Consider the following 72089-nt stretch of genomic DNA (forward strand, 5'->3'; position numbering starts at 1 on the left):
TATAAATACACACTGAAGTTCCAACATAAACTAGTTGTGGCTAGCGATTATCGGATATTTCACATGAAGAGAATGGGCTATTACATGTCTTAAATTAATTAAAATGTGATAATTTAAGCCAATGTTGGGGACAAAAGCCGCAAAAGTATATTTTTCAAGCTTTATACATGTTGCTGATGATTTTTAAAAATTCACGACCGCGACACTCGATTCCCGCGACCTATCACCGATATGTCCCGATACCGATATACCGCGACCGATACCGCGACGGTGACCGATACCGCGATTTAAAACTATGGAAGCTATGCTTTTACAACGAAGCAAAAAATTAATGCAAGAGATTGAACAAAGGGCTGCTGGAACGCGGAAGATCATTTTTGTGGGTGGGAAGAGCAACAGAAGATGGGAAGTTAAGTTGCGAAGAAAAAACTGAATCAATAAGGGATGATAGCTAGTGTCGTGGTGTTCTCAAGTGGAGGTCTTGTCACACCCATCGGTTGGCCGGGTGTTTCGGGACTCATTGCGGGTGGAATTTGTCTTTGGAGAGCTTGATTTTTGGGGCTCCGGTGGTGTCTTTTCCGCTGTGGTCTGACCAAGTGACTACCAGAAAACTTATTGAGGATGAGGATGTTTGGAAGACAGGGATAATAGTGACGACAAAAGGGGTAGGGATTGTCAAGAGTGGTGAGATTAAAAAGTGCATTGAACATTTTGAAGTTATCTGTCCTTTAGAATCTAATCCCTACTATTCTCAGCAGTCATGTCTCAATTCAAACTGTCTCAACAGTCATTTTTGTGTCATCGTTTGATTAAAACCTAGCCACCGAATGTAACACCATCTCCGGCAATAATTTCTTTGTCCTGACCAGCTAAACCCCAAGTTTTTCAAGGTATTGTTGAAGATACAAGGGGGAAAGCTTTGTCATGGAGGAATGTGAACCATCGCATCGGGAGTAGGAACGTCCCAAACACCGGCTTCATCGCAAAGACAAGACGCACCCGTGGTGGGCCTGGTGGCTGAAGATCCTATCAATCTCTTGCAATTGTTCAACTTTGCTGTCATTGGCGTACGTATATTTTCCTTTCCAAACTTTTAGTAGTGACAGATCTAGAGGTGGTAGAGTTTGAGGTTCGGCTGGTTGTTTTGGTTTGAGTAGTTTTTTCTACAATACATGTTATGATATGGTCGTACTAATTTCCGGTTGACCAAAAAAAAAAAATACATGGTCATATCGGTGATCTCTCGATAATAATATTTTTATTTGTAAACACATGTTCTATAAAAGTTAGAAGAACCAATGTTAACTTTCAATATTTCGTGAAGACAATTTCTTTTCTTATCAACCCCGCTCGAGTGCAAACCATAGTTCCGCGACGGAAAGTCCTTTGTTATTTGGAAAAATAACGTGAATTTTTTAAAATGAACTAAATAAACCATAGGACGGAAGATGTAAAACATATACCCAATCCTTCTCACTCAAGTATACGTATATATGAATATGCATGACAATTCGGTTCCTATCGGGGCATCTTGACCGGAGCTTACGTCCTGACCATCACTCAACCGTTAGATCATGTTTTCAATGGTTCAAATTTTAATGAAATTTTTTCAGGGAAAAATTAATTGTAACCGGTCATAAACCTTCCACAAATCCGAACCAATGAAAACACAATCCAACGGCTGAGATCAAAAGTCCGAACCTAACATTAAATCAGGGCGTCCTGACTTGATCGTCAGTGTATACATAGATACACTTATATATATTCGTAATTGTAGAATCATTGATTTATTTGTTTTTCAGCCAAGACGGTAAAATGTTAGTGGAGGTTAGAAACTTATACTCCCTCCGTCTCATAATATTTGTCCGGTCCGCAAAATGGAGAACTAAAAATAATACAATTTTTGTAAGAAAAGTTGGAAAAAAATTCAACAATTTACTAGATCTTGACGAGTTCTTTTAACTTATGAAAAAAAATTGAATTTTTTCTTGAAAGAAATACATTATTTTATATTCTTCATTTTGCGGACCGAACAAATATTATGGGACGGAGGGAGTAGTACAACAGGGTCTGAGTTTCGTGAAAAAGACTCAGGCTAACGATCTCTCTGTCTTTTAAAAAAGGAGAGCAGTAAATCAAGCATACTAAGCGTGGCATTGTATAATGTGTCTAACAGGCGCTCTATAGTGTCCCTTAAACTATTACAATATAAAGCCACGTGTTCCTAATTTCACCTTTTTACTTTATCTATGTGACAAGATGTGTTTTCAGAAGGCAAATGATTTTTACGATGACACTTTAAAATTTGTCTTTTATTGTATCTTGATATAATTTTTATACTAAAAGACAAATTTTAAAATGTCATCATAAAAAATTGATGTGTCAAAATCGTTTTCCTTTCTAGAATCTTATCTTTGACAAGCCGTAATGGTGGGAGGTCAAAATACAATTTTAGCCTTTTGTCTTTCCTTTCCCTTTTTACCATAACAAATCCCTTTCTCTCTCTCGTATCCAACAAATGCAGCAAAGCAAAGCTCCCACCTTATGCCAATCCCACTTCGTTTTCTTTCACACTAATGCTATTGGTACATTGAGCAGAACAGATCCAATATACAGATGGTTTTGGCCTTTTGGGACCTGTCTCAAGTCCCACAAACATGATCGGAATCGGTCATTTTAATTTTATTCAAAAGATTATGTTTAAGGTCTCTGTGAAAAATTAGCTCAATCCGAATTGAGCTTCTACGAAACATCAAACTATGGCCCAAACCTGAACTCTAGGACAAAGTTGGATTTTTTGTAAAATCCCTTACCGATATCAGATTGAGCTAATCCTTTGCAGAGACCTTAAAAATAATTTTTTGAACGAAATGATCAGCTTTGATCAGGACGGCCCCCAAAACCATCCGTACATTAGATCTATTCAGCTCAATCCAGCTAGCCTAAATTCTGAATGGAAAATCAAAATACTGGGTAAAAAAATCGAAATGCTGGGTAAAAAATTATTTTAAAATTAAAAACGATTCAGATTATTTGTGTGGTGCCTAAACAGCTTAGATTATTTAAAATTAAAAGTCATCTTTATTTCAAGTAATGTTTTGTAAATATTCAAGATAAAGTCCAAAAAGTCTAAATTTTTTTGAAATTTATCTTGGATATTTTAAAAAATATTATGGTGAAAGTCGTAATTTTTTATTTTTTCGATTCATCAAGAAATGAATCAATAATTTACAAAAGTTAGACGCAAAATTAACAAATACAAAAAATAATAATAATAGTAATAATAACAAAGGAAAATTTTCAAAATGGCACCTGAACTTTCATTGCAATGTCACAGAAACACTTAAATTTCACTTTATTTCAATTAAACACCTAGACTTACAAAATCTCCAAAATGAGGCACCTGTCGTTAGCCTCCATCCTTTCTATCAAAAAAAATTGCTGATGTGGCACACTTCACCCGTTAAGTGGGTCCATTTCACATGTTAGGAAGCAAATGAAATGCACATAATCACAACCCAACACTACCCTACTTCACTTTTCTTCACCTTTTAATTGTGCGCACAATCAAAACTCCACGGATCAAAAAAAAAAAAATCAAAACCCCACAAACCTTCAATCTAGTCCCCTTCACTAGACCAGTCGAAGAAGTTCCCACCACCATTGATGAGGTTTCTTAGGAGCAATTTCGGTGGTCAAAACAAAGGCAAATCGCGTTCCAGCCCAATGTTCAGAATCAAGGATAAGTGAAAAATCAAACCGAATTTGGGAGAAATTATGAATTTGGTTGATAGGAAAGCAGAGGAAATTAGGAGGGTTCAAGAAATGGAAGCGATGATGGATCTAACACAGTGAAAGGGTGGGGTTTTGATTTTGTGCATGGCTTTTACTTCCTAACATGTAAAATGGGACCAGTTAACGGGTGATGTGTGCCACATCTGCAATTTTGTTAATGGAATGGATGGAGGCTAACGGCAAGTGCTTTATTTTGGGAATTTGGTAAGTTCAGGTGTTTAATTGAAATAAAATGAAGTCTAGGTGTTTCGGTGACATTGGAGTGAAAGTTCAGGTGTCGTTTTAAAATTTTTTCAATAACAAAACAATAAGAAGCCAAAAAAACTTAGCAAAACTTAGCCAAAGTTTTTCTAGAAATGGGAAAGGAGGGGAGGACACCGTCGGAAAAAGAAAAAGAAAAAGATACAGAAAGCTTTGAGAATGGCATTTGTTACTCCCTCCGTTCCATTTTTATTGTTCATTTTCGTTTTTGTGTCATTCTTTCAAAGCTTATATCTCCCAATCTACAATGTTTTTCAAAATTTTGAAAACTTTTATTATAGATCTAATCGAGAACTATCAAACAAGATCCATATTGCATATTTTTTGAGATTCATATTGAAAGATATAAGCGTTGAAAAAACGGTACGAAAAACAAAAATGGACTACAAAAATGGGACGGAGGGAGTACTTGAGATTGTCATATTTTCGGCTATGCAGTAAACAATTTATTTACAGCACCAATCAATCACAGCTGTTCAAAAGTATTCTGAATGGTTTAGATTTTAATGAAATTTTTTCGGAAAAAAGTTGAACTCTTCCCCGAAAAAATTTCATTAACATCCGGACCGTCTAAAACACTTTTGGACGGTTACAATTGAGTGTTGTAAACAATTGTTTACAGCACAGCCGGAAAACAAGTTTTTCTCTTGTTACTTAGAGCTCGTTCCAGAACACCTTCTTAAAAAATAAGTACTTATTTCACATTTTCAAACTAAAAATTAATGTAAATGAAAAATTATTTTTTGATTTTTTTTACAACGTATTAAAGATCTCAATGAGATTTTTCAAATAAGATCAATATTGTATATTTTTAAATTTCAATGGGCCCATTATTTTTAAGCTTGAAATTGCCTTTCTAAAAAATAAGTATTTATTTCACATTCCGGAACGGAGCCTTATTACTACTATTACTTCAGAAAACTAAGGTCTAAAGTGTAAAATACTACATTCGTTCCAAAATATTTGTCTGGTCCGTAAAACAAGAACTAAAACATAATGTATTTTTTTTTAAGAAAAAATTTTAACTTTTTCCATAAATTAAAAGAACTCATTGATATCTAGTGAATTATGAAAAAAATTTAAAATTTCCTTGAAAAGATTGTATTATTTTTATATTTTCGTTTTGCAGACCGGATAAACATTATGAAACAGAGGGACTAATCCAAAAATACTACTGTACTATTAGATACGTCTCATTGTCAGTGATTTGCCTGACTTTTCACCGGCACTAGTCTTAAAGTACTACTATTAAATAAGCTGCTAATTTTAGAACTCCATTTTTTTTTAAAGTCGCCCTCTTCTTTTATAAAGGAGTTACGTTAAAAATAAAAGAGTGGCGAAATCATTTTTCATTAAATATGTAAATTGCTTTTCCCCTGACACCACACACCCCCCACCCCACAGCCCATTCCCGAATTACCCCCAACCCCACAATTCGTTTTATACTTTATTTAATTGCTTTTATTTTATTTATTTTATTTATTTCTTTATTTTCATATGTCGACTTTTTTAGGGTTAATCAACGAGTGCCCTAGAATTAAAATTTAATTATAACCATTTAGGATAAAATAATCAAAAAACTAAATCTTTTCACCAGTTCAAATGGATTAAAATTTGAAACACATAATTTTTTACCATTTTTAGACGGTTTATATATTAAAAAATATGGTTAAAAATTAAGTATTCCCAATTTCAATTCGTTTGAACCGGTGGAAAGATTTTAGTTTTCTAATCATTTAATCCTAAATAATCATAATTAAATTTTGACTCTATGGCTCTCGTTTATTAGTTCGAAGAGATATTTGATTCTACGACTTTTTTAGGGCTAATCAATAAGAGCCGTAGAGTCGAAATTTAATTATAACCATTTAGGATAAAATGATCAGAAAACTAAAATCTTTCCACTGGTTCAAACGGATTAAAATTTGGAACACTTAATTTTTTAACTATATTTTCTAATATATATAAAGGAAAAAAAGAAAAAAAAAACAGTCGGAAAGAAGTGAAATGTTGATTTGTGTGCCTTCTGCAATACCGAACATCATCCTCTTTCCAATACCTATATTTTACCTCTGCCTTCTGCAGAAAAATCACTCACTATATATATTTGCATATATACACGCACTCACCCTCGCCCATCCGAAAACTCACACACACTAAAATATTCTGCCCTCCTTCATTCTAAATTCTTGCTTTTATTCATTCCCTCAATTTTTCAGTATCTACAATCCACCCTCACAACAGTTCGGGGCGAAACAATGAATGGCTACAATTTTTCAATTTCAGATAGTTGATCATTTGATAATGATGGGCATAGTAGGGAAAGCATCTCCCACAAGAGTCGCGATTATAGACCCGAATTTACCACTAACCAGGTTAGTTATTACTGTTATTGTTTTCCATATCATTATTTATTTTAAAAGTAGACTGGTTATTGTTGTACTTATACATATTCATTTTTTTTAACATAGATAAAGTAGAGAAGATATGTTAGCTTGGGCGAGGAGCGTTGGTCTAAAATATGATATTATGGTGGTTATTTTAAATTTTGCTAAGTTAAAGGGCGGCAAGCTACTGAAGTGCATTCTTGGTTGTGAAAGAAGAGGAAAGTACGAACCACCACGGTATCTGGTTGAAGGGCAATCCTTGCAAAGAAACAATAGGACTAAAAAATGCGATTGTTCATTTCAACTGCGAGGTATACCAGAACATCCATACGGTATCAGGTGGAGTTTTTAAAGGTTATTTGTGGTGTCCATAACCATGAAATAGCAAAACATATTGAGGGCCATGAGTACTCGTCAAGGCTAAAACCAATAGAGAAACAATTTGTGGTCGACATGGCCAACAGTACCGCGCCTCATGAGATTCTTAATATTTTGAAGCAAAAAGACCCGTCAAACACTACGGGAATCAAGAACGTTTACAACGTCATTTTTTCAAACAAAGCAGCCAAACTTGATGGTCTAACTCATATTTAGTATGTCATAAGTCAACTACTTAAGAAAGATTACTTCCATCAATTTCTTACAAATCTAGATACCAACGAAATCACAGATATTATTTGGATTCATCCTATGAGCCTAGAGCTATCTGTCAACTTTCCATTTGTACTGATCATTGACGCCACGTACAAGACCAATGAGTATCGAAAATCACTATTGGAGGTTGTGGGTATCACATCCACATAGCAAACTTACTCGTTTATGTTCACATATCTTAGTAATGAGAGAGAAGAGACATTAACATGGGCATTGGATAACTTAAAAAAATTGAATGCTTCAAAAGGGGGCATCGTTGCCATTAGCACTTATGAATGCCATTGAAGTATGTTTCCCCACGGCACGTCACATCTTGTGTATTTGGAACATAAATTAGTGCGTCATGAATAACTGCAGCCGTTTCCTTGGTTCGGAATGGAAGCGCTTTGTCGTGTCATGGCACTCGCTTATCAATTCATCTACACCTTCATCTTTCGAACAGAAGTGGCAAGCCACGTGCGACGATTTTCGCCAATTCCCGACTGTCATAACTTACATGTGGTAAACATGGTTAAGGTTGTACAAAAAACGATTTGTTTCAGCATGGATATATACATATATACACCTCGAAAGCAATTCAAGTTAAAGGTATAATCGCTTTTTAACTTTACTATTAAAATTTTGTGCATTTCTCGACTATACTAAGGAATACTTTTTGATACTTTCCTATTTAAACACAGTGCATTATTCTATTACAGGGCAGAGTTTGCACATGCGAGGCTAAAGCTATATTTGGGGGATACCATGCCATCGCTACAAACATCTTCTGATAAAATAGAAAATATGTTAAAAAATTAGTTCGGAAAAATTAAGAAGTCGTTCGAGAAATCATTGAACATTCCACACCACAAACAATTACGTGACGACATTTTTGATCAGGTAAGGTGTCGCATTTCATTAGAGGCAATGGAGTTCATACATGATTAGCTAGAAAGCGCTTTAGAAGTATCCCCCCACATTGTCGGCTATTGCAGCTGTAAGACCAAAATCACACATGGATTACCATGCATACACGATCTTGCATATTATCGTGTTCCATTTCCACTTCAATTCCGCTATGGAGTATCCACGCTCATTGGACTAGGTTGTCTATGCACGCAATCGAGTTTAATGAGGAAGGAACACGACCTGACAGGACATCTCAAGTCGTTAAGATATTAGACGAGATGGATCCATGTATGCGATAGCATATCATAGACAAGTTTATCGATATGACAGATCCATCTTGTAGCATAGTTTGACCTCCATCGTATAACACAAAACATAGAGGTCGACCTGCAGGTAGAGATGAGCAAAGTACACGTCGCATAAGTTCTTTCTCAGAAGCATCCACTTTAGGATTAAGGACTGCAACATCGCGAGTGAGAGGGAGACGGAGACGTGGGAGGGGGTCGGGGGTTCGCAACACTCAATTTACAGTTCCACCCATCTCTGATCGCTACATTCAGCGATTACCTCAGGCTTATCAGCGTTGTACTTCCCACATTGTTGACGTACTTGGTGATGGTCATTGTGGATTCAAGGCGATAGCTGTACAAATCGGGTATAGTGAAAATGATTGGAATTGAGTACGAAAGGAGTTTATTGAAGAGATTCGACAAAATTATGATTTATACAGTGTGATTTATCCAGTAAATGATTGGGCAAAGCATCTACTAATCTTACTGAATTAGTTCGAGCCTACGGCACTAGAGGAACATTGGATGGAAGCTATGACTTTGAGAGTTGTCATCGCAACAAGGTACAACCTTATACTGCATACATTTGATGAAAATGTTTGCGGTTGTTTTACTCATTTGCCATTGAGGTCCCCACCCGTTCCAGTCGAAGACCGCCGGAAAATTGCTATTGCCCGTGTTGGCAATCACTTCGAGCAAGTTTTCTTAAAAACTCATTACCTTGTACCACCCATCCTAATATGGTGGGAGGAGCATGCATCGGAGGAAAATTGCTATTGCCCGTGTTGGCAATCACTTTGTGCAAGTTTTCTTAAAACCTCATTACCCTGTACCACCCATCCCAATATAGTGGGAGGAGCATGCATCGGACGAAACTACAAGATGGACTGCTAGTTACGGAACTCATTTTCAATTGTGGTACGAAGTAATGTTTTTATGTATTTTCATGTTTTGGAAATATGTACTCAATTATAATAAAATGAAATTTCGTTTAAATTTATTATTGTTTATTAGAAGTTATTTTTACTATTCATTGTTAAGACAAATTAATTAACTAATTAAAATAATATAAGTTTATTAAGTATAAAGTCAATTAAATAGAATTTGAGTTAACCAAAAAAAAAAAAAACAAGAAGGTAGGTAAATGAGAAAAGAAGCAAGTAAAGAAAATAATTGAAAATTAAAAAAGGGAAAAAAATTTAAACCGGAAAGAAAGAAAATGAAAAAAAGAGAAAAAAAGAGTTCTAACTGGAAATAAAGAAAAGAAAATAAAGTGAAAAAGAAAAAAAAAAGAAAAAAAAATGCAAACTGGTAAGAAACATAAGGGGTAATAGACTAATAGTGAAAATGGGGTGTGGGGTGTCGGGGTGGGGTTGGGAAAGCACAGCTCTTAAATATCCCATTAAAGTTTAGCATTTTTTTTTTTTTTTGACACGTTAAAGTTAGCATTTGGGACCCACAATAAACAGTATCTTGCTTTGCATAGCGCCTGTTACATCAGTACAAAATTTCAACACACTACTTCATCTTGTCATTTCTTTTTCTTTTTTTTGGATGGAAAATTAACAGGGTTACACAATTTGCCAAAATTCTTACATTAATTCATTTGCAAAATTCTACTATCCTGTTACTGCCGGATTTGTGAAATAGGGACAAGGTGATACTGTAGTGCACACTACAGCGGTATATTGTACCAAAACTACGTCATTTTAGTTGTTTTTTAGCTCTAAGTCCCAAACTTTGACACTAAATCATGAACAGACTTTATTAAAACTTTTAAATTAATCCAAAAAAAAAAAAAAAACTTCAAATTTTCTCCTACCCTTGCAAATAATTGAAGAACCAAGCATCAAAATTACATCACTACTTATGTCATGGCCCCTGGCCCTATCCTTAGTCACATGCATATAAATTTCTGAAACACTCGCGGCGCTTTCCTGCTCTCTCAGGCCACAACTATCTAAATTTCTAAACCAGTTCTTTTGCTTTTGGATCTAGCCACCACCCTCCCTCCCTCAGCCCCACAAACCAATGGATCCCTGTGTTCGACTCCTGCTGGTAACGTTTCCAGGACAACTGCATATCAATCCCGGCCTCCAATTTGCCAAGCGCCTCCTCAAAATGGGTGTCGACGTCACTTACGCAACAGCATTTTTCGCCCTCAATCGCATGACCAGAAGCACGACTACTCCACCAGGCTTGACCTTTTTCGGCTTCTCTGATGGCCACGACGGCGGGTGGGGAATGGACAATATCGACCAGTACATGGAAGAGCAAAAGAGACACGGATCAGAGGCTGTAGCAAAACTCATCAAATCACAGGCTGAAACAGGCCAGCCTTTCTTCCATGTGGTTTATACCACATTTGTCCCTTGGGCAGGCAAGGTTGCACATGATCTTCATGTGCCGTCCACTTTCCTCTGGATTCAATCAGCCACCATCTTGGATATTTACTTTTATTACTTGAATGGCTATGGGGATTCCATTGGGGACAACATGAATGACCCCTCATGGTCAGTTGAATTACCCGGATTAACACCGGTAACCGGCAGTGACCTTCCCTCTTATTTGCTTGCTTCAAACACCTATAATTTTGCACTTAAGTTACTAAAAGAGCATTTTGATGTGCTTGATGCCCAAAACAATCCGAAAGTACTAGTAAACTCCTTCGATGCTTTGGAGTCTGGAGCCCTCAGAGCATAGTTTTAAATCGTGGTATCGGTCGCCGTCGCGGTATCGGTCGCGGTATATCGGTATCGGGACATATCGGTGATACGTCGCGGGAATCGGGTGTCGCGGTCGTGAATTTTTAAAAATCATCAGCATCATGTATAAAACTTGAAAAATATACTTTTACCGGCCCCAAACATTGGCTTAAATTATCACATTTCAATTAATTTAAGACATGTAATAGCCCATTCTCTTCATGTGAAATATCCGATAATTTATCAAAACCCGCAAATCAATAAGATTTTACAAATATGAGAAAAATGCAACATTATAAGCTTCGATATAATTGACATAAATAGCAAAAATAAGATGAAGACATTAAAATAAACATACCATAGAGGTTTTACATTACATAATCGCTCTGTGGAAGGAGCTCTGTTTTTTGGTTTTTTCTGTTTTTTTTTTTATTTTTCCGAACCGATACGTACCGGCCGTACCGGTCCAAAAATCGGTTACATACCGATACGTATCGGGAATCGGCCGGTTCGCTTGTGAATTTCAATCTCACCGTTATACCGGCCTATATCCGAACCGGGAGTCCAAAATACCGGTACGAACCGGCCGATACGAACCGTATCGGTCGATATTTAAAACTATGCCTCAGAGCAATCGAGAAGCTAAACTTGGTTGCTATTGGACCGTTAATCCCGTCGGCTTTCTTGGATGAAAAGGATCCGTCAGACAATTCTTTTGGAGGAGATCTCTTCGAAGATTCGAAAACCTATATCAAATGGTTGGATTCAAAGCCTAGTGAATCTGTTATTTATGCAGCCTTTGGAAGCTATTCTCCAATAGCGAAGCAGCAGATAGACGAGATAGCACACGGGCTGCTTGCTTGTGGAAGGCCGTTTTTGTGGGTGGTGAGAGCCACTGAAGACGAGAAGCTGAGTTCTAAAGAGAAATTGGAACAAGAAGGAATGATAGTTCCGTGGTGTTCTCAAGTCGAGGTTTTGTCACACCCATCGATTGGGTGTTTCCTGTCTCATTGCGGTGGAATTCTTCTTTGGAGAGTTTGGTTTCCGGGGTTCCGGTTGTGGCTTTTCCGCAGTGGTCGGAACAAGTTACGAACGCAAAGCTTATTGAAGATGTTTGGAAGACTGGAACAAGAGTGAAATCGAATCTAGATCACTTAGTAGAGAGTGATGAGATTAAAAGGTGCATAGAAATGGTGATGGGCGGGGATGAAATGAGGACGAATGCTAAGAAGTGGAAGGAATTGGCAAGGGAAACCGGTAAAGAAGGTGGATCATCGGATAAGAATCTCAAGATTTTTGTTGATGAGGCCAAGGCTAATAAAGTAGAATGAACTGGTCTATTTGATTGATAGGGGTTTATGGTAGAATGATGCTTCCTTTTCGATTGGTTGGTTTGGATTTTCTCCCTCGTCACCACTGTCCTTGGGCAAGTGACATCTTGTCGTAATCCATCTTTGTTGTTTTCTTGAGAGGTTTTATGATATTAATTTGTACGAGAAATAAGTGAAATATTCTTTGACACTAATTCTTATTTTAACCGTTCATCTTAGCAAACGTATATGTGCAAAAATTGTACATTTCGAATAAAATTTTAGCATGCTGATATGGTATTCAACCAATAAAGAATCAGTAATTTAGTAGGAGTACCATGACACACGACTTATCCATACACCACGTTCGGGTCATGTTAATCAAATTCACAAGCGGAGGAATTGCCTCGCTAGATATTGCAACTTCGAAAAAGCTATCTATTTACACTTATTTTTGGCATCCAGTCCTGGGCAAGCGTTGAGAGGCCGTTTAATTATCTTTTAATTAAATTGGGCCGCGAAATGAAGAGTTATTGGCGGCCCAAGCTAATTTTCGTCCAATTTGGCCATGGGTTCATAATTATTTAATTATGGGCTATGGGTATTCATGGTCCAAATAAAGCCCATAATTCACTACAAGAAAAAGTATGTTTAGTGATGAAAAAGTGGCGACAAAATTTAATTTCGTCGCTAAATGAGTATATTTGACGACAAAAAAATAAATTCGTCACTGTTTTGATAACTTCCTTGACGAAATTATTTTGTCACCAATTATAACTATTTAGCGACGAAAAAGATATTTTTGTCACCAAAGGCTCCTATTTGGCGACAAAATAAAATTTTCATCGCCAAAAGAGTAAAAAAGGAGACGAAATTATTTTTTGTCACCAAAGATAACTATTCGGTGACGGAAAAAATATTTTGTCGCCAAATGAACCAATTTGGCGACGAAAAATATTTTCATCTTTTTACGTTTTCAGTGATGAAAAATTTATCATTTGGTGACGAAATTTATGAATTACGCTTTGTCACCAAATATATTTCGGGCATAACTCTTTGCTCAGAACTCCGATTGAGATAATTTAAATTGGGTTTGAACAATAACATAAAGAGCTACGACTTTCATGTTTATTAAAATTGCTAATTTTAATGTTTAATAGTTCAAAATATATTTTAATGTTCAATGTATGTGTTATATATTAGATATTTCAAACATATGGTGAAAAGTTTGTGTGGTGTAGTTGGTTAGAGCTTGCGTGCAAAACTTAGGAGACTCGGGTTCGAAACCCCGCAGGAGCAAGAAAGTGAGATTTTTTTCACATGAGAATGTCTTTCGCGACGAAAAATTTCGTCACCGATGGGTCCTTTGACGAGCCAAAGGGAATAATTTGTGGCGAAATTTTTTGTCATCAAAAAAGCACAATAGGTGACGAAGAAAATTTCGTCACCAAGTCATTTTTCCGTGACGAAATTTTTCGTCACCAAAAGGCACTATAGGTGACGAAATATAGATTTCGTCACCAGGTAGGAATTCTCGACAACCTTTAGTCGACAAATTTTTTTTCGTCGCCTATATTATTTGTGACAAAAAACATACAATTTGCGACGATTTTCATTCGTCACCCAATGCAATTTTTCTTGTAGTGATTGAAGAAATAATATTTGGCATTATAAAAAGGCCTTTTTTGTTTGAAAGACCCAATTTTACACCGAGTACAAGCTGGTGGAATTTCACGAAGAAAGGGGGAGTTAGTTAGTAAGGATAATTGCCACATGGCCATTTGACAAGTCAAATGGCCCATTATTCTCTGACGCCCATGGAAATAGGAAATGAAAATGGCCCACTAAATGCTCAACTGCCCATGATCTGGAATTAACCCATAGGTAATTATTATTTACCTCCAATAACTACCCATGATCCCACTAAATATGTTAATGGGTAGTTACCTGGGACACGTGGCAACATCTGAGGCCTATTCGGGACACATGTCAGCTCGTGGCGAAAGCGGAAAACTCGGCCCAGATCTGAACCAGTGCACTATTTGCCCATGATCTTTTGTAACTTCCAATAACTACCCATTACCCCATGATCCTATGAAGGGGAAGTTGCAAAAGACACATGGCACCATGAGAATAAGACAACAAGCCCTTTACATGCAGAAAATCGAAGACCCTTGGCCTATAAATACTAGAAGACAAGAAGAAAAAAGGGTCCCCACACCAATCAAGCTCAACGCTTAAAACCAAAGCCTTCCCAGCGATGCAACTATCTCTATTTTCTCACCCTCACTCAATTACTGCACCAAGTAATTCGGGTTTCTATCTCTCTTGTATCCCAACTTTATTATTACGAAACATAATAAAGTTATTCATATTTCTCTTCATCCCTTACTTTATTACTACGATATAGTAAAGTAATTCTACGTTGTTACTTTCTTTCCTGCACGGTTAGGAAATTATTAAGTCCTCGCACGAAGAGGCAAAACCACGGACCTTCACTGCAATCCAGCCCTTAGGTTGCAGCACTATCGCCCTCTCAGATCTGGAAGTCAGAACAGGGACGCTCAGCCCTTTACGTTAGACGCGACAAGTCTTGGCACGCCCGCTCAGTCCTTGAGCCATTTCGGAGCCGAACATCTTTTTGGCACGCCCAGTGGGACCCTAATCATCTAAGGGTTTTTATCATGGTCAGGAAGCCGCAGCAACAACCGGATCCACCCATCCCGGATCCACCACAGAGTCCTGAAGGAGTGGCAATCGACGTGCCATTACTCGAGGAAGCTGGTCCTCAGATCAGCACCCAAGATCTTGGCGACGCTACTGACAGCGTCAAAAATTATATGTTCATGGCAGGACGTGAGATCTCCCACAACGTTACGCAGTCAATCTCGCAATCGTTCACTCAGTCCTTGGAACCTCTGACCATAGCAGTCAACAAAATGGTTGCTACGCTTACAGAGAGGCTACCGCTCGCTCCTCAGCAGCAGAGCTTTCCACAGTTTGGTGTCTTTGGCACTCAATCATAAAGAGAAACTTTTAGATTAATCATCTTGTGCAAACCGATGCTCTAAACTATCAATGAAGAAAACATAATAATGTGCACAGAAATTGAATTGGGTCTCTAAGCTTGTCTTTTTTTATGCCATTTGGCTTTGATGCGGGGACATGGTTCTGTAACAAAATAGGTATAGGGGGCTACTGTTTCAATAATATTCTGAAAGCAGCTACTTTGTATATTTTGCCAAATGTTAAGTCTTTCTCCAATCCTCCTCCACCCATATATACCCCCAATGATTGAGACTACATGAGTTATGTTGTTGCTGTTGTTTTAGATTAATCATAAAAAAAACTTCAACTTATCTCCTATACTTGCAAATAATTGAAGAACCAAAAATCCCAAATACGTCACCACTTATGTCATGACCCGTTGCCCTATCCAAACGCACAATCATATAAGTTTCTAAAACCCTCGTGGCACTTTCATGCATAGAAATAGTGATGGGAGGGGATGAAATGAGGACGAATGTTAAGAAGTGGAAGGATTTGGCAAGGGAAGCCGGTAAAGAAGGTGGATCATCGGATAAGAATCTCAAGACTTTTGTTGATAAGGTCAAAGGCTAGTAAAGTAGAATCAAGTGGTCTATTTGATTGATAGGGGTTTGTGATAGAATGATGCTTCCTTTTCGATTGGTTGGTTTGGATTTTCTCCCTCGTCACCACTGTCCTTGGGCAAGTGACATATTGTCATAACCCATTTTTGTTGTGTTCTTGAAAGGTTTTATGATGTCAATTTGTGCGTGAAATAAGTGAAATATTCTTTTGCACTAGCTCCTATTTTAACCGTTCATCTTAGCAAACATACACGTGAAAAGATGGTACATTTGGAATATGATTTCAGCAAGCTCATGTGGCGGTATTCAACCAATAAAGAATCCATATAGCTAGGAGTACCTTGATATAGAGGTGGCAATTCCAATCCATATTTTTTAATCCGCCTAACTCCACTCACTTATAACCCAACCCAATCCGTTCATATTGTATAATGGGTTGGTATGTATTTAATCCATGTAAACCCATATATGGGTTTAGATGGATTGAAAATGGGTTCAATATGGATTATATTGAACTTAAAAGACCCACACTCTCATACTTTTCTATTTTCTTTCTCGTCGCCCCCGCATTTTCTCTTTTGGCTCTTGTTTAAACAGTCAATGTGTGAAAAATGATGCCGAGAACCCCACACTCAAAATGGATTACATATTTTGCCGATCAAAATATCAGAATTCCTAATATTTTTATTAGAAAGTCTGTTTGATTGGTAGGGCACACCTTAGTAAAGATGATTTGAACCGCTCATACAAAATTAGCTTAATAGAATATCGGTTAGGACTTTTTCTTAAATATGCATACCTTTTTTTTTAGAGTTCGTAGGACGAAACAATGTGGTTCTCCCATCGAATTCTAAAAAAACCTTTACCGGTATCCGATTGAGCTGATTTTTTTCATAGAAATTCATAAAATACTCTGTATAATTTAAAAATGAATGGTTCGGATCATCTTTTCCATAGCACTAAGTTTTGAGAAATCATATGTGCAAGATCTGTGTGAATAGTACGAACCTTGTTTCATATAGCTTTTTTATTTTTGTCCTTATTCATACTAACAAATGCAATTTTTTTTTAACTTGAGCAAAAAACCAAAAAGCCCTAAAAAAAAGGGCTATGTGAAACGACACCTAATTTCTACACTTCCATTGCACTACAAGCCTGTAGTGCATAAAAGCACTAGAAGATCCCTAGTTGTTTTCATATTGAAACAACTTTAAAATAAACGGCTTTAATCGGATTCCTAACTTCGTGGTCTTGAATAGAGGGGAGAAAATTATTTTACAAAAAATCAAATTGATCGGACATTGATAGCTAATATTTTGAATTGAAAGATCAAATTTGTTGAAGATCGTACCCAGAAAATTTGAGACCCCAAAATGAATAAGGCCAAAACTACTATATATTGGAAAGAGACGGGAAGGGAAACCAAAAAAAAAAAAAAGAAGGGAGGGGATCAGGGGAAGGGGGGGACGGGTCGGGTTAGGTGGGTTTGGGTTTGTCTTGACCCATATTCGACCCGACTCATTTCAACCCGTTTATTTTTTGAACCATATTTGACCAGTTCATATTTGGCACATGACCCGTTTCAACCCGCTCAGACCCGCCCGTTTGCCACTTCTACCTTGACACAAGACTTATCCATACACCACGTTCGGGTCATGTTAATCAAATTCACAAGCGAAAGAATCGCAACTTAGAAAAAGCTATCAAACACAACTAGCTAACCTGCTCCTGGGGGAAGTAAGATGAAACACTAGAATGCATAAACAAGGATAAGCTTTCAGGGAACTTTTTCCCGAGGCAGAGGTATTAGGTTGAAATCCAACACAACCAGGGCTGGACAGAGAGGGTGAGGGCAGGGGATACGGCACCCCCAACCTTTGGTGTAATCTCGTATATTTCTTATGTATATCTTGACCAGAAAAGGAAAAAAAAAAAGCTTTTGGGCCCTTCAGAAATTATTAATCAGTTTACTTTAACCCCTTCGAGACTGAACCTTTTTATCCAAAAAAAAAAAATTAAAAAGACTGAAGTTTTCTGCGATAATTTACTCAACCTCAAATAATTACATTCGGCCTACCCCTTCAACAAATTCATGTTTCCGCCACCGAACGCAACACCATCTCCGGCAATAATTTCTTTGTCTTGACCAGCTAAAGCCAAAAAACCTTTTATAGGCTGCGTGAGCGAGCCTAAGAAAATATGGCACAACAACATGACATGGATGATATGCAAGATGCGATGCAGAAAACAGTAACATGTAAGCAGGATATATCACATAATCCTACCTTACAGGCTCCTATCCTAATTTCGAAGGTTCTATTGCTTTCTACACACGTATGAAGGCTGGTTTTGATTTAAACGGGTTCTCCATATTAGAGTCAAGGTATGCCTCCCGATTATCGAGCGTACACCCGATAACGGTACAAACAGCAGGGATGACTCATCACGGTCGAGGGTTGCCGAGTATTTTGGGATTCCCTATCACCGGCAAGCCGGACAGGATTGCCAAAACACAACAGCGAGGTTGAACATAATAAGCGATAGACAATGAAATAAAATATTTTTGAAAATCCCACAAACATTTTTCAAGCTTGGCTCGCCAGTTTAATTAATACTTGAAGAAAAAGACACACAAGCGAATAGTCGGAAAGCCTCAGGTCGGAACGGCCGGATAGAAATCCAGTTAGAATCGTCATTTCCTTCCTTCGACGAGCATAAAGCAACGTCATTTTTTATAGACTTTTCAATGACCGTTCACCGATGTATCAAGTCCTTTAAGCGTTAATTAAACAGTCCCCAGCAGAGTCGCCACTGTAGGCTACCCGCCCGGATTTGAAAAAATTGAAAAGTCGCCACCCGGATTTGAGGTTCGCCACCCGAGAAACTGTTTTGATTGAAAATGATTCTTTGAATTGAAAACCAGAGATTGTTTTGGGTTCGCAAGCTATGTTAAGAGAGGGGAAAGATTTTAGGGCACCCATCTCGCCCGACACGATGTCAGTCTCTACTCAATGTTTGTGGGATTTTGTCGAAAATATTTTGTTTCAAGAAAACACTTAGCACATATCTGCATATATATCAAATAAGAGTGTATGCCGGTGCAAGTGTATAGCATATGATAATGAAAAAATATGAAATGAAAAATGACATGAAATGAACTGCAGTCACTGGAACCACTCCCGAGCGCTCGGGAGAGTCCTGAGCGCTTAGGAGCTGTGCTGAGTCACCTTGCAAACCTTGGTTAGAACAGAAGCAGTATAATACTTAGAACAGCAACACACAACTACTAATATGAACCAGTGCTTAGCAAAAGGCTTAAATAGCTAAGAACTGGTCCTAACCATCCGAGCATCGCTTCCTTGCAGCTAAAAATAAGACTAATTGGGCTCTGGAAAGACCAGTGCACACCCAGTATTTACTGAAATATAGAAAAAGCAATATTTGGTGACAAAATAGAATTTTAGTGACAACAGCACTCCTGAGCGCTCAGGAATGTTTCCGAGCGCTAGCTCGGGAGTGAATATAGTGCCCAAAAAAATGTTTTGTTTCTTTGTGCTCCTAGGCCTGTTGCTCTTGTTGCTAAACCAAGATCAAATGAGCTCACAACCAGTATAAAGAACTGGTATGGGCCCTTGATTCCCCTCAAAAGTAGAAAAACAATGGTTTATGAAGGTGTTTATACCCTTGCTTAACTTGAACTTGACTTCTTGGACTGACTTTGGTGTTTGAAAATGGTTAGAAAACAGTTTGACAATAGCAAATTTAGGCCTCCATTTCTTTTGGAGATTTTCCATGAAAATTAATGATTTCTCTTAGAAAATGGAGATTGTTTTGAAAGAGTTTGGGAGAGAGTTTTGAGGACTGATTTTTGGAAGCAAAATGGGGAGTTTTTCAGGGGAAAATTTCGTGTCTCATGATGTGTTGAATGAGGGGGTATTTATAGGAGAGTGAAAATTAGGATTTTCATTTGAAAATCAAATAAAAATGAAAAGAAAATGTTTTGGAGGGAGAAATGAGATGATGAGATTCCTGCCAGGCCTGGATTTCAAGGTTTGAACCTCAGGTTTGAAAAGACTGAAAAGTTTGAAAAAAATGTGGTCAAAGGTCAAGCTCAACATCCAATGGCTTGTTAGAGCTCCCGAGCGCTCAAGAATAAAGTCCCGAGCGCTCAAGAGTTCCACTCCCGAGCGCTTAAGAGTGCTTACCCAACTTCAGAGAGGCACCACGAACACTCCCGAACTCGGATTTGGGTGTTTTTTGAAGCATTGGAAAGCTAGTTAAGTCCACTTTCTAACCTAGTTGGTTTCAGTCAAATAAATTTTATACACTAAAATGCGTGACAATTTTACCCCCAAGGTGTCGGGAAAAAGGATGGTTTTGGTTTTGAAAAAGACCAAGAAGCATCGTTCAAGCTTTAGCCAAGTCCCATTTTGATTCCATTTCATCATCGGGGAGCCTCGAGGGTGCAAGGTAAAGCTCTCCCTGCTCCTTTCTTAGGATCTCTGATTATTAATGAAGTTCGAGCATGCCTATGCTTTTGGAGAGGCCTCAAGTACTGATGGGAATCATTTGCTGGCTAATGTTTGGTGCTTAAACTCTATGATTTTCAATACCTAGCTAGCTGTTTTGTCTAGCTTCATTATTTTCTGTTAGTAGGTGCTTCATATCTCGTTGATTTTCTTTTTAAGGCAACTTGGTAGCCATTTCAGAGTCTGTATTGGAAAACTCTGTAGATTCTTTTTGTTTGATCTATAAAGTGGTTAATTTTCCCCAAAAAATATGTAAACTTTCCAGTATGTCGTGAAATAGATAGTTTATTGTTGATCTGAATTATTCATCTTGTAGATTCCACATAGTACAGTAGTGTATTCATTCAAAAAACATACTTGATTAGACATCGATAGGAGTATCAAAAATTGAATTTTGCTTTGTAAAATAGATAGTTTATCTTTATTATTATTGACAGAAATCAAATCATCCATTTTATAAACTAAAATTTAAATTTTGACATATCTATCGTCTTCCGATCAAGTTGGTTTTTTGGATGACAATACTATATTACGGATCTTAACATATGAACTATTTAGATTATAATAATAAACACTCGGTGGGACCCATAATAAACAGTGGTGGAAAAGTGAGATTTCACACCGGCGGTTAATAGAATTTATTCTCATACTTAAAAGTAACAAGTCATTTTCTAGTAACAACTCATAATATGCATCAGGACCATAAATAAATACACCTCATCTCGTGGGCTTTCATACTCGATCCGTCCGGCCACAGGTCAACTATCTAATACCCAAACTAGTTCTTCGGCTTTTCGATCTAGCCACCGCCCTCCCTACCTCAGCCCCCAAACCGATGGATTCCTGTGTTCGAATACTGCTGGTAACGCTTCCAGCGCAACCACATATATATCAATCCCCGCCTCCAACTCGCCAAGCATCTCCTCAAAATGGGCATCGATGTCACCTACGCAACAGCATTTCACGCCGTCAATTGCATGACCAAAAGCACGACTACTCCACCAGGCTTGACCTTTTTTGGCTTCTCTAACGGCAGCTGGGGATTGGACAAAGCCGACCAGTACATGGAAGAGCTAAAGGGACACGGATCTGAGGCTGTAGCAAAACTCATCACATCACAAGCTGAAAGAGGCCAGCCTTTCATGCATGTGGTTTACACCCCATTTGTCTCTTGGGCAGGCCAGGTTGCACATGATCTTCACGTGCCGTCCACTTTTCTTTGGATTCAACCAGCCACCATCTTGGATATTTATTACTATTACTTGAATGGTTATGGTGATTCAATTAGGAATAACATTAATGACCCGTCATGGTCAGTTGAATTACCAGGACTACCACCGGTAGCCGCAAGTGACCTTCCCTCTTATTTGTTTGCTTCAAACACCTATAATTTTGCACTTCAATCACTAAAAGAGCATTTTGATGTGCTTGATGCCCAAAACAATCCAAAAGTACTCGTAAACTCCTTGAAAACTTTTGATGGGAAGAGAAGCTTGCAAGGAAGGTGGATCATCACACAAGAATCTGAAAACTTTTGTTGAAGAGGTCAGGGCGAGTTTAGTAAAATAAACAATGTTCAACAACATTTTACTTGATTGCAGGTTTTTTCTTGGGAAGCTCGATCGGGAGTTAAGTGAAGCATATATATTCCGAGAAGCCAATGTTTGTGCCGCTACGTTAACTAATTTACATTTTCAGCAAGGCGCGCCGTTTTGCTGTTTTTTCTACTATTCCAAACTGCCTTGATCAGAGGTTGTATGATGATGCCGCGGGAAGAAATTCTCCAGAACCTTGTCCTCTCTTTTCAATCAAAAAAAGAAAAGAACGAAAAGTGACCGAAAACACAACGGGCCGGGCTCCTAGCGCTTGCATCAAGTCAGATGAACACTGAAACATAGATCAAACCAACGAATACAAATGCAGAACTCGTGATATTTGGCAAAGATCACAAAATGTGAGACAATTGTTCGCAATATATGTTTCTAGAAAGCATTTTCTCACAAATTAGGTGTGCTGTGTACGTTACAACCAACTGCCTCTAGACTGCAATGAAGTGCAACCTATGTTGTGTGTTAACTTTTGTGAGTAAGTATATATATAACTCAACAAAACTAAGTAAACTAAGCCTTAGACTCCGTTTGTTTGGGCGTAAAATATTTTTCGGTAAAATGTTTTACCTATTTTTCAGTGTTTAGTTGTGTAAAAAATGAGAAAAACATTTTACATGTAAAGCATTTTCTATTAATTGGATGAAAATGACTTACTCTTAAATCTTCCATAAGTTATTTTCCGAAATGAATCCTCTGCCTTCTACTGTAATTCTCATTGCCAATTTCTTTGATCGTTAGCCGTGACCCACATTCAATTTCAATATTTTCATATCTCTCCACCGTTGAAGCCCCCTCTCTATCTCTCTGCACTATTTTGTCAATTTTTTAAAATATTTTCAATTACCAACCAAACACTAAAAAATAAAATTTGAAGTTTATTTTCTGAAAAAACATTTTACATGAAAAATATTTTATACTGTAAAACATTTTACATCGAAACAAACGTAACCTTAATTTTTTCTAACCAAAATAAATACTCTATCTTTTACTTCATGCCGATCGGGTAGTCTTTCACTATATATAGCGTGTTGTGTACAAATATTTTCAGAACATTTCTGTCACCGTTGATCTGAAATCCAGAAACTGCGCAGATCGGGTAGTTTCACACACCTCTCTTTTTTTGTTTTACTCGGCAAACGAACTAGAATTTTATAAATCTCTCTTAGGATCTGTAATTGCATATCTGTCTATAGCTGGGGCATTCGTATCTAGCATTACTGTATGAACTACTATCACTTTAGACCTCTTTCTTTAATGCTTAATCACTTCACTTACAATTTAAAAAAAAAAAAAAAACCAATTGTTAAATAACCACGTGATGTGCAATAACTGTTGTGCCCCAGGGGTCACTCACGCACACAACACATACTGATTTCAGAGAAAATTTCACTCTATATAACTCACATATACAAAGTTATAAAAAACTCTCCGAGAAGCCACATTCCGTTTCACTGCCGGAAGCCACACCGGCTACTCACTCTACCTCACCCTCTCAGCACTCTACATTGCTACTCACCCCCTCAGCTACTGATGAGTACAAACAAGCAATATAAAGGCAAGGGAGGGAGTAAAATTGCAACGGGCAATTTGAGATATGGCACACAAACCAACCATGCACACATCATGCATGGCCTCACCCCACATGGGTGACTAACCAAGGGATGCTGGGAGCGTGCTGCACAGCTGCGTGCTGTACAGCGTGCTGCGCAGCCGCCGGTGCCGCTTTGCCGGCATCGGCCTGACGATCGGAGACGTCCACTGCGTAGAGCTTGTCGAGTACTACAAGTGTTTCAAAAATCAACCCGATCAAATATCGTTAAATACTTCATCGGAATACATATAACTTGGAAAAAAATGAATCCTAATGGATACAAAACACTAGATCAAAACCACTGAATCCATTCTTTTCGAATTATATGTGTTACAATGAGGCACTTAACGATATTTGATTGGGTTGATTTTTGGAACACTTGTAGTACTCGATGAGCTCTACGCAGTGGACGTCTTCGATCGTCGGGCTGATGCCGGCAAAGTGGCACCGGTTGCCATGCAGCATGCTGCACAACACGTAGCTGTGCAGCACGCTCCCAGCATCCCTAACCAAGGCTCTGTCTCTTCTTTTCGGCAGAGGAAACCTCACTCCCATAACTCCACACATCGGAGAGATTTCCAACAATAACTTCTTTTATTATGTATTTTCAAATCAAATTACTTTAACATTTTCCAGCCCTGGCGAAGTTGTCACCTAGTGTTTTTTTTTTTTTGCTGCACCACTTGGTAAATAATTATCAGCGTATTCCGTGGAGATTGGCCGAAAAATTGGAGTTGAGTTTTGTTCACCCTCCACTTAAGAGGGTAAACATTATCCTCCTTCTCATTTGTTGAAATGATGCGGACCCCACCAAAAGTGATGTCATGCTTACCAAAAAGTGTATTGTATGGTAAGCATAACATCACTTTGTGGTGGGATCCACACCATTTCAACCAATAAGAAATAGGGTAATGTTCACCCTCTTTTAAGGAGGGTGAACAAAATTGCACTCGAAAAATTGGGATTGTTCACTAGCAAGAATTAAGAGAAAGAAATTATGACTTAAAGAAACTTCTGAAAAATTTTGGGAATTTATATTCAAGTTGTTAAAATTAAAACAAGTGAAAGAAAAAGAGATGAGATGGAATTTGAAGAATGAGTTCAAAATTATTTGATGCTTGAAAGATTTGTTTGGGATTGAGTTAGTCTCAAGGAGCCTATTTCACAGAATTTTTCTCTCCAAAAAGCTCAAAAAGACTTTTACCAAGATGCTCTAAGGCCATCCACAGTGGTATAATCAAAATGCAATTGTTGTTAAAGTTAACAATATTGGTGCAAAAAACGCCTCACAATGGTATAATCAAACTTAGCAACATCTTTAGAAATAATCAAATTTTGGGCTTTGGATAACCAAAACTAGCAACCTTTTTCAATAATCAAAATTTATGAACTTCACACCACATAAGTTAACTGGTTTCAAAATTTGTATACACGCGTATTTCAACTAGTATATTTTCTTCTTCTCTTCTTCACCTGCTCTATATCTTCTTCACTTTAACCATTCTCTTTCTTTTCCTCCAAAAGTGAAGCTCATGTTTCTCGATCATTTACAATTTAATCCATCGTTGTCAGATTAAGGTATTTAACTCTTCTTTCTATTTTAGGCTGCATTTTTATAAATTTAACTTAAACTTAACTTAAATCTAAAAATTGTCTTTATTTGAATTTTTTTCGCATTTGTTAGTTTTGCGACAAATTTTTATGGGTTATTGATTCGTCTCGACGAGAGGAATCGGAAAAGTAATTTTTTTTTTTTACTTTTATCCAAGTATTTTGAGAAATAATCATTTTTTTTGCAAAAAAAAAAAAAAAATTTCGACTAAAAAGTGGTTATTCCTTTTTTGTTCCTCGCCCTTTGGTTGAGTAAATGAAAAACCTTGCAAAAAAAAAAAGGAAGAACCTTGCATTATTTTCCAAATTTAAGAACACATCTGATTTTTTTTGAAAGATTAAGAGAGTGGTGGATTTGTGATATAGGCTACAGGAATAGGAAGGAAAAAAAAGTCTCGGTGTTGTTTTGATAGATAACACTAGGAAGAACACCATATGTTTGATATATTTTTGCCAAAATAAAAAAAACGTAATGGAGGAAAGTTTTTCAAGTGAATGGTGGGAAACAAATGGGAAGAGAGAGATTATGTGAAATTGTAGTAGACCCCTTATTTTAGTGGATCATTGTGAACCTCAATATTGTTAAGCTTAGCAACCACTTAATTGAATAATCAAAAGCTGATGTGTCAACTTTTGGTTATTCATTTTTGATTATACCACTGTGGATGGCCTAAGAGCATCCGTAGTGGAATAACCAAAATTAAAGGGTTGCTGAAATTAGTAATGTTTGCTCAAAAATGCTTATATTAGAATAACCAAACTTAGCAACCAACCAAATTTTGGCCCTTAAAAAATCAAAACTAGCAACCTTTTAATAATAACTAAATTTATTGGAACACACATCTTCTCAATCAAGTACAACTATCATCGGTAAGTGAAACTCGCCTTCCATAAAACAAATACTTTATTGGTAGGTGAAATTCACTCTCCACTTTGGTAAGTGATTGAGCATTTAACAATGTTAATCCCATTATGGATCACATTTTTTAAAATGCAGACTTCCATTTCCTAAAAAATTTCAATGATCCTAATCATTCAATATGTTTAGAATATGATTTTAAAAGTCCCCGCGAGAAATTAACAAAAAATACGAATGGGAAGTGCTTGATTTGAACAGTTTTTAATTGAACCGTTCTATAAAAACTGCCAGATCAAGCACTCTAATAATTGGTCAAGCTTGTAATTTTTGAAGATTATACTTAGGGCAAGATATAAACGGAATAGATAGGATCATGGGACAAAATTACCAAAATGTCAAAAAATCTATATACATCTCTGTGGGGAAATTTTATCCAGTGAAGTCAACTGAGCCACCTTGCCACACAATGTGCGTCTGCCTTTGTTGCTTATTAAATTATGCTAGCTTGTAACAGTTCAACAATGGCCAAGTTTCCGTCAAATGTACATTTATTTATTTATATATGGATTGGAATCTATCATTTTTTAAAAACCCTATCAAAAACGACATCGTGATTCATTGAGACTCAACAAATGTAAAAAAAAAGGTCCCTATTAACAAATGCAAATGCAAACGCTAGAGTACTAAAGTTTTTAAGATCTTGAATCTTTATATTATATTGAATTCAATGAGTTATATAGAAAAGCTAGGAGCAAAATGAGTAAGAGTATTTCGAGGTTTTATTTTGTATATGAATTTCTTGCATGACTTCTCCAAAAAAAAAAAAAAAATTAAATAACGAAAGGGACCCTATTAATCTTTTTACCTTTTTCTAAAGATTAATAAATTAAATTTCTATTGCTGTTAAAAAAAAAAAAATGGACCCTATTAATTGTGTGTGTAAATTTTGGAAGCCCTACAAGGCCACCTTGTCATCTTTCCCTCGGAAAAGACCGTAGTATTAACAGTCCGAATACTTTTATTCTTGTACAATTAGATCTTATCTAGAGATTAATATAATCTTGTACGTTTTGGAAGCCATACAAGGCAGCCTTGTCATCTTCCCCTAAGAAAAGGCCCTATAACCAGCCTGAAGAAGACTTTTATTAATTTTGTTCTTGTACCAGTTCAATAATAGCCAAGTTTCCAGCGTATTTTTATAAGGCCTTGCCCACGCTTAAACTTAATATATATATATATATATATATATATATATATATATATATATATATATACACACGCGCGCGCGCGCGCGCGCAGAGTCCCCTTCCAATAAAGGATCTCTTATTGAGTTAAGTTAAGAACCTCCTTTTTTCCGATCGAATTTTAATGATCTGAACCACTCAATGTGATCAAAACGTGATTTTAAGGTTCCTCGCTGTTGAACACAAATTTCGAGTCTGCGAAAAAGATGGAAAAATGTTGAACAAGAGTCAATTTTATTGATGTATGAAATTAGGGTTTACAATCTCTTATCTATTTTCTAATCAAAGAAAATAAAGTCTTCTGATTCTTCTCTTCGATTGTTGAAACGAGGGCTTTGTGCTTGATCTCGAATCAAATGGCGGAATCTTCTCCGTGATTTGCGAAGAAGTTGATAACTTGGATTGAATGTTCTTCGAGGCTTTGAGGCTTCGATTCGAAGAACCTTCTTGTTGGATGCACACTTGAAGAATTCTGAAGGATTTGAAGGCTTCGATTTTCAGAGCTCTGGAGCTTTTTGCTTCAATGTGCAGATGGAAAAATATGAGAGAAAACACCTCTATTTATAAGGGTTTGGGTGAAGACTCCAACCCTAACCTTCCATATTGATCTCTTTAATTATTTCCTTTATTGAAAAAGGAATAATAATAATTTGATAATTATCTTTCCTTTCTTTTCATTTTAGAAAAGGTAATTATATATAAAGAGATATATTATTATTTACCAATTAGCCTAATTTGATTGGCCGGACTTGATAAAATAATAACTGTGTCATTTTGACACGTGGCACCATTTGATTGGTCCATTTACATGTCTCTGACTTTTGACCACGGACATTTGGCATCACTTGATTGGCCAGTCCATGAAACTTTGACTTTGACTTATAGACACTTGGCGACATTTGATTGGCCAATTTGTATGCCCTAGCAACACGTGGCGATTTGTGATAGGCTAGAAATTTCACATGCCTACAGATGCCCCCTCGAGACTTGCTCATCTATGAAAGTGAGTAGGTCTCGAAATGTTGACTTTGATTTGATTTGATGCTGAAAAGTTGTGTATGAGGCGATAAAATTTTTTCCTTGCTTGACATTCGGTGTCAGTTTTGATTTTCAAAATTTCAACTCATTGACCGAGCTAAAATTTATCAATTCACACACTGAATTTTTTTTTTTGCATATCCAGAGGCAATAAACCCAACTTATGTGCAAGTTAAGGTTTGATCCATCATGGAATATTTTTAGCCTATCAAATTGAAGTTTGATAGCCCGATTAACTCAAGCCCAAACTTGTCTCGCAACTGTATGCTAGATGCTTGATTGCGCAAAACGTATAACGGATTTAATTAGGGCCCGTTCATGTTTCTGCCTGCTGCCCTAATTCTTTTGTTTGGAGAACAATTAATGTAGATTAAGGAAACTCATGAATTAGGAGAGCAATATTGCAGATTCTTTTTCCATAGAAGTTGTTTCCTTGCTCTATATATTGATAGGAGAAGCATCACCGAATCCTCACAATTGAATCTCGAAAAGCAATCCTTGAATGCTACTGTAAGTTTTTTTTTTCTCGGCGTCTTGTCTTTTATATTTGCTGAAGCTTTCTTTACCATACACACATGCCATGAACTCCCAAGTATAGCCATCTATCAAAGCAACGTGGCTCTCCTTTTTTGACTTTCTTGCATGTTCCATGCCGCACTTTTATCATTAAAGAACAAGTGGACTATTTTACTTTAAACATCCAAGCAATTCTTCTTGTCTCTCTAAACTGTTCTATTTTGTACTTGTACAAATCAGCGTAGCACACCGTCTTTCTGTAGCACACAATTCGTATTCATGCAAAATAATTTTGTTTTCCTGACTTCAGACTATGTGGGTCAAAATATGCGAACTGCAATTTTTAGAATCAGAAGTTTTTTTTTTTTTCCAAAACCGAGTAAACCCTTAATTTGTTTACACAAAATTTGACCGCACATAATAGGAGCTAAGGAAACAAACCCATTAAAATTTTTTATTTCTTTTGCGGCACGATCAGAGACATTTGCGGAAATCAATCCAAACTAGCTTCTTTTCCAAAATTCCTTTTTGCTTGAGTATATTTGCTTTAACTGCCTCATAAACTCCCTTTGTTTCTGGACTGAGGGATGAACCGCATCATTGCTCATGTGAGGCCACGCTCATGTAATAGCACAACAATTTTCTTCTTTGAGTTTGTGATCATATGAAGTCAAAAACACACCGACATAAGCTTGTGTAGACAATAACTTTGTATTAGCAGTGAGGTAGCTTGCAACTATTTCGGCATTTAGCCTTGCCAAGACAATATATGTATAAAACACCCTTTTTTTTCCTCCCTTTTTTATGGGCAGAAAGCTTTGTCTTTAATATTCGTAAAACCCCTCTGATTGTTTGAATTCATGCATATTGCCATCAGCGGGTATTTATGCTTTTACAGTGATCACGCCGCACTTGCAAAGTCTATATCTGAACAATGCCCTTTCCGTTTCGATTGGCACAGCTCGTTGATTGAATTTTCTTTTCTCTGTTTTTGCAGAAACAATGAATTTGTAGCTTGATCAGAGAACTTTTGGGTCTCAATTTTTTGAATAGTGACTTTTCTTTTACGTATCAATGCTCTGGCTTTTTTTTACTAATGCCTTATCATTATTCTCTTTTGCAGACTTAACGGCTGACGTTTTCCAATTGCTTCTTCGAGTTTTAAGCTCCGTAGCCATTGCCACTTCGAGCTTTAAGGCTCCACTGCTGTGATTTCTTCGAGCTCTGCTCCGCAGTTTCATCGAGCTTTAAGGCTCCATTGCTGTTATTTCTTTGAGCTCTGCTCCGCAGCATCTTCGAGCTCTGCTCCACGGTTTCTTCGAGCACTGCTCCGCGGTTTCTTCGAGCTTTAAGGTTCCGTTGCTGTTATTTCTTCGAGCTCTGCTCCGCAGCATCTTCGAGCTCTGCTCCGTGAAGAAATGGCCTTGTTCAACGATCATTCGATAGATGATCATCAATTTATGTCCATCAGTTACTAAGGCGCTGCCCCAGCAACTCAAGTTGACCTCTGGGTTCATGATCCAGCCATTGGAGCTCTTGCACTAGATTGGGATCTTTCTCCCGATTCACACCATCTCTCACGATGGTATACTGAATCATCTCGAGAACTATTTAATCATGGGAAGTCTACTTTTATCTCCAACGATGCACTATTATTGCGATCATCTCTACACAAGAAGAACAATGATTCTGAGCACTTTCTTTTGTTAGGCGATCGAATCATCAATGGAGATGCTAAATGGGGTAACACGACTCCTCAGTTTGGGGAAATTTCTTTCATTGACGGATATTGGGAGTGGTTAGAAGATGTGCTTGCATGGAATAAAGACATGCTAACTAGTGCGAAGATATATGACGCTGTCTTTGCATCCTTATTTACTTATGTTCGCAACACAAACCTTATTCGCTCATTTTGTGAACTTTGGTGTCCCTCAACAAATAGTCTACACCTACCAATCGGAGAGGTGTCTATTTCCCTATGGGACCTACGCCTAACTGGGGGACTTTCAATTGATGGAATCTTCTATGACGAGGTTGTGCCTTCTGCTAGAGAACTCACTGGTGTTGACAAAAAGGATGTGCCACTTCTTCCTCCAAGTTGCAAGTACTTATTTTTGGCGTATCGCAAAATTTATTGTGCAAGCGAGGCTTCAAATGTTACTGTGCATGATTGGGTAAAGTTCTGGTTTAAAGAGGATCCCCATTACAAACAGCCGCCTGCTAGAGTTCAGAAGAAAAGGTTGGGCGAGCCCAGGACATCCAACAATCCAACCGGCTTTGTTGGAGAGAAAAAGCCGCGCTCCAAAGATACAGAAAAGGTTTTTGACGACTTGGGTGTTGAGAAGGACGTGAAAGAAGAAACCAATTTGGCTGCTCTTCTATCTTGTTGGCTATGTGTTTTTGCACTACCTAACAAGGAAGTTGATCAAATTCGTCCAGGCATCTTCAAAGTAGCAAGTATGATGGCTCAAGGAAAGAGGTTGTCTTTGGCAGTACCTGTCCTTGCGAGCATATACCATGGTTTGAGAGAAATTACATCTTCACCTAATCCAAGCAAATGTGGCGCAGCGTTTCCCATCCATTATGTTTATGGGTGGCTTGGTCGTTATTATGACAGTTACTTCTTGTCTGCTTCCACAAAATTTGATTATGGTGCCCGGATGGTGAAACTTGCCGGGGAAAAGAAGGCTAAACACTTTAGTTTTCAAGAAGCTTGTGATCTTTTGAAGAGCATCATGCCATCGACTCTATCGCTTTTAGCCTTGGGTAAACCACAACAAGGAATTGTTACCGACCATGGAAAGCAATCGGACTCTTGGAATGATTACGTCATCAGTCTCAGATCAAGCTACTTAACTCTTCGTCGTAGTAATGAGCATATTGTTGAGCCATATAGCCCTCACCGATTTGCTAGACAATTTCGATTTTGTCAAGACACTCCTGGAAAGTTAAGAGAAGAGCTCTCAGCCGGTACTTTGGAGGCAATATACCAACTTTGGGAGTCTTGCACGAGATTAAACACGAGGGCTGATTTTATGGTTCCGTCGCATTCATCTGAAGTCCTAGCCACCAAAGAGTATGTTGAGTGGTGGGAAAAATCTTCGAGCAATTTCTGTAGAGATAAACTTGCATGTGAGAAGCCAAAGTCACCTCTTGTTGCTTCAAAAGGGAAAAACGTCATCACACTTCGCACAATGAAGTCAAAGTTGGCTACAGAAGTTACTCCACCTTCTTCAAAATCTAAAGAAAAGGAAGGGACCAAAGCAGTAACCAAAGAAAATAAGAAGGCCGTAGAAGTCAATCCAAAGACTCCTTTGATTATTCCAGCGTCTAAACCAAAGCCTATTGTTGGCCAGACTTCAGAACCAACGGGTGAAAACAAGAAGAGGACCACCCTAGTTCTTTCAGAAGGGAGTAGTTCCGACAAAGGTGAGCGCCATTGGAAGCGTTCGAAAAAGAAAGCAGCAGACTCTGATTCGCGATTGAAAGAGAAAGTGATGGTTTCTGATTTGGCGAAATTGGACTATAATTTGGATGGCATCCTTGATGATTTGCCAGACACTTCAAACCATGTTGAGGTATTGGGTATACGAGTAAGCTTTAATCACTGCCTTCTTTTGTTCTTTACTTTGTTTATTCTTTAAAGAAGTTTGGAATTTTCTCATCAAATTCTTAATGAGTTATTCCCTCTGCAGTTGGAAAACAATTTTGCATCAGATGAGCGTGAAGGTTCTGTTGATGGTCCAGACCCTTTTGATCTTGCTTTGCGACCAAAACATAATTTTGTATCTGGGGCAATCCATCTTCCTTCTACTTCCAAGCCTTCTACTTCCAAGCCTCCTATGTTAGGTCGTGCAGCGCCGTCGACTGTTACTGTATTTGATACGGGGAGTATGATCAGTTGCGGTCGTCTTTTAGCCGCGAAGATTTATGATAGCAATATTAAGAGTATCTTGGGAAGAACTCCTTTTGAGAAGCTAACATCTTTAAGACCAAAACTGCAAGTGATTTATGCTGAATTTTCGAAGCTTGAATTGGATTATTCCCCACTCCAAACTCAAGTGGAGAAATATATACAGAATACCACCAACTATGTTTCCATGAGATCAAATTTTGCTAGCAGGATGACTTCAGAGGTGAAGGAGCGACGATTGGCAGATGTTGATACCAAGAGAGATCAACTAATGAAGGAGCTAGATCAGTTGGACTCTGAGGCGAAAAAGCTTAAAGAATCCCTCGAAGGGATTGATGCACAAAGAGCTCAGAAGCAGCACGGTGTCTCAACTTTACAAGAAGAGCAGGCCATTATAGAATCGACTGAGGTGATGGAGCCGGCGGACATGGAAGTGGCTAACAATTTGGAGCAACTTCTAAAGTCTGAGCTGGAAGAGATCCAGAATTTGGCTTGGCTGGACTAGTTTTCCTTTGTCATATTTCTTTTATTTAGGCTTGTTTGGTTTACTAAATGGATGTTCCATTTTTAGCAAACCATGCCTTTGCATTTATGATGTTTTAGCATAAGACAATCACTTTATTATTTAAATAAAGTTTTTCTCATACTTTTAGCCATTCACAGTTTATTCTCTTGCGAGCCATGAATAGCATAGTTGTGGTTGAATATATATATATTGATGGATTGACTGAACTTAAGAAAAATTCTCAAGTTGCCTACGTACCCTTGGAAGGGATCAAGTCAAAACGTAGTTCATATTTTGAATTTTTGTTTTTTTGGGCCGTGCACAGTTTTAGCTCATGCGGGCCAGGAGCAACATGCAGTTTAGGCTCATGCGTCATGGAGTAATACTTGCTCTTCAAGGGTAGTAGCGCTTCAAGAATTTGCCATTTATGGGGCCAACTCTTAAGCCATCTTCAGCAACCAGTTTGTAGGCGCCACTTGAGTAAACTTCTTGCACCTTAAATGGTCCATCCCACTTGGAGATGAATTTGCCACCGATTTTATGGGTGGTATTGATGGGCCTTCTTACAGCAAGAACCAAATCCCCTTTTTGGAAAGAACGAAGACGAACATTCTTGTTGAATGATTTTGATATGTGGGCTTGATAACACTCAAGACGTTGTTGTGCCTCAAGTCTCTTTTCATCAAGTGCTTCTAGTTCTTCAAGGTGCAAGCGAGCGTTGTCTTCATGAGTGAGACCTTCTTGAACAGCCATCCTTAAAGATGGGATTTGACGTTCGAGCGGCAAAACAGCTTCCACACCGTACACTAGCGCATATGGAGTGGCTTGTGTAGGTGTTCGATATGTGGTTCGATACGCCCAAAGAACTTCTTCCATTCTCTCAGGCCAATCCCTATTTGCTTTGGCAACTACTTTCTTCAATAAGTTTCCAAGAGTCTTGTTGAATGCTTCCGCAAGACCATTTGCAGGCGGGTTGTACATAGTAGAGGTATGCTGCTTGAAGCCAAATTTTTGGCAAAGTCTGGTCATGGCACTGTTGTAGAAATTCTTTCCGTTGTCCGTGATGATGCAACGCGGTACGCCATATCTAAACATGAGGTGAGTACGGATGAAGTTGACGACATTTTCCTTCTTTACCTCTTTCAGCGCGATTGCCTCCGCCCATTTGGAGAAGTAGTCAGTCGCAGCCAAGATGTACAAGTGACCATCAGAAGACTTCGGCAAGGGCCCCACGACATCCATCCCCCATGCATCAAAAGGCCAAGAAGTGACAGTTGGATGGAGCAGTTCTGGCGGTTGATGTATAAAATTGGCGTGGATTTGGCAAGCATGACATCTCTTGGCGTACTCCATGCAATCCTTGACCATGGTTAGCCAATAGTAGCCTATTCTTTTGATGCGAAAATGAAGTTTGGGGCCAGATTGATGAGCGCCACATATGCCAGAATGAGCTTCTTCCAGAGCTTTTTTGGCTTCATTTTCTTCAAGGCAACGGAGGAATAACCCTTCAAAAGATCGGCGGTAAAGCGTGTCTTTATAGTAAATGAATCGAGGGGCTCGACGCTTCACATCCGCTCTCCTATATGGATCATCATGCAGTTTCCCATGTTGCAGATAATCGATAAGGGGTTGGCGCCAATCCTCTGTTTCAATTTCAAGCACTGAGACAACATTCACTTCTCTTTCACCATTGTCTTCATCGTCAAAGATTGGAGGTATGACCCAACTTCGGCATATTGGAACGTGTGTCTCTTGGTCAGGGAAAGCAAGTGTAGAAGCAAGCTTTACAAGTGCGTAAGCCTGCCTATTTTCGGCTCGCGGTACATGTTCCAGAGTGACACCACCAAGCCATGCAATCAAGTGACGTGCGTAGTTATTGAAAGGCATGAGTTCAGGCTTCCTCACTTCATAGATGTTGAGGAGTTGGTTGATGATCAACATTGAGTCTCCATATACCTTGAGTTACAGATGTTTTGCTTCAACTGCCATCTCCAGTCCAAGAATGAGAGCTTAGTACTCAGCCTCATTGTTTGAACAATTTTGTGTGAGGGTGAAAGCATAAGGCAATACATCTCCTTCTAGGGAAACAAATACTACGCCAGCGCTTGCGCCATTTCGATGTGACGCGCCATTAAAGTACATTATCCATGGGGGACGAACTTCTACCACCATGACGTCTTCATCAGGCAATTCTTCGGACAACTCCCACTCGGCTGGTATAGGATGATCCGCCAAAAAATCAGCTAGAGCTTGCCCCTTAACAGCCTTTTGAGGTACATAGATGATCTCGTATTGTTGAAAGAGAAGAGACCATCTTGCCAATCGATCGATGAGGACCGGCTTTGTCATGACGTATTTGATTGGGTTAGCCTTGGAGATGAGATGCACAGTGTGAGCTTGAAAATAGTGTCGCATCTTTTCAATCGCGAACACTAGAGCTAAGCACATCTTCTCAATTGTAGAATAGTTCAATTCATGAGGCAGCATCATTCTACTCAAGTAGTACAAGGCGCCTTCTTTCCCTTCATCATTCTCTTGAGCAAGCAAGGCCCCCACTGAACGCTCTTGGGCTGCAACATACAAGATTAAAGGTCGTCCAGGTTTAGGAGCGGTGAGAACAGGTGGTCTCGTCAAATATGATTTAATGCTCTTGAAGGCATTATCGCATGCTTCATCCCAATCAAAAGGAGTCCCTTTCTTCATGAGGCGGCTGAATGGTTGACAACGCCCAGCCAAATTTGATATGAAGCGACGAAGGTAAGCTAATCGTCCTTGAAGACTCTTCAACTCGTGAATGTTTCGAGGTTCAGGCATTTTCAAAATAGCGTCAATTTTAGCTTGTTCAATCTCTATGCCACGATGGCGCACAATGAACCCAAGAAATTTTCCAGACGTAACCCCAAAAGCACACTTCAAGGGATTCATCCTAAGTTGGTACCTTCGCAGCCGCTCAAACACTTGCCTCAGATTATGAAGATGGTCGGCTCATTTCTTGGTCTTCACGACTAAATCATCGACATAACACTCCACATTTTTGTGAAGCACGTCATCGAAGATCTTTTGCATTGCTCTTTGGTATGTGGCACCTGCGTTCTTCAAGCCAAAAGGCATAACTTTGTAACAGTAGATGCCTTTTGGTGTACGAAAAGCTGTGAGCTCTTCATCTTGCGGAGCCATGCGAATTTGATTATATCTGGATGAACCATCCATGAATGATAAGACCTCATGTCCAGTAGTAGCATCAACCATTAGCTCTGGTATAGGGAGTGGAAAGTCATCTTTCGGACATGCATTGTTCAAATCACGAAAGTCCACACATACTCGGATTTGCCCATTCTTCTTCTTCACTGGAACGATGCTTGAAATCCAAGTAGGGTATTTGACTTCTCGAATGAAACCAGCTTCGATGAGTTTATTGATCTCTGCTTCGATTTTAGGGACCAAATCTGGTCGGAAGCGTCTTTGAGATTGCTTGATAGGTCGGACGCCATGCTTTACCACTAGATGATGGACTGCGACTCTTGGGTCTAATCTAGGCATCTCCTTATTACTCCAAGCGAAGACGTCCCTATACTCACGTAGAAGCTTGGTGTAGGCAATTTCTTCTTCAAGGGTGAGCAAAGCGCTGATGTAAGTTGGTCGCGGGTCATCTTCAGTCCCTAAATTGATCTCCTTTAGATCGTCGATAGTGGACCTCACTCCTTCTTCTAACTCTGGTGGAGCATCTTCAGCATCTTCTTCTACTTGAATTTCATTACAAGTTGCCGTGATATGGAAGGAGGAAATGGCAGATTCTTCATCAAGACAACGATCCAATTCCTTAGAAGGTACTCTGGTCAGCACCACAGTTTGCCGCCTTACTCTTAGCAATGCATCATCAGTTGCCACAATGAGAGTAGTTTGGCGCTTCATGCGAGAGGGTATTTTACTCTTCAATTTCTTGCCATCTTCTGACAAAAGAGCAGTCCTCCGTTTTGAAGCCTTCTCGATGGCACTGCTTGAAACACCCAATCGACTTTGGACAGACTTTCGTGGAGCATTTGTTGAAGATATCTCATTTGGTAAACCCAATCTACTTTGGATAGACTTGCACAAGACAGAATGTGTGGAGCTTTTTGTAGGGAGGTATTCCCGAACAGGTACAAAATAAGCCCGAGCACGATCAAAAAAGGGGTCAACGCGCTGTGGACCAGTGATATGAGAAGTCAATGGTCCAGAGAGGTTGTACGATTCTCGGTGCAATAACATGAGACGTTATTAGGACCAAATCCAAGGAACATGACATGAGATGCCACTGTTCATAGGAACTTGTTCGGCAAGTGAGAGCCGAACAAGAAGAGAGCTCCTTAGAAAGGATATGGTTCAAATTGTTTTCTTAGGACCGGTAACACGTGAAGTAACTGGTCCAGGCCGTCTGTTCGGCCATGAGATGGCCGAACAGAGAGAGAAGTCCTATTTGAGGGAACATTCTCGAAGGGTCCAGAATCACTGATATTCCATTAAAGGATGAGATCCCAAGAATATAGGATCTAAGAAAGATACCCAACGAATATGGGATGTTCGGCTTGATATGGAAAAGAGTCCTACAAGGATTAAGGTAATGAACCGATAAAGGAAACGAGAATCCTTGATATCCTTGGATTCCTATACGAGTTAGGAATCCTAGGGCAACACGGATGCTTGGCCAGCAAGCATACGCAAATCTATAAATAAGAGGTAAACCTAGAGGTAAAAGGTACGCAATACACTGCATTCTATTTGCTTTCCTATTGATAATTAGGGTTTGATTGCTAGTACGTGATACTAACAAAGGCATCGGAGGGCCTTTGCCACGAGAGGCAAAGGTGCACTCACTCCTTGTCTGTTTTGCAGGACAGGGGTTTCATTGACAAATTAGGGTTACGTTCAATAGGCACGTGAAGCCGTTGCATTCCAGTGCTGTTTAAAGCACTACTTGAATTTATCCACCTACAATTGGCGCCGTCTGTGGGAAACGAAAGAGTTCCCTTTGAAATACGACCATGGTGGAAGTAGAGCCAGCAACGCCACACGACCCAAAGGATGTGTTAATTGGAGGAGGGGATAAGTCTCCACCCGGGGCTCCGAGAAAACCCGAAGGAGGACACAAGAGGACCACGAGTAAGGGCCACCCCCTTACTATCCACGGCAACTCCAGAAATAGAGATGGAGAGACGGCATCGAAGTCCACGAGAAGGACTAAATCCCATCGAGGGGATGAATCGATTGCACACTCCAGAAGTGTATACCGTAGCGAAGACGTTCTTGATAAGAAGAGACAAGAAATTGAGGAGTATGCTCGTTTGATCAAAAAACGAGAACATGAAATCAGAGAACTAGAGAAAATCAGAGAACATCCGGAGGACTCTGGACTATCTCGAAGAAATTCTAGAGGTAGTGAATACGCTTTGGTACAGTATCAAAAGGCTCCTTCACGAGGAAGGAGGAGCAGAAGCAGAAGTTTGACCCCGAGGCGACATAAAACTTCTCCACGAAAAGGGAGGAGCAGGATCCGAACACCCGAGCGAAGGAGGGTATCTCCAAGAATGAGGAGAAGCAGAGGTCGGAGTTCTACCCCCGAAGAAGAAGGGAGTAGAAAACATCATAGGGACAGGTACGAGAGACCTGATTCCGATTGGGAACGAATTAGATCCAAGAAAGGACCGGAGGATGAAGCCATGACTGCACGGGAAGCAGCACGGAAAGCACTGCAGAATATAGCATCCTCCCCTTTTGCAAAAAAGTTACAGGAGGCTAGATTGCCGACCAGGGTAAAGCACGGGACATTCATCCTCTACGAGACAGATACTGATCCCGTGGCCCATATACAGCATTATCAGCAAGCAATGTTTATGCATGAAGGGGATGATGCAATTATGTGCAAGATGTTCCCGTCGAGTTTGGGGAAGGTTGCTCTGTCCTGGTTCCACAAATTGGGCTCACGCTCCATCCGAACATGGGTGCAATTGGCCGAGGAATTCACTGCACGGTTTTTGACGAGCAGGAAAGCTCCCAAAACCTTTGAGAGTCTTTCTTTTATGAAGCAAGGAGAGGACGAGCCGATCAGGGCTTATGCAAAGAAGTACTGGGAAACCTTCAACGAGATTGAAGGATGTAGTGAAGAATACGCAATAGCCACGTTCAAAACAGGCTTACCTGTTCGGGGGGAACTGTGTAAATCTCTAAACATGAGTCCCGTGCAGACATTGGCAAAATTGATGGAGAGAATTGAGCAGCACGCCAGGAACGAGGACGACATCCTACGAGAGGATGGAAAGTTGGCCGCCGAGCAAGTAAAGGGGCCTATAAAGAAAGCTGACAAGCCAGAGCCCAAGACTTATCGTGAGAGGAAAGATTATGGGCAGGCGAAGAAAGAGCAATACAAGGATAAGCAAGCCCCGGATCCCAAGTCATTCTTTTCAATAAACACGGTTTGGAAAGAGCCCATTTACAGGATTCTTTATCGAATAAAGAATCAACCATATTTCAAATGGCCCCCAACTCTTGGTGAGAATAAAGATGCAAAACGTGCTACGAATCAGCACTGCAGTTACCATAAGGATTGGGGTCACATGACTGAGGACTGTGAGATGTTTAAACGGCATCTTGATGATTTGGTCTCACAAGGTTACCTCAAAGAATTTATCCAAGAGGATTCCAAGGATAAAGACAAGGCAATGGAATTGGATTACGAACATAATCCAAAAGGGGTAATCCATATGATACATGGATTAGCCGAACCTTATACGAGAAATGAGGTGAGATTGCTTCAGAGACAAGTGAAACATGACCAACATGTAATGCAGTTGGGGAAGAAAAGAGGGCGCAACGAAGGGGCAAGCAACGAGGGCATAGTTTTTACGGATGAAGATCTGGGAGGAGTCCAGGTACCTCACAATGATGCTTTGGTCATAACCCTCCGAGTTGGGGAATATGATATGGAGAGAATCCTGGTGGATTCAGGGAGTTGCATCGAAGTGCTATACTATGATGCGTTCAAGAAACTGGGGCTCACACAAGAAGATTTGGTACAATCAGTAACTCCATTGGTCGGATTTGGAGCAGGAGCAGTTTGGCCGTTAGGCAAGGTAACCCTGCCTGTTCGGGCTGGGACGGTAGTGCTACAAACCGACTTCTTAGTGGTGGATGTACCGTCCTCCTATAACGTGATTATAGGGAGAACATGGTTGCACAAGATGAGGGCAGTCTCTTCAACTTTCTATCAGATGGTAAAGTTCCCAGGGTCTAATGGGATTGAGCACATCAAAGGTAACCAAAAAATAGCTCAACAATGTTTGGTATCCATCATAAAAAGAGTCCATAATGCCCGCCATATTAATACTGTGGAAACTCCGGATCTGCCGACCATTGAGGATATCGGAAAAGACCCAACCGAAAGGGTGGTTGAGGATTTGAAGAAAACACTGATCAACGAGACTGATCCAGATAGGTATTTTCTAATTGGGGAATCACTGCCAGAAGAGGAAGAGAATGAACTGATTAGTTTTTTGAAAACTTATGTCGATGTATTTGCTTGGACACCAGAGGAGATGCCTGGGGTGAATGCAGATGTTATCTGCCATCATTTGAATATAGATCCACATCATAAACCGGTCATTCAAAAGAAACGAAGGGCAGCCGTACAGCACGTTGACGCTGTAATTGAAGAAGTAGATCACTTGTTGGAAGCCAAGGCAATAAGGGAAGTTTATTATCCAGAGTGGCTATCAAATACTGTTGTCGTCAAGAAAAAGAACGGAAAATGGCGTGTATGTGTTGACTTCACAGATTTAAACAAGGCGTGTCCTAAAGACAGTTTTCCTCTTCCAAGGATTGACCAGTTGGTTGATGCAACAGCGGGATATGGACGGATGAGTTTTCTCGATGCATATCGAGGATACCATCAAATTGCAATGTTTGGGCCAGATCAGGAGAAGACGTCTTTTATTACACCACGAGAGTTGTACTGTTATAATGTCATGCCTTTTGGATTGAAGAATGCAGGGGCAACGTATCAGAGACTGGCGACCATCATGTTTAGAAAATTGCTCGGCAAAACTATGGAGGTCTACATAGATGACATGGTGGTAAAGAGTAAATCTGGGCAAGGCCATATTGCAGATTTGAGAGAAGCTTTCGAGATTTTGAGGAAATACAAGTTGAAACTCAACGCCTCGAAGTGTGCGTTTGGAGTCGGCTCTGGAAAGTTTTTGGGCCATCTTGTAACTCTAAGGGGAATAGAGGCAAATCCCGACCAGATAAAGGCCTTACAAAATCTGGAAAGTCCTCGGACAACGAAAGAAGTCCAACGATTAACTGGGATGGCAGCAGCTCTTAATCGATTTATTAGCCGATCAAGTGATAAGTGCAGACCTTTCTTTCAGCTGTTAAAGAAAAGGGAAGGGTTCGAATGGGAAGCAGAATGTAAACAAGCCTTTCAGGATCTAAAGGGATATTTGGCCTCTCCTCCCCTTCTTTCGACTCCAGAAACAGGTGAGTCTCTGATTTTATATTTAGCTGTTTCTGAGCATGCTGTAAGTGCAGTACTTTTAAGGGATAAGGGATCCGAGCAAATCCCAGTCTATTATGTGAGCAAAACTTTGTTAGATGCCGAAACAAGGTATTTGCCCCTCGAGAAATTGGTCCTAGCACTAAGGACAGCAACTAGAAAATTGCCACATTATTTCCAGAGCCATAAAGTTGTGGTTTACACTGAGTTTCCATTAAAATCATTGCTCCGAAAGGCAGATTTCTCGGGAAGGATCTCAACTTGGTCCGTTGAGTTGAGCCAATATGACATCGACTATCAGCCGCGCACAGCAATCAAAGGCCAGGTGTTGGCAGATTTTGTGGCAGAATTCTCACCTGCGGTTGCACCTCTGCCTCCTACGAGAAAGGAGTGTGAAGCAAAGTCTCCTGTAACGAAGAAACAGGCATTAGCCGAACAAGATCCCCTGGAATGGAAGCTGTTTGTTGATGGGTCAGCTTGCAACACCGGTTCAGGAATTGGAGTTGTGCTTTTACCCCCTGAAGGGTCAATGTTAGAATTATCTGTTCGGCTAGGGTTCAATGCATCAAATAATGTGGCAGAGTATGAGGCGCTTTTAGCTGGTTTGAGAAGTGCAAAAACCCTAAAAGCTGAACGAGTTAGGGTGTATTCTGATTCACAGCTCGTAGTCCATCAACTGTCCGGGCAATATGAAACCCGGAGCGAGAAGATGGCGGCATATGTACAGGTGACCAGAGATCTGCTCGATACCTTCGAAAGGGTGTATATTGAACAGATAAGTTCTGGAAAGAATGCTCATGCAGATTCTTTGGCATGGTTAGCTGCAGCTGTGCCATCTGAGTTTAAAAGAAAAATAGCCGTAGAGTATTTAACTGAGCCGAGCATTGGCAGAAGTGTAGAGATGGTCTTGGACGTGAACCAAGGACCAAGTTGGATGGACCCAATAGTGGAGTTTTTACGAGATGAAGTACTCCCTTTGGACAAAAAGGAGGCACATAAAATTAGGACAAAATCTGCTCGGTTCTGGTTATCCCCAGAGGGAAAACTATATAGGAAGTCTTTTACAGGACCCTACTTGCTTTGTGTGCATCCTGAGATGGTGCAAAAGTTCCTCCACGAAATTCACGAGGGAACTTGTGGAAGCCATGCTGGTGGTCGGTCCATAGCCCACCGAGCAATCACCCAAGGGTATTGGTGGCCGTACATGCAAGAAGATGCTAAGGTGTACGTAAAAATTTGTGAGAAGTGTCAAAAATTTTCACCAATGATTCGAACACCAGCCAAGGACCTGGTGCCGCTGACAAGTCCCTGGCCGTTTGCTCAATGGGGAATGGACATAGTGGGTCCACTACACAAGGCAACTGGGAATCGAAAATTCCTATTAGTTGCAACAGATTACTTCACTAAGTGGATTGAGGCTGAGCCGTTGGCCAAGATTACTGAACCTATGATAGAAAGGTTTGTGTGGAAAAGCATCATAACTCGCTTTGGGGTACCCTATTCGTTGATTACAGACAATGGGTCGCAATTTCAGAAGAAATTCAAAACTTTCTGTGCCCAGTATGGGATAAGAAATTTTTATTCGACTCCAGCTTACCCTCAAAGCAACGGACAAGCAGAGGCTTCAAACAAAACAATCCTTGATGGGATTAAGAAATGTTTGGATAAAGCAAAGGGGAAATGGCCCGATGAATTGCCATTGGTCCTATGGGCATACCGAACAACGCCTAGGAGGTCTACGGGAGAGACCCCCTATTCATTAGCATATGGAACAGAGGCTGTTATTCCATTAGAAATAGGTCTGCCGACCAACAGGACCACTTTGGTTGAAAGTGGAGGAAATGACAGAGCCTTGGAGATTGAGTTAGACTTTGCCGAGGAACGACGAGAACGGGCCTTGGTGCACTTGGCCTCATACCAAGAGCAGCTCATCAACAGTTATAACAAGAATGTACACCCACGAGAGTTTGGTGTTGGAGACCTTGTGCTACGAAAAGTGCTCGGTAATACTAAAGTAGCTAATGAGGGAAAGCTAGGGGCAAATTGGGAAGGCCCATATCGGGTTACAGAAATCGCAGGCATTGGGGCTTATCGATTGGCAGACTTGGATGGGAACCCAGTGCCAAGACCTTGGAATGTCCATAATCTAAGAAAGTTTTTTATATGAACAAATTTTCTTTATGCACATCGTGATTGTGTGAGGGTTGCGAAACACTCTCTTGTGTTTCAGTTTAGTTATTTTAGCTACAAGGGGTACGAGTAACGCCCTCTTGGGTTTCACAGTTTTTGAATGAAGTTATTCTCTTAGTATAAACTGCTGTTCTCTTGGTATTTGTTTTAAATACGAATTCCGACATTTGTTTTCCCTCATTCGTATTGGGGAGCAGGGTATGAGATATCCATTTCAGTACGTGATACTTAAACAGAACGCAAGTACGAAACACTTGTATGAAGTTCCAAAGTACGTGAAACTTAAAGTGTGAGAACACTTGTGTGGAAATTAAAAACAGAACCTTAAAACTGCATACGAATATATGCATAAAGTACGTGAAACTTTACAACATACGAGTATATGCACAAACAGTCCACAGCATACGAAGATATGCACAAACTTGGAAAGCATACGAATATATGCATAAAGTACGTGACACTTTAGCAGTACGAACAACTTACATAAAGAACGAAATACTTAAACATTTCGAAACCACCCATGATAGAATTGTGCTGTGGAACAAGTATCTTAACAGGAATAATTCCAAACACAGATATACAGAAAGGCAGAGCTTATTCATCTTCAGTAAGATCTTGCACAGAAGAAGGAGCAATTACAGGAGCTGCTGGTGCAATCACATCATCAGTGGTATTTTCATCTCCACGTTGACCATCACTGGCTTCCTTTTGGCCAGGATTGGTCATATCAATCTGAGGCTCCACTACAGAAACAGGTTGCTCAGCAGACACGTTCACCACTTGCTCATCCATCAACTCCTCTGCAATATCTTCCTCCTGACCAGCAGCACTGGGTAGTTCAATGTTGGTCCAGAGAGAAGATGATTCCGGAATCTCAGCTTTGGCAAGGCAAGCTGTCCAAGAGGCCACCCAGACTTGGTCTTGTATCCCGGGCATTTGGCTTGTGTAGCTTTCCGTGGCCACCTTGATTCCTTCATTATACCCCTTCTCTAGAGCAGCTTTGGCTTCCGTCTGGCTCGCTTCCAATTCTTTCAGAGTTTGATGTAAGCTATCCTCAGCTCCCTTCAGTTGTCCTTTAAGTCCATCAGCTTCTCCCAAAGCTTGGTTTCTTTCTCTCTCAAGCCTGATGATGGTGCGTTGAAGCTTGTTGTTCTCACCGACCAGTTTGGCACGTTGGGGCTCAGATTGGCTAAGTTTTTGAGCCATGGCCACCATTTTTTGCATCACCTGGAAACATTCAACACAATTAAGCAAACGAAATGGTATACTATGGTTTATAAAGCAAAATTTCACCTTGGCATTGTGAGACATGAATGAGCTCAGAAGGTTGTCAGGAGAGCTTGCCACCTCCTTCTGCATATCTCCTGGCAGTAGAAAGGCTTGAGACAGGGCAAGGGCAGTGCCTTCTGACTCAACACTGTCCCGAGCAGTGATAGCACGGCTCCCGTGCGAGAATGTAGGAGCCCAGACAGGAGCAGGAGATGAAGAGGATGTTGGAGGTCTTTCTTGGGTTTCCTCCACTCGTTGACGTTTTTCACGGTGAAGGGCTTCAATCTCTTCAAGAGAAAATCCTGGGGGAGCACTTGTTTGAGTTTGGGGACGACGACCACGCCCTTGAACATTTTGTCCCCGACCATGACCTCGACCAGGAATGGTGAGGAGGCTGCCCAGGTCAATTGGCCGGTTCATCTCTGAAGTTGAGAGGGTATGATCACTGGAAGACGAATTGGATGAGGGACTAGAAGTTTCCTCAGCAAGAGGGATTGGTTCGTCAGGGATCGGAGGTGTCCGAGAACGCCTTTCTTCTTGTTCGGGAACTGGTCTTGAAGGACCAGCTACTGCAGGGTTATCAGCTGCTCGGGTTCGCCGATCAATAAACCCACCGTATGAAGCTTTGTAGCTGAGAAGTACTTGAGCTGCTCTTGCTCGGCCTGCAAGGTATGTCCCTTCACCGTTGAATGCGAGTGCTCGTCTGATATCAGCTACGTGAACTTGTGGGGTTATAATGTTATAACCACGGTTAATATTTGATGCTGAAACAAAGCATAAGCAATTAGAAGCACGAAAAAGCTTTTTCTATGAAATAGGACAAAACAAATGAAATTAAGGGAGAGCACTAACGTGGGCTCCCGAATATGTGAGGGGCATGAAAACCAATCACTTGGTCGTCCTCGTCTCTGGGTTCGAAGTTGCCCGTAACGATCAGAAAGTTGTCATCATCCCCTCGAGCAGAGTCAGGGAGTTCGAGAACGAGCTTCTTTCTAGAATCCCTACTCTTTAAATAATACGTAAGGGCGTCCCCAGTTCTGGAAATGCTATATAGATGATGGATATCATACAAGCCTAGAGAAGTCCCTAACATTTGGTTTAGGGTATTTATACCCATAACTACTCGGAAGAAATTAGCAGAAACCTGCATTGGCGAAAGCCTGTAATACGCTAAAACTTGGCGGAGTAGAGGGGCTAAGGGGAATCTAACTCCGCCTTCGACGACGGCTACTACTGGAATGTGAAGTGTGTCGAAATCGAAGCTTTCGCGAATGGCATCCTCAGGAGCCAAAACAGTAGCTACGTTGTCAGGAATCCCATATCGAGATCTAAAACTTGCCATGGTTTGAGGAGTATTACAGTGTCTACGGAATCTCCCCATTACCAGAAAAACTTTTGGGGTTCTTTGAAGTATAAAGAAAGAGGACGATAAAACCCTAAAACGAGATTGTAAACAATCCATTAAAGAAAGGGAGTTGTAAGAAGAAGACGTGATGACTTACGAGAATAGTCGATGGAATCCCTAGAGAGCAGAAAAGAAGAGGCCTTGAGACGATGAACAGAGCTTCAATGGCGGGGAAGAGCTTGAACCGTTTGTTTCCTGTAGAAGGAGTCTAAGAGAGAGATTGGGGTTTTTTAAAAAATAGGACGAAAACCCAAAAATACCCTAAAAGTAGGTGGCGTACGTGAAAGGTCACCCCAGACGCCGTTTTGAGCGTTCCGTTTTCCCATAAACACGTCTGTTCGTATTTAATGAAACGCAATACGATGGTCGACGCGTGTAAAGGTTAGGGCTAAAAGCCTGTGACGGCCACGAGAAAAGATGGTTTTTTCTTAGCAACGTGATGCAACATTGCACCAATATGTGAAATAGGGTGCAGAAACAAAGTGAATTTGTTCGGTAAAAAGCTTTACTCGTCATCTGAGTAAAATATAAACGAGCAAAGCTGGGGAGCAATTGTAGGGAGGTATTCCCGAACAGGTACAAAATAAGCCCGAGCATGATCAAAAAAGGGGTCAACGCGCTGTGGACCAGTGATATGAGAAGTCAATGGTCCAGAGAGGTTGTACGATTCTCGGTGCAATAACATGAGACGTTATTAGGACCAAATCCAAGGAACATGACATGAGATGCCACTGTTCATAGGAACTTGTTCGGCAAGTGAGAGCCGAACAAGAAGAGAGCTCCTTAGAAAGGATATGGTTCAAATTGTTTTCTTAGGACCGGTAACACGTGAAGTAACTGGTCCAGGCCGTCTGTTCGGCCATGAGATGGCCGAACAGAGAGAGAAGTCCTATTTGAGGGAACATTCTCGAAGGGTCCAGAATCACTGATATTCCGTTAAAGGATGAGATCCCAAGAATATAGGATCTAAGAAAGATACCCAACGAATATGGGATGTTCGGCTTGATATGGAAAAGAGTCCTACAAGGATTAAGGTAATGAACCGATAAAGGAAACGAGAATCCTTGATATCCTGGGATTCCTATACGAGTTAGGAATCCTAGGGCAACACGGATGCTTGGCCAGCAAGCATACGCAAATCTATAAATAAGAGGTAAACCTAGAGGTAAAAGGTACGCAATACACTGCATTCTATTTGCTTTCCTATTGATAATTAGGGTTTGATTGCTAGTACGTGATACTAACAAAGGCATCGGAGGGCCTTTGCCACGAGAGGCAAAGGTGCACTCACTCCTTGTCTGTTTTGCAGGACAGGGGTTTCATTGACAAATTAGGGTTACGTTCAAGAGGCACGTGAAGCCGTTGCATTCCAGTGCTGTTTAAAGCACTACTTGAATTTATCCACCTACACTTTTGCTTTGTGGCCCTAATCTGTCTTGAATGGGTCCTCTAGTGGGGGTTGGTGAGACAACTTCTTCTTGAGGAGTCAATCTGTCAAAGACTGACCTTTTTGATTTCAGAGCACTTAAGCGATCGAAGACCGATGCCTTTGGTGTTGAAGTACATTCTTTTGCCGTTATGTGGCTGTTGCTCAACTTCTTTATGAAGATGCGAGCAGGAGCAGGTGCAGTGTATCCAAGGCCTGCTTGGGACTCCTTGATAGAATATCCCTTTTGCTTGAGCATTTTCTGAGTCGAGTTCAAGCCATGTATTTTTTCGCCAGTCACTTCAGGCAAAAGTCTACCTAGAGTGGTTGAACCTTTTGGATTATGTCCAGCCTTTGCGAACAGCTTGTAAGCATTAGGATCGAAGCCATTTGTCCTCTGTGAAGGCAGGTATTCATGCTCCACTTGAGGGCCATGTGTGGCATGAATGAATCCTTTTAGGGGTGGAGTAACCTTTGCTTCGTCAAGGTCAGTGGCTGGGAGTGTTAATCCTTTCAAGGCCGACTCTTCATTTTTTTGCAACTTTGGTACATATCGAAGTGTTGGCGTGCCTTTCTTCTTTGATGGATCTTCCACGTGATGCTTGCCACCTTGACCAGTTTCCTTCTTTGCCTTAGTAAGAATGTTGGTTTTACCAATTTGAAGGTCATTAACTTCGGAGGGTTTGTAACTTGATGAAGAGGCAGCTGGCACTAATTCCGTCAACACCATGTTTGCCAAATAGAATTTAGCATCAGCAAAATGGGATTCAGTCTCGCTAAAGGGTTTGTCATCGGCTACCACCTTCTTTGTCACACCATCTTTGCAGTACTTGAAGCATTGATGGAGGGTTGATGGGACAACGCCATTCTCATGGAGCCACGGCCGCCCTAGCAATACATTGTAAGAGGTTTTGGCATCAATGACATGGAGCAGTGCGCTTGAAGTCATATCATCGATGACTAGATCCAGACGAATGACGCCAACAGCTCTTTGCCCCCCTTGATTGAATCCTTGGATCATGAGACGACTAAGTGCTAGATCTTCCATAGAGATATTGAGTTCCTTCAGAGTATGAAGAGGCAAGATGTTGACCGCAGATCCACCATCCAGGAGCATCCTATTGACTCTTTGTTCGCATAGGTATCCAGAGACAAAAAGCGGACGATTATGTGGAGTTGCGCAAGCAATAAATCTTCGTCGGAGAGTGTAATGGCTCCAACGCAAGCAGAGCAATCTTTGGCACAGATGGTAGAGCCAAGATGGATTGGAGAGTGCTTATATGCAAGAGGCGACTCTAGTTCCGTCTCTTCAGTTTCTTCACAACTCACAGTATTGCATGAAGCTTTAAAAAGACTGGTGTTGCGAATTGATTAGAGTAAGAAGTCCCATAAAGTAAACGAAGTGCGTAGTCTTTGGACAGGGATGTCTTCTTGCAAGTTTGAAGCTATTTTCTTCAGCTTCTTCCTTCTTTGTTGCCTTCTTGTATGCCTCCTTCTGAGACTAGGCTTTGGGGCCACAGATTGAGGATGCTTCACTTTTAGCTCGCACTTCTTCTTTCTGCGAGTAACAAGGGTCCATCCTTCGCCATCCTTGTCATCTACTTTTGCCTTGGCACAGATGCTGCCCTCAAGCTGTTGAACAGAATGACATCGCACTACCTCAATTGGATCGGACGACCCAAATTGAATCTTCACACTCTGTGGCGCTTCAAGCTGTTGAGTTTCGTCTTGTAGAACAGCCACAATTTGATTTGTAGCTACGGTTTCTTTTTCTTCCTCCAAGACGATCTTTCCTTGGCTAGCGAGCTCCACTACCTTTTCTTTGAAGACAAAGCATCGTTGGGTTGGGTGACTAACCAAATGATGGTATTTGCAGTAGTTTGGATCATTAACTTTGTTAGCTTCCTCGGGTCGCTTCATCTCCGGGAGCTCAATGAGTTTCAGATCTAACAGTTGATCAAACATTGAAGGGACCTCTGAATCGGGAAAAGGATACACCTTTTCTTGCATCTCCTTCAACGCGAGTCTTTTCCTCTCCTTCATTTGCGGCGGAGTGGACCTCTCTACTTTCTTTTCTTTGGGTTTAGTAGAGATCTTGAATGGTGCAGCATTCACAGCCATGGATTCTTTTTTTCCTTCTTTGACTAGAAATTTGCCCCCTTTGCCAATATCTGGCTTGCTTCCTACGGTGCGAGAATCTTGCGCTCTGCGAGAGTCTTGCACTGGTAGCCCTTGCCTTCCATTTGCCGTGATGGTGAGCTCCATGTCATGAGCTCTAGTAGCCAATTCTTCGAAGGTTTTAGGTAGGATTCCTTGAAGAATGTATTGTAGATCCCACTGCGTGCCTTTGATGCACATCTCGATTCCAGAAGTTTCAGACAGCCTATCCTTGCAGTTTAGACTCAAGTGTCGCCATCTATTGATGTAATCAATGACAGGCTCATCCTTCCATTGGCGAGCATTCGTAAGCTTGAACATACTAACAATACGGCGAGTGCTGTAGAAACGGTTAAGAAATTCTTGTTCCAGCTGCTCCCAATTGTCAATCGTGCCGGATTCAAGGTCGCAATACCAGTCGAAAGCATTGCCCTTGAGCGTTCGAACAAACTGCTTGACGAGAAGATCACCATTAGTTCCAGCATTGTTGCATGTTTCGACAAAGTGAGCAATGTGCTGCTTTGGGTTGCCTTTGCCCTCGAATTGTTGAAACTTCGGTGGCTGGTAGCCAACATGCATCCTCAAAAGGTCGATCCTTCGAGTATAAGGCTTAGCATAAGTAGAAGAAGACTTCGGTGCCTCCTCGTACTTTTGCTTGATAGTGCCTAAAATGAAATCCTTCAGCTGATCCATGGGAATTGTACCATCACTAGAAAGCGAAAATTCTTTTGGTACCTCCTTATGTTTGTTTGAAGACCCAATTTGACTTGAATCCCCCATAGTTTCAATTTTGTTCTTGAGGAAGGCAATTTCTGAATCGCGCTCTTCTACGGTTTTTGACAAGCCCTCAATTGCTTTGGCCAAGGAAGCAACCTGCTCTTCTAGATTGACCGCATTTATCGTCATAACATCCATGATTGAAGAACTGACAAACTTGGTGAAGGCATTGAGGTTTGACAGAGGAGTGCTTCGAGAAGAGGTGGAGTCAGAACTGCATGAATAGCCTTCTTCCGTGTTCTTCTGAATTTCTGAAGCAGACTCAAGAAGCATGGGAGGATAAACAAAGGGATTGTCAATGATGGCTGCCATGTCTTTTGCTGCCTCCATGGTAGAGACGCCTTCCTTCCCTTTTGGTGAGCTTGTGAAGGTTAGCGATGCTTTCTGTAGATCAGCACCAACGGCAGAGTTTGGTTTAGGTAGAAGCGAGGCTTGTGCATATGCTTGAGCTGCAGCCTTTGACTTGCTTCGAGTTATTGGACCACCACTTCTAGCATGAGATCCAGAGCCAGGATTTGCAATGGTTGAAGACTTGAAACGTACAACCTTAGCTTGAAGGGCCTTTGAACTGTTGTTCTTAGGAGCCTTTGAAGCCTTGGAACTGTTCTTCTTAGCGGCCATTGAGAGTTTGCTTGATTTGTTGAAGAGAAGAGATGAGAAGCAGAGATTGTCCCACCGGGCGTGCCAAAATCTGTTGAACACAAATTTCGAGTCTGCGAAAAAGACGAAAAAATGTTGAACAAGAGTCAATTTTATTGATGTATGAAATTAGGGTTTACAATCTCTGATCTATTTTCTAATCAAAGAAAGTAAAGTCTTCTGATTCTTCTCTTCGATTGTTGAAACGAGGGCTTTGTGCTTGATCTCGAATTAAATGGCGGAATCTTCTCCGTGATTTGCGAAGAAGTTGATAACTTGGATTGAATGTTCTTCGAGGCTTTGAGGCTTCGATTCGAAGAACCTTCTTGTTGGATGCACACTTGAAGAATTCTGAAGGATTTGAAGGCTTCGATCTTCAGAGCTCTGGAGCTTTTTGCTTCAATGTGCAGATGGAAAAATATGAGAGAAAACACCTCTATTTATAAGGGTTTGGGTGAAGACTCCAACCCTAACCATCCATATTGATCTCTTTAATTATTTCCTTTATTGAAAAAGGAATAATAATAATTTGATAATTATCTTTCCTTTCTTTTCATTTTAGAAAAGGTAATTATATATAAAGAGATATATTATTATTTACCAATTAGCCTAATTTGATTGGCCGGACTTGATAAAATAATAACTGTGTCATTTTGACACGTGGCACCATTTGATTGGTCCATTTACATGTCTCTGACTTTTGACCATGGACATTTGGCATCACTTGATTGGCCAGTCCATGAAACTTTGACTTTGACTTATAGACACTTGGCGACATTTGATTGGCCAATTTGTATGTCCTAGCAACACGTGGCGATTTGTGATAGGCTAGAAATTTCACATGCCTACACTCGCGAAAGACCAACAAAAAATATGATTGGGAAGGACTTAATCCGAACAGTTTTTCTAAAAATGACATTTAAAACTGTTCGAATTATGCCCTTCCCGGTCATATTTTTCATGTGTACTCCTAAAATCACGTTTTAAACATATTGAATGGTTCGGATCATCAAAATTTGATCAAGAACAATGTCAAACTCATGAGGTCCTTAACTTAGCAAGTTAAGGGATCCCTTAATAGAAACTCATTGTGTATATATGTAGAGACCTGTGAATTTTTTTTTTTTTTGGGCTGTATATATATATTTTTTTCCTTTGTTAATGTACGGCCCGTTGAGATAGACGGTTCGGATATTCGGTGTGACATCTTCGTGGGAGGATATAATGGTAATTGGGCGAGAGGTGCGCATATGTGTGTGTGGGGTGGGAGCATGGGATTACTCCCCATGCCAATAATTTCCCAAGGAGACTACTTTCTCCCATTTCTCTTTTTCTCTCTCTCGGCCAAACTCTCTCCTCCTCTCCTCCGAAACTCTCTCTTCCCTTCTCTCTTCGATCTAAACACCTTAGAGCATGATTCTGGATGAAGTCCAAGAATTAAAATTGCTATACGGAGCACGGGCTTTCCGAATATCCAAGAAAAATTTTGATCGGACCGCGTGGGAGCTCGGTTGACTTGGTCAAAGGATCGGGTTTTGCTCAAAACCCATGAGGTAGGGATTTTTTACTCTTGTTATGCGTTATACTACGGTGTTTATGTACCTAGATTGTATCTTGCTTCGTTGTTTAAGCTTGTGCCTTCCATTTCCGAAAATCAGCAGAACAGGGCTGTGTTTTTGGGGTTTTACGCCTTCTTAAGCTCAGATTTGAATTTTGGTTCCTTCGTATGAAATAGAGTAGACTTAGAGCCCGTTCCAATGCCGCTGGAATCATACGAAACCGTTGAGAATTGAATTGATGGTGATTTTTAGAAAACTGGTCTGCAATCTGTCTCGTGTTCTGGATTTCAGCCCACTTCGAATGGCCATAACTTCCTCGTCCGATATCCGTTTCATGCAAACTTTATATCGATTCGAAGGTCTTGAAGTCAGCTTTCATTTGCCACTAGAATCATCTTAAAACTCTTAGTACACAGAAAGTTATGTTTGTTTGAGTGGAGGTGTGTCAATCTGTCATGCCGCGCGACAGATTCGTGTAGCCTGGGAAAACCCCTGTTTAACCACCCTTTGAGGGCAGATTTGACAAGGGTTCCTTCGTGACTTTTAAGCTTCGTTCAATCGCGCAACTATTGGGACTGGAATCACTCAAAAATATTAAGAACTCGATTTATAGTAATTTTTAGAAGATTGAACGAAAATCTGAAAATCTGGGCAGGGTATCGGGCTGCGTTTTTTTTTTATTGTTTGTTATGGTTAAATGATGTTATTGGTTATGGGTCCTTGTGGGTTTTAAAGATTAGTAAGTTGGTGATAATTTGGCGTTGGAATCATTGAAAAATATTGAGTATGCAATTTTTAATGATGTTGTATAATCGTTTTAACTCGATAATGGGTGTGAGATTGATTATGGATGGATTGTGCATAATGAAGGATGTTTATGGACCTATGATTCGAGTGTTACGGCTACGTGTGACATCGAACTTTGTATGTATCGTGGTGTGGCATGTCATAGCATATGGACAATGGATGAAGTCGTATCCAACTTCGGATGTCGACGAGGGTTACGGGGCCCAACACCGCCCGGAATTCACGTCAATATGGACGGAGCCCGGTTCACCTTCTTGGTGGGACCTTGGCGAGGGTTACGGGGCCCAACACCGCCCGGAATTCACGTCAATATGGACGGAGCCCGGTTCACCTTCTTGGTGGGACCTTGGCGAGGGTTACGGGGCCCAACACCGCCCGGAATTCACGTCAATATGGACGGAGCCCGGTTCACCTTCTTGGTGGGACCTTGGCGAGGGTTACGGGGCCCAACATTGCCCGGTGCATTGCTTTGCATCACATATCACGCATTGTTGATTGATTCAGCTAGACTTATGACCTGTGTTGCTTGAGAAATGAAAAGAGAGATAAAGTTGTTAATCTAATGTTTGGCTTGTCGTGCGACTTTGAACCGTATCTTGGATTACTATCCTTCCTCATTGAGCCTCTTGTTCGGTACAAATCAAGGAAACTAGTTCTTGTTGCATAGAGTGGCTAATACTTGAGAAATGAGAGATAAATCAATTATGTTCAAAAAGGAAATCCAATGATATGTTTGTGTTGTTATGCTGATAGACACACTCATTGTTATTAGCATCTTGGGGTTCGTTGTACATATATAATGTTGCTCACCTACCACTGTTGGTGCATGATCATCACATATTCGTATTGATCGAGGCAAAATGGAGTAATTGCGTAGCGATGGACAAGTGACAGTTGAGGATAAGTTGTGGTCTAATTAGGATAATTCGAGTTGGTTTATGCTTCTAGTTTGACGTATGAGCTGTTAGGAATACCTTTATGAAATTATGATCCCTTGGTTGTAGTATGCTCGTTTGTGGTGGAAAACTCACGTTTCTTTGTGGTATCTCGTCGCATCACTCAGTCTAGGTGTATGATTCATCGCATTTTCATATAACTTGCGTATAGATTTTCCTACTGGGCTAGTGTAGCTCACCCTATTATTTTCAGGTACGATTCAAGGAAGTTGACATGGAGTACATGTTGTGCATTTGTGACCAAACCTTTAAAAAGGTATTCAAGAAGGATTTCATAGCACAAGATCTGAAAGAACATTTTTTTTGGAAAGATAGTATTTGTAAATTGTAATAATATTTCCCTAGAATATTGGTATTTTGATGATTTGGGGCCTTCGAGTTTTGGAATGTAATATTTGAATTTTATTTGAGAACAGTGAACAAAAAGATCTTTTGGGGTATTATTTGTATTACAGCGAGGACTTTATTTATTAAAAGTGTTTATTATTTATGTTGAAAATCGAGGGCGTGACAACTTGGTATCAGAGCATTAGGTTAGAATACCTGGCGACCTTGGGGAGACTTTTAGTCTCATGGGTTCAAAAATTCATTGCATACTTTTACAAAAGTGTGTGTGAGCTTGCATCAATGACGTGTGTTTACTGAGCTGGCATTGCATCTATGTTTGCATGAAATAGTAAAAAGTTAGATGACTCACGTCAAAAAAAAAAAAATATTTTGAAGTTTGGCATCATTGTAGTGACTGTGGTTACGTCTGTTGTCATTATTATTATTGCTGATGGTCGTCTTGTTCTTGAATCCCATGTGGTAAGATGCCTTCTATAAGTGATGCTAGATAGGGTGGATCTAGAAAATCATGATGGTTGAAGTGCTTATGCGCAGTGGCGATGCCGATGTGTGAAAGATAGTATTCATTAGCATATAAAAGAAGAGTTAGAATATTAATGGGACTTAAGAGTAAAGTGTTAGATGTGTTTTTGTTTGAATTGCGTGGATTACGTATTCAAGTTTTAAGTGTATTGAGTAAATCTTATGTGATATGAGTTGTATTGAGTATATATGCAAGGAGAGTGATGCATTTGTTGAGAATAGAGTCAGTGAGTGTTTTAATGTGTTTAAAAAGGCAATGTCTTGTTGTGATAGTAATTGTGGTTAGTCATTTTTTTTTATGGTTAATGAGGTAGTGGCTGTGGGCATATGTAGGGCAAGTTGAACCCATATTTGTGAACTACATGTATCTAAGGTTGACTTAGAAAGATGAAAGTTATAGGTAGGGTGTCGGGATACAGTATGTGTCTTCTGGACACCCAAGTGACTATTGATGAGATCTAGTTGGAAGAGGCAATTGATCACTGCTTCTTCTAGATGGAAGTCTTGGAAGGTCAATTGGACACTAGGATTGTGTATAGGGGTTAGATCTCTAGATTTGAGATAGATGGCTCTACGTAGGAGTTTCAAAAAAAAAAGGGAAGTGTTATGGTGTTGTAATCTTCATTGTTGAGGTGAATGTCGTGGTGGTGTCATTATGACAGGATGGTAGAAAATAGTGATAGTATTGTGTGAAAAAAAAAAGGGGAGACAAGACTTGAGAGGTGTACTATATCGATGTGACTTGAGGCAAGTGATTGATGTCAATGTGTGGTGAGAGACTTGTCTGAAGTAAGGGCAATATGAATGAGGACTGTTGTGAGTTGAAAGATTAGAGTGTAGAGATGATGTGTGATGTGTAATTGGCGACGTAGACTAGACTGATGACAGTGTAGAGTGCATTGAGGTATGCCGCTGAGGTGATAGATTTGAGAGAGACTAAGGTTTAAATAGTGATAGTGATAGCAGTGCTAGTGATAGGAGTCTTAGAATATAATGTGAAGTATAGAAGGATTGTTTGCAATCCCGGAGTCTTGTGGGTATTCAGGGATAAGTCTGTTAGTCGGTCTGTGTCAGTGTTTGAGTTCTAGCATGAAGATATTCGAGAGTATTAGATGTTCGTTGGTGCAGCTATTGCACACTTTGTGTAGGTGCTCTAGTGATGAGATGTTAATAGGTTGCAATATTGTTAAAATAGAGGAATGATACGTGTATTTATCATTTGAAGTTTAAGATTGTGAATGTGAAAAGTACATGATTTGATTCGACCGAATGAATGAGAAAGCTCGAGATTGGTAAAGTAAATAGACATTTTATAAGATTTTGTGAGAGTAAAAGGAACAAGATGACTGTTGGGTTTCCTGAAGCCATGAATTGTAAAATAGTGGATACTTGGTGAGTCCATTGGGCACTCGGGGAGTTCGTTGGATATTGAGTGAGTGTTAATGCGTGAAAATGTGGCTGGTGTTGTGTAAGCCATTAAATTATACGGTTGATTTTCAGGAGATATTTCATGTATGAAATGTGTTGATATTTCATTCAAGTGCTTGATCTGTTGTGAATCTGAGTGTGTGAAATTTGCCCTTAAAATGCAGTCCAGAATTGGAAAAAAGAGTTATGTGGATACATAGAGGTGTGATAGAGATTGTGGCTAGCGGTTTTGATTTATGTGTATTGAGTATCTATGTATGAAATTATCAATGTTCGGTTAATGGAAGCATCCTATTGATATGTCTGAAGATCGGGTTGAACTCAAAATTCCTTTTTCCTTTTCCGAATGAGAATGATGCTGTATGAAAGTTGATTCGTAGTTAGTTCGTTTAAAAAAATAAAAAAATGATAATGATACAAGTTTGGAGTCAGCTATATCATGATTTTGTGAACCTTATCTTAAATTTGTTACCATGCTGTCTAAATTGTCGTATCCTAAAAGACTAGGTATGGTGCATGAAGATTGATTTGCGATGATATCTTTCAAAAAAAAATTTTAATTTAAATGAACTTTTCCTGTTAAATTCTATAAAATTTTGCCACTAGGTGGACGTGTTTTGATGATTTATCAACTACGGGAACTAAAATTTTCAATGGAATAAGTTTTCAAAACTGCTTGGAAGCGTGTGATATTACACTTTTACTATGAGAATGGTGAGTGGGAAACTAATGATTGTTGTTTAATTCTGATCTCATTATGTCGGACACGTAGACTTTGAGCTAACGTATGCTGTAGGGAGGTATTCCCGAGCAAATACATTTAATTGCCAGACACGTGATGTTTAGGAGCACGTGGTAAATACGACTGGACTTATCGCCGGACAGTATGGAGAACAGCGATGTGGACCAATGATATGAGGAGTCCTTGGTCCATGCAATCTGTTCGGTTGATTAAAAGGCCAACGACATGAGAAGTCAGTGGTGTAAAACTAAACTGTTCGGCAGATAGAGACATTCTCATTACGTTTGGACCAAGTTACATGTGAAGTCATTGGTCCAGGCAGTTTGTTCGGCAACGAGATGGCCGAACAAGGAAAGAACCCCAAATCAATTGTTGGAGCATGGGGAACATTCTGGGAGAATCTAGAATGTTGGTATTCCGTTAAGGAATAAGATCCCGAGAATATAGGATCTGAGAAAGATACCCAATGAGAATGGGATGTTCGGCCAGTAAAGGAAAAGAATCCTAAAAGGACTCTTTTCCATTAAACTGATAAAGGAAACGAGAATCCTTGATATCCTGGGTTTCCTATACGAGTTGGGAGTCCTACGGAAACAGGGATGTTGGGCAACAAGCATACACAAATCTATAAATATGAGGTAAACCTAGAGGAAAAAGGTACGCAATACACGGCATTCTTATTGCTTTCCTACTGATAATTAGGGTTTGATTTCTAGTACGTGATACTAACAAAGGCATCGGAGGGCCTTTGCCACAAGAGGCAAAGGTGCACTCACCCCTTGTCTATTTTGCAGATTAGGGTTCAGACGACGAGTTAGGGTTCCGGTGAAGAGGCACGAATAAGCCGTTGCAATCCAGTTGATCCGAAGCACCAATTGTTTTCATCCCCCTACAATTGGCGCCGTCTGTGGGAAACAACAAATTTTTCTAAAAAAATAAATATGATGGAAGAAGATCCAGTCACTCCATTCAGTCCGAAGGACCAGTTGGGTGGAGGAAGAGATAAATCCCCACCAGGAGCTCCGAGAAAGCCCACTGGTAGACATGACCGAGATAACTCCAAAGAAAAAGGGGATAAAACTGCTACAGGCTCCACGAGAAGGAGTAGGTCTCATCAAAGAGATGAATCAATTACCCATTCGAGAAATATTCACAGTGATAATGATGTTCTCGATAAAAAGAGAAGGGAAATAGAGGAGTATGCTCGTTTGATTAAAAAATGAGAGTACGAGATACAAGAGTTGCAACGGATACGAGACCATCCAGAAGATTCTGGACTCTCTCGAAGGAATTCCCAGAGAGACGGACAGACTCTGGTAATCCATAAGCAGGTTCATTCGAGAAAAAGAGCGAGCAGAAGTCCTGTTATAGGGCGTCATGAAGCTTATCTACGAAAAAGGGAAAGAAGAAGTAGAAGCTGAACACCCGAGAGAAGGGCTTCTTCACGAAAAAGGAGGAGCAGAGACCGAAGTTCCACCCCCGAAGAGGAGGAAACTAGGAAACACCATCGAGATAGGTACGAGAGACCTGATGCTGATTGGGTCAAAGTTACGGCTCACAAGTCAAAGGAGCTAGAGGATGGGACAGTGACTGCACGAGAAGCAGCACGCAAGGCCCTAAGTAATATTGCAGCCTCCCCCTTTACAAAGAGGCTACAAGAAGCGAGGTTGCCGAGTAGAGTGAAGCACGGTGCGTTCGTACTTTACGAGACAAATACGGATCCCGTGGCTCACATACAGCATTATCAACAGGCTATGTTTATGCATGAAGGGGATGATTCCATCTTATGCAAGATGTTCCCTTCCAGTCTTGGCAAGGTGGCATTATCTTGGTTTCATAAACTGGCCCCACGGTCCATACGAGGATGGAGGTAGTTGGCCAAGGAGTTCACTGCTCGGTTCTTGACTAGCAGAAAAGCCCCAAAGACCTTTGAAAGTCTTTCCACCATGAAATAGGAGGAGAACGAGCAGATCAGAGATTACACAAAGAAGTACTGGGAAACCTTCAACGAGATTGAAAGTTGCAGCGAAGAGTACGCAACTGCAACCTTCAAAACTGGTTTACCTGTTCGGGGAGAGCTACGCCACTCATTGAATAAACATCCGATAGCCACCCTGGCTAAATTGATGGAACGGATAGAGCAACATGCCAGAATGGAGGATGACATACTCCGTGAGGATGACAGGACGGTTGCCGAACAGCCGAAGGCACCTGCCAAAAAAGTGGATAAGCCAGAGCCCAAGACTTATAGAGAGAGAAGGGAGTACGGGCAGGCTAAGAAAGAGCCGTACAAGGACAAGCAAGCTCCTGACCCTAAATCCTTCTTTTCTATCACTACAGTTTGGAAGGAGCCAATTTACAGGATTCTTTATCGAATAAAGAATCAGCCATATTTTAAATGGCCCCCGAGTCTAGGCGGAGACAAAGATGCAAAACATGCTACGAATCAGCACTGCAGTTATCATAAAGATTGGGGCCATATGACCGAGGATTGTGAGATGTACAAGAGGCACCTTGATGATTTGGTCTCTCGGGGCTATCTAAAAGAGTTTATCCAGGAAGATCCAAAGGAAAAAGGGAAAGCTATGGAGCTGGGTTACGAACAAAACCCTAAAGGCGTGATCCATATGATACATGGGTTGGCTACACCTTATACGAGGAATGAGGTGAGGCTGTTGCAAAGGCAAATCAAACACGATCAGCATGTGATGCGTTTGGGAAATAAGAGAGGACGAGAGAATGATGTGTGCAACGAGAGCATAGTATTCACCGACGATGACTTGGGGGAAGTCTAAATACCCCACAACGATGCATTGGTCGTAACCCTACGAGTTGGGGAATATGACATCGAGAGAATTCTAGTGGACTCGGGGAGTTGTACAGAGGTATTGTACTATGATGCATTCAAGAAGCTGGGGCTGGCCCAAACAGACTTAGAACAGTCTACAACACCTCTCATTGGGTTCGGTGCAGGAGCAGTCTGGCCCCTTGGAAAGGTAACGTTACCTGTTCGGGCTGGATCAGTGGTGTTGAGAACAGATTTCCTAGTGGTCGATGTCCCTTCTTCCTATAATGCAATTATAGGGAGGACATGGTTGCACAAGATGAGAGCAGTCTTCTCGACTTATCACCAGATGGTGAAATTCCCAGGATCAAATGGGATTGAAGTAATTAACGGCAACCAGAAGGTGGCACAACAATGTTTGTTTTCCATCATCAAAACAGCCCCAAAAGTCCATCATGTTCATACATTGGAAGTACTAGATCAACGAGACTGATCCTAAAAGATATTTTTTAATTGGAGAATCACTACCAGCAGAAGAAAATGCTGAATCGATAAGATTTCTAAAAGAGTATATTGATATTTTTGCATGGGTGCCAGAGGAAATGCCCGGGGTGGATGCAGATGTGATCTGTCACCATTTAAACATTGACCCTCAGCACAAGCCGATCATTCAGAAAAAACGAAAGGTAGTCATGCAGCATGTAGATGCAGTGATTGAGGAGGTCGATCGTTTACTGGAGGCCAAAGTAATACGTGAAGTCTATTACCTAGAATGGTTATCCAACAACGTTGTGGTGAAGAAAAAGAATGGAAAGTGGCGTGTCTGTGTGGACTTCACAGACCTAAACAAAGCGTGCCCTAAGGATAGTTTTCCCTTGCCCAGGATTGACCAATTGGTTAATGCAACCTCGGGATATGAGCGAATGAGTTTTCTCGATGCATATCGAGGATATCATCAGATTGCTATGTTTGAACCTGATCAAGAGAAGACTTCGTTTATCACGCCACGAGGGTTGTACTGCTATAGTGTTATGCCGTTTGGGTTGAAAAATGCTGAGGCAACATACCAAAGACTTGCAACCATTATGTTCAAGAAGCTCATTGGAAAAACTTTGAAAGTTTACATAGATGATATGGTGGTAAAGAGTCAAGAAAAAGGAGGGCATATTGCTGATTTGAAAGAAATTTTTGAAATCTTGAGGAAATACAAACTGAAACTCAACACCTCGAAATGTGCGTTTGGAGTTGGTTTAGGAAAGTTCTTGGGCCACTTGGTAACCATGAGAGGGATAGAGGCAAATCCCGATCAGATTGCTGCCCTACAGAGACTACAGAGTCCCAAAACTACCAAGGAAGTCCAGAGGCTGACTGGAATGGCAGCAGCACTTAACAGATTCATCAGCAGGTCAAGTGACAAGTGCAAACCCTTTTTCAGCTATTGAAAAAGAGGGAGGGATTTGAATGGGGAGTAGAATGTGAGCAAGCTTTCCAGGACCTGAAGAAGTACCTGGCCGAACCCCCACTTTTGTCAACTCCACAGCCAGGTGAGTCTTTAATTCTGTACTTAGCTGTTTCCGAGCATGCAGTAAGTGCAGTCCTGTTAAAGGATTTGGGGATCGAACAAATCCCTATTTATTATGTTAGCAAGACATTGTTGGATGCAGAGACGAGATATCTGCCTTTAGAAAAACTTGTCCTGGCATTTAGGACAGCCACAAGGAAACTGCCACACTACTTCCAAAGCCACAAGGTTATAGTTTATACCGAGTTTCCATTAAAATCACTGCTTCGAAAGGCAGATTTCTCGGGAAGGATCTCGACATGGTCCGTGGAGTTTAGACAGTACGATCTCGAATATCAGCCACGCACATCAATCAAAGGCCAAGTGTTGGCTGATTTTGTGGCAGAGTTTCCCCCACTGTTGCTCCCCTGCCTCCTACGAAAAAGGAACAGGTGGCTAAGACATCATCCATGAAAGATCAACCCGTAGCCGAACAGGATACCAAAGAATGGAAGCTTTTCGTTGATGGATCAGCATGCAATATTGGTTCTGGAATTGGGGTTGTCTTTTTTCCTCTTCAAGGAGTTCTGGTTGAACTATCTGTTCGGCTTGGATTCAGTGCATCGAATAATGTGGCTGAATATGAGGCACTCTTGGCTGGATTGAGGAGTGCAAAGACCCTTAAAGCAGAACGGGTTAGGGTGTATTGTGATTCCCAGCTTGTGGTGAATCAGCTGTCCGGCGAATATGAAACTCGAAATGAAAAGATGGTGGCCTACGTACAGGCAGCCAAGGACTTGCTTGATACCTTCGAGAGGGTATATATTGAACAGATAAGTTCTGGAAAGAATGCTCATGCAGATTCGTTAGCTTGGTTGGCTACAGCTGTACCTACTGAGTATAAAAGGAAGGTAGCAGTCGAATATCTGAATGAGCCAAGCATTGGGAGGAGTGTAGACTTGGTCTTGGACGTGAACCAAGGACCAAGTTGGATGGACCCAATCATGGAGTTCTTACGAGACGAGATACTCCCATCTGACAAAAAGGAGGCCCACAAAATAAGGGTCAAATCTGCTAAGTTTTGGCTGTCCCAAGAGGGTAAGTTATACAGGAAATCCTTTACAGGCCCATATTTACTATGTGTACATCCTGAGATGGTACAAAAATTCCTTCATGAAATCCACGAGGGAACATGTGGGAGCCGTGCTGGAGGCAGATCTATTGCCCACCGAGCAATTACTCAAGGCTACTGGTGGCCACACATGCAAAAAGATGCAAAGGTGTATGTGAAGATTTGTGAGAAGTGTCAAAAATTCTCACCAATGATTCGAACACCCGCCGAAGATCTGGTGCCTTTAACAAGTCCCTGGCCTTTTGCTCAATGGGGAATGGATATCGTGGGTCCATTGCACAAAGCAACTGGGAATCGAAAATTCCTGCTTGTAGCAACTGACTATTTTACAAAGTGGATTGAGGCAGAACCACTGGCCAAAATCACTGAACCTATGATAGAAAGGTTCGTGTGGAAAAGCATCATCACTCGCTTTGGGGTCCCTTATTCATTGATTACAGACAATGAATCCCAATTTCAGAAGAAATTCAAGGCTTTTTGTGCCCAGTACGGAATATGAAACTATTATTCCACCCCAGCCTACCCTCAGAGTAACGGGCAAGCAGAGGCGTCCAATAAAACTATCCTAGATGGGATAAAGAAGAGGCTGGACAAAGCAAAGGGGAAATGGCCCGATGAGCTACCGTTAGTTCTGTGGGCTCACCGAACAACACCTAGGAGGTCTATGGGAGAGACCCCCTATTCATTGGCATTTGGAATAGAGGCTGTCATACCTTTGGAAGTGGGTCTGCCGACCAACAGGACCGTTTTGGTTGAAAGTGGAGGCAATGACAGGGCCCTTGAAATCGAGCTTGATCTCACCGAGGAGAAGAGAGAAAAGGCCTTGGTCCATCTGGCTTCTTACCAAGAACAGCTGATGAAAAGCTATAACAAACACGTTCATCCTAGAGAATTTGGTGTTGGGGACCTCGTGCTACGAAAAGTGCTCGGCAACACCAAAGTGGCCAACAAAGGCAAGCTGGGGGCCAACTGGGAAGGCCCGTATAGAGTAACTGAGATTGTAGGCATAGAAGCCTATAGATTGGCAGATCTGGATGGTGATCCAATTTCGAGGCCTTGGAATGTTCATAATCTACGAAAGTTCTTTGTTTAGAAATATTAAAATCTGTCTCAGATTTGCACTACGTGATTGTGTGAGAATTACGAATATAATTCCCTTGTTCTAGTTTTGATTATTTTTGTTGCAAGGGGTACGGCTAACACCCTCTTGCGTTTTACAGATTATGAATAAAATCACTTCTTTAGTATAATTGTTGTGGTATTTGTTTTTAATACGAACTACGAGTTTAGTTTCCCTCATTCGTATTGGGGAGCAGGGTATACATTTTAAGTACGTGAAACTTAAACACAAGTATGAAACACTTGTGTGCTTTTCAAACTTAAACACAAAGTCTGTTAGAACATTTTTAAGTACGTGAAACTTAACAAATACAAGTATGAAACACTTGTATGGAATTTAAAGTACGAGACACTTGTGAAATACAAGTACGAGACACTTGTATATAGTACGAGAAACTTACCCTAGATGAGTACGTGAAACTTAAGTAAGTTGAGTACGAGAAACTTAACATCTGTTGCAACTATTGTTTACGTTCAGTACGTGATACTTAAAAGTATGAATACACTTAAACATTTTTAAAGTACGTGACACTTAAACAAATATGAAAACATTTGTATGTTTGCTCTTAAGTACGTGAGACTTAGGAAACACATTGTATGTTTTAAGTACTTAGCAAGTATGAAAACACTTGTATGTTTCATCTTAAATACGTGAAACTTAAGAAACACTTGTATGATTGTTTGTAACACGGCAGTTGCAACAATTTTTAAGTACGGGAAACTTAGAATCAATACAAGCAAATTATGTTTGTAAAGTTTGCTAAGAAGTATGAAACACTTATGCAAACATACGATGATCAAAATACGAAATATTTTGATTGCATCCGAACGGATGCTCCAAAATGAGGGGAGCTGAGCAAATATATGAAGTTATGCCACAGAGGGCCGAATACTTGTATTACTGAAAGTATTACCATACTACAAGAAAGTAACTGATACCACGCAGGGTAGAGATGCTATGGTCACGCAGGACCAGCCAGATAGTTTAAATCAAAAAAGGAACACAAACCCCTAACTGTTTGCTATCTCAATCCAGGTTCTGAACTTCTGGAGGGACGTCAGCCTTAGCCAAAACAGCAGCCGCAGCAGTATTTTCCTCTGGGATGACAATCTCAGTGGTCACTTCCTGAACAGATGATTGCTCAACATCATTTTGTGATTCTATCTGTATTTCTTCATCAACGTCTGCAAAGTCATCGATTTGCTGGTCAACATCATCAGTTGGGGCTGCCACTTGGCGGCTTGGTAGCTCGTTCTCCACCCATAGGGGGGAATCCTCGGCAACCCCCACCTTCGTCAGACAAGTCTCCCAGCAAGATGCCCAGATCTGGTCTTGAATGGCTGGCATTTGCTCCACATAGCTGGCCATCGTAGCGTCGAAACCTTTTTGGTAGCCATCTTCGAAAGCAGCTTTTTTGGTTTGCTCTATTTCAACCAAAGCATGGTTGAGGCTGTCTTCAGCAGCTCCAAGCTTGTCTTTTGCCTCAACGAAGTCTGCTTTGGCTTTGTCTCTTTCCCTCTCTAGTCTAGTGATCGTACGGAGCAGCCTGGTGTTGTTGTTCAGCAACGTGATCCTCTCATTATCAGCATCTTCAAACTTCTGGCCCAGTGTGACCATCTTTTGAATGAACTGGCAAAACACCGAACAGTAAGTAATGGGCATATCAATACATGAAAAGTGGTATACGAAATATACATAATAACTTGTATGGAAAGCTCAAATCACATTACCTTAATACCACTAACGAGTCCGGTGGAAACAAGCCGATCAGGTGCGGCCTCGGACTCCTTTTGCATATCAACCGGAAGCAGTAAACCTTGTGCAAGGGCGAGTGCTGTCTCCGAAGTGCTGGCGCTATCCCCAATATGAACAGGCCGATCACCCCTAATGAAATTGGGGGCCCAGCTTTGAGGAAGCACCTGAATGTTCGCTGAAGGAGGCTGCTGGACTGAAGTAGTGGCGTCTCCAGTTTCTTCACTCCTGGGACATTTGTCCCGATGAGCATCGACAGCCTCAAGGGAACTATCGTGTTCCCGAGGAGAAGATGAGGATCGTGTTGATCCCCCCTATTACGACGAGATCGTGGGGGGGGGGGGGGCGGGCGCGGGGGGGGCGGGGGGCGCCAGTTGATGCCACCCTATTGGCAGCACCACGCCCTCGTGTGGAGATAGTGAGTAAAGTACTAAGATCAATTGGTTGACGAGTCATTGTACCTGATGTTGGGAGAGATTGAGAGTAGCTCGAGGAGGATGACTGACTGGTAATGCAACGAAGAACGGGCTATTGTTCAGGGACAACTGGCCTGCGTTCAGATCTTCTGAGTACTACCCGTGTTTGAGGAATGCCTTCAGGGATAGCAAACTCACCCGGCTGTCCAGCAAGGGTAACACCGGCTTGCAGTCTTGAATTACGTGCTCGGGGAGCAGTGGAGGTGGAAGCGGTACTGGTGCTTGGATGGGCGAACCTCCTGTCTATGACCCCTCTGTACGACGGGTCGTATCCTAGCAGCACTTCTGCGTTCCGTCCCCGACCAGCCGTGGAGGTACCAGGCTCGCCTGTATATTTCAGGACCTTGTTGATGTCCTCTGTTCGGACGTTGCTCGGAACGCGTCTGGGACGATGGTTAGCGTTTTCAGCTGCAAAATCAAAATTGAAACAACAAAATTAGACACATGAAGAAGCTACGAGAAAGCAGTAAACGAACAATTCCAGAGTTATAAAAATGAGGAGTATTACGTGGGTATCCTCATATGTGGGGGCAGTGGAGCCCCACCACCTGACCATCCTCTCCTAGTGGCTCAAAAGCTCCAGTAACGTATAGAAAATCGATCTCATGATCCCGAGCAGAATCTGGCAAGTTGAGCACGAGACGCTTTTCTGCCCTTCTTACTTTGAAATAGTAGGTGTTATATTCAGGGTTTAGTACAATACTGTACCACCACTGAATGTCCCAGATCCCTAACTGGGTCCCTAGAATCCTATTCAAGGCAACTACGCCCATTATCAGCCTAAAAACATTCGTTGATACTTGCATAGGAGTGAGACGGTACCAACTTCGGATTTGACGAAGAAGTGGATGAAGGGGAAATCAGACTCCACCTTCAACAATTGCCACTATTGGGATACACATTCGATCCCATGAACCTCCGTCTCTATCTGCACCCAGGGGGGCGAGTTCAAGACCAACATTTTCTGGAATATTATATTCCGTCCTAAATGCCGCCATGGCGGCAGGGGTTTCACATAATTTCCTAAATTTACTGGGTCTCAAGGGATTCTCACCATCCTTTGCCATAGATATATCCGATTTCAAAAGAAAAATCTGGAAAAAAGGGTACGATTGAAGCCCTAGGGAATGGGTGACTCAAGACAGGGAAATCCTAGTACGAGATGCAAGAAAGGAATAGGAATCTTACGATGTTTTGCAGCGGCAATAGAGTGCAACCGAAAGCTTTGAGGCAGTGGTTATGGCGGAAGCTTAGAGAGAGAAAGGTTGAAGGATCGAATTTTTGGGTGAAAAACCCAAAAGAGACCCTTTCAGGGGTTTAAGGGCAAGAGACGGAGACGAAATGTCTCCTCTCACGCCGTTATAGGATAAAGTAACGAAAAGCAGAGTCCATGCTGACGCCGTTTCATAGAACGTCAGTTCGAAATTAATGATAAGGCATACGATACGTGCCACGTAGAGTCATTACCCCGAAATGGTATAATGACAAAGGCGCCAAAAGACAACAATGAAATATTGAAATTTTGACTGCACGAGATCAGAAGAGTCTGATCTCAAATAGAATTTTGTTTCTAAAAGCTTCATATATTGCCCCCGAACAGTGGTAAATAGATGAAACTGGGGAGCAATTGTAGGGAGGTATTTCCGAGCAGATACATTTAAGTGCCAGACACGTGATGTTTGGGAGCACGTGGTAAATACGACTGGACTTATCGCCGGGCAGTGTGGAGAACAGCGATGTGGACCAATGATATAAGGAGTCCTTGGTCCATGCAGTCTGTTCGGTTGATTAAAAGGCCAACGACATGAGAAGTCAGTGGTGTAAAACTAAACTGTTCGGCAGATAGAGATATTCTCATTACGTTTGGACCAAGTTACATGTGAAGTCATTGGTCTAGGTAGTCTGTTCGGCAACGAGATGGCTTAATCTTCTTTTGGACTCGCTTATCTTCATAGGAAAATTAATCGAGTGGCAAAATCATTTCTTATCTTCATAGGAAAATCTTTTCCTCCGCTTAATCTTCGTAGGAAACTGAAAACTAGGCAACAAATTCAGAGCTGAAAGATAATGAGGAAATTAGAAGCCCTCTCCACGCATACTTTTATTCTTCTTTTGGACTCGCTTGCTTCCCCTTTCTCAAGGTATGATCATATTCTGACACCCTTGCTTTAATTTTGAGCTAGATTGGCAATTACATGGAATTTAGTAATTTGCAGCCGTCTACTTTGTTCATCAATAAGCTTCTCATGAAGTATTTACTCGAATAAATCGATGAACCATTCACTACTAGCTAGGGACTTAAATAATATCCTCTGATGAGTAGTATGATGAAATCTTATTTGGTGCGTGTTTGCGAGAACTTTTTTTTTTTGGTTTTGAAATTCCCCTCCTCATATGATTTTGAAAAATATTCTGGGAGGGGAAATCTTCATGATGGGATTCTCTGCAAACTGTGGTGCAGGGCAAGACCTACGTTGAACGGCTGCAATGATGTGTTTTGTGAAAAGTGGAGAGCTTTAGCATTCATTGGGCAGCACAACGGTCCTAAGCGCTCGGGACAATCACTCCTAAGCACTCTGGAGTGAGCTGGCCCTGGGATTTTGGAAAATAGATTTGAGCGCTCGGGAGTGGTTACGAGCGCTTTACAGTGATTTTAGCACTTTATTTTGCCCTTTTAAAGTCTTCCGAGAAGCATGGTTCTAATCGGTCTAAAGCTTGTTTTAATCCAAATTATCATCAGGGAGCCTCAAAGCCACAAATCAAGGAAATTTGAGAAGTCAAAATTAGGGTGTCTACACAGCCCAACTGATGCCAGCTCACCAAATCAGAACCCATTCACATGGCAGACAACACCAAAGAGCAACTTCCTCCATCAGCTTCACAGCAACTAGAACCACAACTGAGTAGCAATCTTCCCAGAACCAACCCTTTTGGTAGCAACAACTTCCACTCCAGAAACTTTTGCTTCGTCTAACTCCCACGAACTCTACTTCAATGCCACGCTATTTGCAATCCTTGCAATTAACCACAAACTTGGAGTGTGACTGTGTATCAAACTTATGCATAACAACTTTAGTAGACATCTTTTTGTGTAACAAACTTATGCAAACAACTTAGGCGTATCAAACTTGTCATTCAACTTCTGTTCCACTCACCTTCATTTACGATTTCAAAAACCGTTTTCCAAAACGGGCATGACAGACGTGCCTTGCACGTCGCGATGCACCTAGTAATATATATAAACGAAACTCCTCCCATAAGTTCGGATGAATTCCAATCATTGACCATATTACACTATTTGTTTCAAAGCCGTTCTAAATTTTCTTTCTATCTTTTACCCTTAAAATTGTATAACTTAAAAAAATTAGAGTGAATAAAGATTAACTGTATTTCTTTATTTTGATATGGAAAAAATTAGTAACGTACTCAATGGTCGCTCTCCGGAGCTCTTCTCACGAAAAGTAGTCTTGTATTTTTTTTTTTTTTTAAATGAACAACAAAGAAAGTAATATTTCTTTAATATTATGGATGTGTTCCTTCGGCCAAGACCACTTCGAACAGTGGCCTCTCTTCGGCCAAGATCACTTTGAACAGTTGCATCTTTTTCTTGACACCACCCTGAATATATAGTACTCACTTTAATGGCTATAAAAACACAAAAATGCTACACCCCTTACATTACTCCACATACTTTGGAAAAATTCGTGCCCTCTTGTTTCATTACTCCTCATATTGCTCTGAATTATTTTTCCTTTCGAGAGAGAGTTCAACATTCAATTTGGTTCGATAGATTTGTAGATTGTAGTGCTACTTTTACAAGGCGAGATCGTTGAATCCTTGGGGGTGGGCACTGGTAAACTCGTTTATAGCACACAGGCAAGGGTGAATTTCGCTTAAGACAACCACAAAGGAGACATTTCATTGAAGTCGAATCCAGGAGTTGACAGTAGTGACTATTGCCAAGGCCCCAGGTAATGACACCAAATTAAGGCCTAACCAGACCAAAACAAAATGGCAAGAAGCTAATCCGGCCGGATCAGCCACAGAACAAAGATAGGAGCAAAGACAATAACCAAAACCGATGCCCTACCCCAGAAAACAAAATCTCAATAACCTGGTCAACATCAGAAAACAAAGAACCTCAAAACGGTAGAATGTTACAGTGGAGGTTAGAAAGTTAGAGATTACAACAGGAGCCGAGCATCATAAACTTTTTCAAGAGGACTTGAACTCACAACCTCGCGGTATGAACTTTTTTAGGAGGACTCAAATTCACAACTTCTCGATCAGTCCAAAAAAAAGAGTGGCGAATCAAGCATGCTACGCATGCGGTTCTATAATATTAGAGTCACAAGAGAGTACTCAAACCAGGAAAGGGACATCATGAAGGCCCTCTTACGTACAAGACAAGAATCAAATCATTGAGAGCCGAGAGTTTACAATTTACATCAGGACAATAAATACAGCTCATGACATACATCAGCAAAATCTATCCAGCTAAGGCCCCATTCCGCTAAGGAAAATAAGCACTTACTTTTTAAATAATCAAGTATTTTTTGAATTAAAGATAATGTATTATGAGAGAATGACCTGCCTCGTAATGTATTTAAAAAATATGAACCTTAGCAGAATGGGACCTAATTTTCTATTTGATCGTTAACTTTTTTTCCTACCGTAAAACTTACTAAAATATCTATAAATGTGGTATATACACCTCACATTATACCAAAAAACATAATATTAGAGTTAATTTTCTATTCGTAATTGTAGAATCATTGATTTGTTTGTCTTTCAGCCAAGACGGTAGAATGTTAGTGGAGGTTAGAAATTTAGATAGTACAACAAGAGCTGAACTTTGTGAAAAATACTCGAACTCATGATCTCTCTATCTCGACGACAACAACAACAACAACAAAAGAGTGGTAAATCAAGCAAGATAAGCATGGCATTCTACAATATTAGAGTTATTGATAGTGTACTCAAACCATGAAAGGGACGGTCATGAAGGCCCTTTCACAATACTTACAAGTAACAAGTCATTTTCTAGCGACATCTCATACTATGCATCAGGACAATAAATACGCCTCATCTCGTGAGCTTTCATGCTCTGTCAGGCCACAACTATCTACATTTCCAAACTAGTTCTTTTGCTTTTGGATCTAGCCACCACCCTCCCTCCCTCAGCCCCTCAAACCAATGGATCCTTGTGTTCGACTCTTGCTGGTAACGTTTCCAGGACAACCGCAAATCAACC

At 40.6% G+C, this 72089-nt stretch overlaps 1 protein-coding gene, 1 non-coding gene and 1 pseudogene across 2 annotated transcripts in view; all 3 read left to right on the forward strand.

The window, feature by feature from the left end:
* The first annotated feature begins 8809 nt into the window (after positions 1 to 8809).
* Positions 8810 to 12471, forward strand: LOC131317116 (crocetin glucosyltransferase, chloroplastic-like; annotated as a pseudogene).
* A 2895-nt stretch (positions 12472 to 15366) lies between these two features.
* Positions 15367 to 15474, forward strand: LOC131318275 (small nucleolar RNA snoR100). The gene has a single exon (XR_009197602.1). It is a non-coding gene; the product is annotated as a small nucleolar RNA snoR100 (small nucleolar RNA).
* Positions 15475 to 71748: 56274 nt separating this feature from the next.
* The window catches only part of LOC131315781 (crocetin glucosyltransferase, chloroplastic-like), a 1845-nt gene continuing 1504 nt past the window's right edge, over positions 71749 to 72089 (forward strand). The window contains exon 1 of the mRNA XM_058344971.1: positions 71749 to 72089. This exon is cut by the window's right edge and continues 1504 nt beyond it. Within this exon, the coding sequence (XP_058200954.1) occupies positions 72032 to 72089 (58 nt within the window). The 5' untranslated portion in view covers positions 71749 to 72031.

The sequence above is a fragment of the Rhododendron vialii genome, chromosome 2a (assembly GCF_030253575.1).
Source record: "Rhododendron vialii isolate Sample 1 chromosome 2a, ASM3025357v1".
NCBI lineage: Eukaryota > Viridiplantae > Streptophyta > Magnoliopsida > Ericales > Ericaceae > Rhododendron > Rhododendron vialii.